Source organism: Mesoplodon bidens (genome assembly GCF_964165515.1).
Source record: "Mesoplodon bidens genome assembly, chromosome: 6".
NCBI lineage: Eukaryota > Metazoa > Chordata > Mammalia > Artiodactyla > Ziphiidae > Mesoplodon > Mesoplodon bidens.
In genome coordinates, this window is record NC_138162.1 from 101761650 (window position 1) to 101833246 (window position 71597).

The window sequence follows — 71597 nt, forward strand, 5'->3', positions numbered from 1 at the left end:
CACCAGCAAAGCAAAGCTGTGTGTAGAGAGCATTAGCAGCAAAGAGCTTGTGTAGAGTACCTCCACAGGGAAGAATAAACTGTTTTGAGAGATGCAACTGACCCATATAGTTGGAAAACCATGGTTTAGAGCAGCGGTCCCCAACCTTTTTGGCACCAGGGACCGGTTTCATGGAAGACAATTTTTCCACAGACGGGGCCGGGCCGGGGAGGGGAGATGGTGCTGGGATGATTCAAGCACATTACATTTATTGTACACTTTATTTCTATTATTATTACATTGTAATATACAATGAAATAATTATACAACTCACCATAATGCTGACAGAAGGCAGAGTTCAAGTGGTAATGCGAGCAATGGGGAGTGGCTGTAAATACAGATGAAGCTTCACTCACTTGCCCATTGCTCACCTCCTGCTGTGCAGCCCGGTTCCTAACGGGCCACAGACCAGTACCGGTCTGTGGCCCAGGGGTTGGGGACCCCTGGTTTAGAGGAGCTGAGGGCCTGAGAGACCATGTACTGGCTAAGAATCATCATACTTTGGGCATTAATAGAAATCATAGCACCAATAATAATAGCTATCATTTACTGAGCCCCCCACTACATAGCAGACATGTTTCTACTATATGCATATATTATACATTATATATATTTCAGTTAACTGTAACCATGCTAGTATTCACAGGCTGGCCAAGTTTGGAGTGTTCTCATAAATGCCCATCACTGTTAATAATCACAGTGTTGTCTATCAAACAGAACTGAGGTCTTGGGACTTCCCTGGTGGTCCAGTGGCTGAGACTCTGCGCTCCCAATGCAGGGGGCCCAGGTTCGATCCCTGGTCAGGGAACTAGATCCCGCGTGCCACAACTAAGAGTTCGCATGCTGCAAATAAAGATCCCGCATGCCACCATGAAGATCCCATGTGCCACAACTAAGACCCGGTGCAGCCAAATAAATAAATAAATATTTTTTAAAAAAAGAAAAAAGAAATGAGCCCTTATCTTCCTCCTGTTTAATTTTCTAATGTAAAAGATAAATAAATAAATAAGGACTTCCCTGGCGGTCCAATAGTTAAGACTGCATGCTTCCACTTAGGCGGGGGCGGGGGTTCGATCCCTGGTTGGGGAACTAAGATCCTACATGCTGTGCGGCACAGGCAGAAAATTTTTTTTAAAAAGCTGGTGTGAATATGGGGAAATGTAAATTCATATACACTATTAGTGTGCAAATAGATACAATTCTTTTAGAAAGCAATTCGGCTTTCTATCCCTTGTCTTTTTTTCTTCCCTTTGGAAGAAGTTCTTTTTTTTTTCTAATTAACATATAGTTAATTTACAACGTTGTGTTAGTTTCAATATATATAGTGATTCAATATATATAGTGATTCAGCTATATACATATGTACTTATATATATATAATTTTTCAGATTCTTTTTCATTATAGGTTATTACAAAACATTGTGCTATACAGTAGGTCCTTGTTGTTTACCTGTTTTATATATAGTAGTGCATATATGTAAATCCCAAACTCCTTATTTATCTCCCCCCACAATCTCCTGTCTTTCAAGTTATAAAATGTCCGTATCTTTTAAACCTAGTAATTTCACTTCATAGGAATCTAAGAATATAAAGTAAAATATGGGGGGAATATTACAGGTACAAAATTTTTATCAGCAGTGAGGGAAAAACTGGAAACATCTCAAATGTCCAACTGTAGAAAAGATTTAAGAATATGGGTTTGAAGGACTACCATGTTGCTGTTAAAACAGAGAAAAAAAGATTATTATGGAGGCTATATATCAATATGGAAACAATTATATATGTTTATACCTAGATATTACAATGGAAAGTAAAAAGGTAGGGTATAAAACTTCATGTAAATTCACAGCAGCATTGTGCACAATTGCCAAAAGGCGGAAGCAATCCAAATGTTCACTGGTGGATGAATGGATAAACAAAATGTGATATTTGCATACAGTAGAATATTATTCAGCCTTAAAAAGGAAGGAAATTCTGACACATGCTACATGGATAAACCCTGAGGACATTATGCTAAGTTTAATAAGCCAGTCACAAGAAGACAAATATTGATTTCACTTATTTGAGCTAACTAGAGTAGTCAAATTCATAGAATCAGAAAGTAGAAAGGTGGTTTCCAGGGTCTGGAGGGAGGAGGAAGTGAGTTTTTGTTTTGCAAGCTTTAAAACATCCAGAGATTGGTTGGTTGCTCAACAATGTGTATATTCTTTTTTTTTGCGGTACACAGGCCTCTCACTGTTGTGGCCTCTCCCGTTGCGGAGCACAGGCTCCGGACGCGCAGGCTCAGCGGCCATGGCTCACGGGACCAGCCGCTCCGCGGCTTGTGGGATCCTCCCGGACCGGGGCACGAACCCGTGTCCCCTGCATCGGCAGGCGGACTCTCAACCACTGCACCACCAGGGAAGCCCAACAACATGTATATTCTTAATGCTACTGAACTGTCACTTAAAAATGGCTAGGGTAATAAATTTTATGTTATGTATATTTTACTACAGTTAATGTTTTAAACTTTATGTGCATTGTCATTATATATCTCTAAAGATTCCATATACATAAGACAAATGCACCTAAGTTATATTAGTGGTTATGCTAAATGGCAAAAATTAGAGGAGATTTTTTACTTATTATCCAAATTATAGTGGAAAATTTTTAAAATAAAAAGTCACCAGTAAAAGTAAGAGCTTAGTCTGTGTGTAATTAGACTGGTAGACTCTGAGCCCCCAGGACTAATGATTTCTAGCCAGAGCAGCCTGTTGAGAACAGTCTAGAACTGAAATGGAACTTAGAGGCTCTTTGACAGTGGTTCTCTTATCACTCCAATTAAAGTGGCTGGAACACAGCATCCTCAGACAGATAGCTTTTTTCTGCAGACCAAATAACACGTATAACCTAACTATACTTACATTTGGCTGCAGCTGATGTGGCCTGCCAGAGTAGATGGTCCTGTGACTCTGACACACAGGGTGTTGTTTCTCCTTGCTTCCTCTTTCTCTTGCTGTACAAATATTTAACAATCAGTTCAGACTTCCTCTTATATCAAGAATATGTCAGCATTCCAGCCTCAGGCTGGAGAGGTTTGGTTCCTGTCACAGGAAAAGAAGGCCAGGGGATTTCTACGTTATGGCTATCATCTACATGGCACTGTGGGCCTTGCAAGAGGGATCTGTGTCTAAAAACCTGGGAATTGCTGTGTCTCGTAAACTGAGGAAAGAGCTTGTTTCAGATAAAGGGAAACAAGGTGCTTTAAAAACCAAACTCAAAATGAGCTGGAACCTCATTGAATGTATTGTAGAGCAGCGGTCCCCAACCTTTTTGGCACCAGGGACTGGTTTCGTGGAAGACAATTTTTCCATGGACCGGGGGTGGGGTGGGAGGGGATGGCTCAGGCCGTAACGCCAGTGATGGGGAGCCATGGGGAGCCGCAGATGAAGCTTCGCTCGCTCGCCCGCCGCTCCTGCTTTGTGGCCCGGTTCCTAACAGGCCACAGACCGGTACCGGTCCACAGCCTGGCGGTTGGGGACCCCTGTTGTAGAGAACTGGTGGCAAACTCAGCAATAAGTAAGTAGACTGGAGATGGGGTACCAGCATCCTTTTACCTCCCCACCGGCAAACCAGCATCCTTTTACCCTCAGGGATCTTGAGGAAATACAGACTTGCTTATGGAGGTAGCAGACTTAGAAACATTTAAAGCCAAAGAAGATACCGAATCTGCCCCTGAGAAGCCAGCTTCCTTATCCCTAGAGCCAGGTCCCTTCAAACTCAGTCTGGATTTCCTTTGGCTAGGGCCACCAAGGGGAGCCTGCAGCTGTCCCATTACAATGTAGAACTTGGTAGGAGGATGCTCATGGCGGGTAGGACTTGCCCATGGGGGACTCTTCTGGTTGTGGTTTCTCACCTGCTACCTTAGTCTTTTTCTCTGATTCTTCAGTACAGACCCAAGCCTCATGTCCACATGCCTGGCTATCTGGACCTCTCTACCTACTATCAACACTCCTTCATCCTTTCTTCCCTGGTGAGGGCTCTCCTTTCTAATTCTTTACTGCCTCTCATTATGTCATTTCAAACTCCTCCCTTAACTAGCAAGTTTCAGCCTGGCCATCTTCCCCTGATCATCAGAGGGTACCATCTCGGCCTAGTTTGACTCAAGCCTGCTCTGCTCAGGACACACAGCCTCAGCTACATTTACCAGTCAGCGTCCCCACCTCCTTTCCTTTAGTGCCCACTGCAACTATGCAGGGGGGACAAAAGGATTATTATGGGATCATAATCATCTGTGTGCAATTTTTGAAACTTGTAAAGGACTATAGAATTTAAAGAATCTTTCATTCAATAAATAAAAATAGGGACTGCCCTGGTGGTCTAGTGGTTAAGACTCCAGGCTCCCAGTGCAGGGGGCCCAGGTTTGATCCCTGGTCAGGGAACTAGATCCCACATGCTGCAACGAAAAGCTCCCATGCTGGAACTAAAGATCCCATATGCCGCGATGAAGATCCCACCTGGTGCAACTAAGACCCCACGCAGTCAAATAAAGAAATAAATATTTTTTAAAAAGAAGGAAGGAAGGAAGGGAGGGAGGGAGGGAGAGGGAAAGAAAGAAGGAAAGGAAGGAAGGAAGGAAGGAAGAGAAAAGAAGAAAAGAAAATGTTAAAAAAAAGAACTCCAAACAAACAAACAAAAAACAAACAAAAAGAACAAGACTGGCCAAGAGCCAGATGCAGAGATATAATATTTTATGACACTTGTGACATTTTTCCTTGAATTAGAGTTATCTGCTTCTAGACTGTAAGCTACTCAAGAACAGGTTTTTGTCTTAGTCATCTTTGTATTCCACACAGCACCTGGCATCTTGCCCAGTAGAGATGCTCTCTAACTATTTGTTATTGTTACTGATGATGATAATGAACATTCTTGCCTCTCTAAGCACTAAGACTGGCTGAGGTATTGGAAGTTCCCCTCGAAGGAGACTTGTACTTTCCCAGAGCCTCACTGCTTAAGAATGGGAATAAAGAAATTCAAACTTCCATTAGAAATTCAGCTCCCAGGTGGCTTCCCTGGTGGTGCAGTGGTTCAGAGTCCGCCTGCCAATGCGGGAGACACGGGTTCGTGCCCCGGTCTGGGAAGATCCCACATGCCGCGGAGCGGCTGGGCCCGTGAGCCATGGCCGCTGAGCCTGCGCGTCCGGAGTCTGTGCTCTGCGTCGGGAGAGGCCGCAACAGTGAGAGGCCTGCGTACCGCAAAAAAAAAAAAAAAAAGAAAGAAAGAAATTAAGCTCCCAAACCTACCCATCCCTGACTGTGTGAGCAGAATTCCACAGGCAGGACTGAGAGTTTTAAAATCCACCACTAACCCTTAGAATCTTAGCCTCAGTCATGGCTTCTTAGTAACTTTCATTAATAGACTAGAATTGGAAAATCTACCATCCCACAAACCATTGATCAGACAGCCTGTGGAAATGTCCATGACTTTAGTGGGATATGAAAGGCCAGTGGTAACTTCTCATAGGAACAAAGGCCATGTCTTCTATAAATATGTTTCTATAAATACCAGGAAGCAGAGAAGAAGCACCTGAATTAGCAGGGTTTGGGTCCTGGTTCTGCCATTTACTAGTTGTGAGACTTTGGAGAAACTACCTAACTTTTCTGTGCCTCAACTTATAGAGTTTTTGCTAACTTTACTAATTTATAGAGTTCCTGTGAGGATTTAGTGAGAAAATTAACAACAAGCACTTAGAAGAATGCCTGTAACATCATAGCGCATAATATTAGATCCTATGCACTTATCAGAAAAACAGTAATACATTGACTCTGCTCTGACTGAATTCCTCTAATTGTTGGGGAAATATCCAAACACTAAGTTCCCTAAAATAAATTCCTCTTCAAAATGTACTATTCACCATGAACTGCTTCAGAGCTGTTATGTCTTGCTAACCATGAGAATTTATGCATCTTGCTCAAGAAACACATGGGACATGCAATATTGCTCCTCTAATCCAAATTGGTCCCAAATTCTGTCTAACCAAAAAGATCTGCCTTACTGTGGAGACTAATCTGACCTCGGTAAATCCTAGCTGACCCTTCTCTTACCAGTTAGACAATGTAGCATGTCATCCATGCTGTTTTACATATTCTCTCTGTCAAATCATGTGTGTTAACCTTGTCTCTACAATTTAGCCTTTAGCTCCTTAGCAACATACTTCACAGTAATGTCACCTTTGCTTTAAAGATGTGACACAAGCCCAGAGACACTGTCTGCCTGAAGACACAGGGCTCGGCCCAATGTACTTACTACTTGAGAGTAAGAACATGCCCTCTAGTTCTTCTGAGGTTTTCCAGGGCCTAGCGCGATGCTGAGTGCATTATCAGTGCTCATTCAATATGCATTTTTTTTTTTAATTTATTTTCAGCTGTGTTGGGTCTTCATTGCTACGCACAGGCTTTCTCTAGTTGTGGTGAGCGGGGGCTACTCTTTGTTGCGGTGCGCAGGCTTCTCACTGCGGTGGCTTCTCTTGTTGTGAAGCACGGGCGCTAGGCGTGTGAACTTCAGTAGTTGCAGCACGTGGGCTCAGGAGTTGCGGCATGCAGGCTCTAGGGCACCAGGGCTTCAGTAGTTGTGGCTCGTAGTAGTTGTGAGACTTTGGAGAAACTACCTAATTTTTCTGTGCCTCAACTTATAGAGTTTTTGCTAACTTTGCTAATTTATAGAGGCTCAGTAGTTGTGGCTCGCGGGCTCTAGAGCGTAGGCTTAGTAATTGTGGTGCACGGGGTTAGTTGCTCCGTGGCATGTGGAATCTTCCCAGACCAGGGCTTGAACCCATGTCCCCTGAGTTGGCAGGCGGATTCTTAACCACTGCGCCACCAGGGAAGTCCCGATATGTATTTCTTGATAAAAAATGTCATTCAAGCTTTCACTGCACCTTCCCAATGAGTACATCCTAAGTAAGCAAGGAAATAAGGCCCTTTTCTGGCAATGGTCTGACTGATGTTGAGACAGTACAGGCACATTGCCATGACACCTTAAGGAAAAGTGGAAATGATCCAAATTAGAATAAATCCTTAGAATTTTTCCTGAGACTCCCAGATGTTCCAAGTCCAGCTTGTCCCCAGGTCATCTTTGCAACTAAAGAGGGGGCTTCAGACAGACCCCAGGTCACAGCTCGGGTCTTGGATTCTCATTTCAGATCATCAGAAGCCCCCACCTGTCTTCGAAGTAATTTGGTCTTCCAAAGTTCCCCTACGTGGGGATAGAACAGCCCATCTGTAACTAGCCTGCATCAGAGGGAATCTTCCAGACTTATCCTAATGTGTACACAGGTGACAGAGCCAGAACTGGGCAGCTAAGGAGGCTATGGAGCAAGAAAAAGCATGATCTCAGGCCTCCCTGGTGGTGCAGTGGTTGAGAGTCCGCCTGCCGATGCAGGGAACACGGGTTCGTGCCCCGGTCCCGGAAGATCCCACATGCCACGGAGCGGCTGGGCCCGTGAGCCATGGCCGCTGAGCCTGCGCGTCCGGAGCCTGTGCTCCGCAACGGGAGAGGCCACAATAGTGTGAGGCCCGCATACCGCAAAAAAAAGCATGGTCTGAAGTCTAGGTAGGTTCGATTGTCTTCCTAGTCCTGCTACTGCCTTGCCTCTGGAACTTGGGACATCACTTTACTTCCCAGAGCTTCGGTTCCCTCATTTGTAAATTGGAGAGTTAGGGCTAGTTGATGCCCAAGGTCTATTCCGAGTCTAACAATCATAAACTAGTCTTAGAGGTAAAACAATGAGCTCTCATCGAATGTTGACTCTGTGTCATCCTTCACTACTTTCTTTGCCGCAAATTCCTGCCAGGTCTCTGCCATACAGAACTTTTCATTTGCCTGACCACACGCTTATTTTACCACTAGTTGAAACTGCTGCCTGTTAAAAAGAAAACCATAACATTTTAAACAGAAGTACCTTAATATATCTAATTTTATTTCTGATTAAAAAGTGTCATGTAGGATCATACCAATAAAATGACAAATATAAAGAATGCAAAACATCCCATAACTCAGAGGTAGATACTGGTAACATCTATATATGTTTCTGTCCAATAATTTCTCTAAGGGTATATGTATACCTATAGATAATAGAGATTATACTGTGTATGACATTTCCTATAGAATTTCTACTCAATACTGTATTGTGAAAATTTTTTCCATGTTTAAGATATTTTTCTGTCTGTCCTAAAGTCTGAGTCATATTTCAACAAATAAATGCATCAGCATTTATCCAGCTGATTCATTTTGTCTGGAACATTTGGGATGAGAAAGGGCTATCTTGATCTGGCAACAAAAGAAAGTCTTTGACAAAGGGCACCGGAGTTTCAAGACACTTTTTCCCACTACCAGAGAACGATACAGCCAGCACCTGGTAAGGGAACTTCCAGCCATTGGCCTCTTCTTGGGTTTATATGTTTAAACATTGCACTGTTCACACTTAAGCAGTCATGTTCTGATCATAGGGGGCCCTCTGCTGTCCCCTTTCTTTCCACAACACATTAGCGACCCTAGTGACAATGGAAGTAACATGAAATAGAACAAGAGATCTCAGTTTTCAGGAGGTCGAAGTATAGTTTCCAGCCTATAAAGCTCACTCTGCATCTGATGGTCAGAATTAGAAAATATCCAACACAGAAAGAGAAATAGAAATATATATATATGAATTAATTAGCTTCCTTTCCCATCTCATGCTGAAATTTTTATGTTGATGATCTTACACTGGTTTATGCCTTGTTACATGGAAATGTACAGACGTAGTGATTTGATTTGCTGTGGTTTGTCTTCATAATGTTTTCCTTGATGAGGATTTTCCAGCAAATGAAGAAAGACACACATTATATGGGGAAAATTAGGTCACTGGCATGAGCTTTTCTTCCCCTGCCTTTCTATAATTTTCTTCCTCTTAATCATTTGTGAAAAAGAGTAAGTGTTTGCATTTCTGTTTGCACTGTTGATTTCTGGAAGCCTTCTTTTAAATTCTTGAGAACTCTGGCAAGAAATCTTCCCAAATGACATATGGAGACTCAGAGACAAAAGGAATTGGGGATTGGCTCCGGGTCACTCTGTGCTTAAGTGGACAGTCAACACTGAGACTGGGGCTGGTGACTCTGAGTCTCATGTTCCAACCACATTCCCTGCTGCTGAGGCCAGCTGGTCTTGCATTCTTTGGGATAAAATAAGGATAGGATTTCAACAAATAATAAGAGGACAGTAACCAGTATACAGTCTGATAGGGTGAGTGTTCCTTAGGAAAAACCCTCCATATAGAAGTATAAAATTAGTGGAGAACTGTTCATGCTTAGGAAACGAGAACCCCATTTGCATTCATCTACTAGATACTCATTATGTATTATGTGCAAGTTACCTTGCTAGGTACTATAGACAGAAGACACAAGATAATTATAAGATATAGTCCCTGCTACTTCCCTGTTAGAGTAGTGGTTAGGAATCCGCCTGCCAATGCAGGGGACACAGGTTCGAGCCCTGGTCCAGGAAGAACCCACATGCCACAGAGCAACTAAGCCCATGTGCCACAACTACTGAGCCTGCGCTCTAGAGCCCACACGCCGCAACCACTGAGCCCACGCACCGCAAGCACTGAAGCCCACGCACCTAGAGCCCGTGCTCCACAACCAAAGAAGTCACTGCAATGAGAAGCCCGTGCACCGCAATGAGGAGTAACCCCCACTCGCCACAACTATAGAAAGCCCATGCGCAGCAACAAAGACGCAACACAGCCAAAAAAAAAAAAAAAAAAGATATAGTCCCTGCTTAATACAAACTAGTCAGGTAGCTATGCCATTTATAAAGCTCTTAGAAAAGAGCCTGACACATAGTCATTAATATGTACATGATTGATCAAAGTATACAATAACAATGCTCGTTAAAACATATTTAGCCCTTGCTATTTGCCAAACACTTTGCAGTAATCTCTTTTAATGCTTATAACAAGCTTATAAAAGAAGGTAGTATTATGATCCTCAGTTTGCAAATGAGACCTAGAGACAATAAACAAATAAATTTTTGTTCCAGATCATAGAACTAAGAAAACCAGGACTTCAACTAAGTTGTCTGGCTCTAGAGCCTCTTAAACATAATACTGTATTCTACCCCTCCCCCAGGTGATGCTCTCTGTGTGAGTGTATGAGACTGGACATTTAACATTCTAGAACAAAAAATTAGGCACCCCCCACCACAAAGCCCTGCAATATCAATTATTTATATCACTGCACTATGTCTTCTGATTATTAGCAGTGTACAAAAGTGTTGCAATAGGTCTATATCTGTTTTAGCTCTTTTCACTCACTATTATTTTATATAAATAGTTCCATACACTTAAATTCCACTAGCTTATACATCATATTCATGCCAGTAGCCATTAAATATAGAACCCTTGTCTAGTTCATTATTGCTAGATATTTAGGTTGCTACTTCATTTTCACTATGATGAATAACCATATTGCCATAACAAGCTATAAACATATTCCTTTGGTTAATAATCCCATTATTGAGATTGCTCAAACAAATTATTGGATCAAGCACCATGAACAGTGCTGTGATCCCCAACCCACACCAGGTTGCTCTCCAGAAGGACTGGCCAGTTTACAAAGCCAGGAGAAACGTGTTGGTGCATCCCTTAGTCCCTAATCCTGCCAATGCTTAAAAAAAGAATCACTGGGTTAGTTTTGCTGATTTAACAAATACAGTAGAACCTCACGCTGTTCCAGTTTGAATTTCTTCATTATTAGGGAAACTAAGATTGTTCCATAATTTCCTACCTATATTTTTCTATGTGTAGAATATTTGTTTTACCCTTTGTCTTTCTTATATATTAAGGAAATACTTTTTTAAAAACCATGAGGAACAGTGTATAAATATTAATCCTCTAAATAACTGAGAAATTCTCATATTCAGTTTCACTTGAATAATATTTTTGAATTGCCTCAACTCTACACAGATACCATCATAGGACCCTAAGACATTATAAAATAAAAATAACAGTAATTGTCTAAAAAGTTGGAGATGGTGCCAAGTAATAGCAGATATCGGACAGTACCTTATAGAAATATGATTCTATACATGGAAATACCACTTTTCCAATTACTCAGTGATGCTCAGCTATTTTGTTTTCTTTAAGTTTCAGGCTCCTGTGAGAATCTGACAAAAACCTACGGGTCATGTCCATGAAAGATACCCATATGCATACATTTTGCACAAGGTCTCATAGATTTCCATGGGTCCCCAGTTAATGATTCCTGTTACAGCAGTGTTATCTCTATCATTTTTTTCTTCAAAATGTTTCTCCTAACTTCCCTCTTCTCTACATCCCATTGCTGATCCCCTTGGTCTGCATCTGAGTTGACAGAGAGGAACAGCACGAGAAAAAAATATAAATGGACACTTACCGTTGCTCTCATTACAGTGATGAGATCCGTGATGGAGTTAAGGCCAGCGTGCTGTGCTGGAGGAGAGCCATCACTCTAGTTCGAGTCATCACTGCTCACCCCAGACAATTACAACGCTTCCTAACTGGTCTCAATCTCTCCTTTGCCTTCTGCCCCAATTCACTTTGCTGTGGCCTCTCTCGTTGCGGAGCACAGGCTCCGGACGCGCAGGCTCAGCAGCCATGGCTCACGGGCCCAGCCGCTCCGCGGCATGTGGGATCTTCCCGGACCAGGGCACGAACCTGCGTCCCCTGAATTGGCAGGCAGACTCTCAACCACTGCGCCACCAGGGAAGCCCCCCAATTCACTTTTTGCTTAGCAGAACAAGATGTCTTTTTAAAGCCTAACCAGATCACATTATCCCTTCGTAAAGCTCTCTAAGCACACTAAGAATAAAATTTAACCCCCTATCCACAGCTTCCAAGGCTCTATCTGACCTGGCCCAGTTCTCACTCCTATTGTTTTCTGCTAAGCTGAATCCATCCTAGCCCCGCTTTCCTTTCGCCTCAGGACTTTTCCACTTTTCTCTCTACCTGAATCACATGTCTCCTGGAGCTTCCATGACTTTCCTTCTCTCCTCATTTAGATCTCAGATGGCTGAGAGGTGCATTCCCTGACCACACTATCAACTAACATCTTCTCTCCACCCTGATCATTCTTTTACCATTCACTCCGTTTTAAAATTTTTCATCCCATTTGTCACTACCAGGCACTTTATTAATAAACCATTTGTTTTCTGACTTTTCCACTCTTATAAGCGCCATGAGGACACGGACTTTGTTTAGGTATTGGTGTATATCTAGGACTCACAACAGTACCCAGTACACATAATAACTTGCTCCAATATTTATTAAATAAATGTTGGGACTAATACTTTGTTTATGCACTACAGACCATAACTGATTCCTGCTCACAGAGTAAAAAGTTAAAGAAAACTTTTTAAAAAGTAAAAATCTTGAACTACTCCTAAAATAAAAGGATAAAAGGCGTACTGATAGCTAACAGTCTGGTATTCATATCTGAAACTTACCTACTATTGGAAAAATTAGCATGAGAAGAGCAGATCTGAAATTTTTATAAAGAAAGCTACCATACATTGTATTTGAAAAAAATCAGTGCAAACATATATAAAAGGATTAAAACTACATAGGAAGGTTATTAAGTTAAATGTAGAATTCACTCTCATATTCATATTCATACATATATACATATATATACTTAAAATGTATACAAACTAATCTATTCTACATACTATTTTGCAATTGCTTTTAAATTGCTTTTTTTTAAAATTGCAATTCCTTTAGAAAACTTATCTTGGAGGATTTTTTAAATTACATCACTTAAGGCTAAACTAATTCTTCAAAGGCTGAGGAATACATTTGACTAGATAGGCCATAACTTATGAATAGGCATTTAATTTAGATTATTTCTACAGTTTTGCTATTTCAAAAATGTTTCAATAAATATCTCTGTATATATACACGTATAAATACAGATTAATATAGATCATATATATTATATATAATAATATATAACATGATATCTAATGTATCATACATAATTGAACATATTTGTCAGATATACACATATATGTATATTTGTAATTTTCCTGAGGATAAAGCAAGTTCCTAGGAATAAAATATTTGAATCTGATACCATCAAATTGCTCTTCTAGACACCAATTATGCTTTTAGCAATAAAATTTGAAAATTCTTGTTTTCTTATACTCTTGACAACTTTTTTTGGGGGGTGGGTGAAGTAGAAAAGGATAACTTTATTGCTTTACTAGGCAAAGGAGGACACAGCAGGCTCCTGCCTCGAAAAACTATGTGTCCCTACTCTTGACAACTTTGGACATTAGTTTAAAATTATAGTCAATCCCATGAATTAAAACAAAATGGTACCTCATATTATTTCGCCTTTTTAAAAAAAATTATAAGACATACTAAATGATGCTAAATCTCACTCAAAATTAAGGAGTACTTGCTTCAGTGGTTTGGTTCAAAAGGGTTATGGGTATATATTCCAAAGGGCATGGAGATGAGATGCCCCTAAAGTAGAGTTTAAATAACTAAGTAATAATGATCACTTCATTTGTCATATGACACCATCATATACAGTTCAACCCCTACAATTTTCACCTATGTAAGAAAGCTTATTGTTTTCCATTAAGCATATACCTTCCCATTATATCACAATGGTCTTCTAATGGCCAAATAAAATGGATACTTGTAGTACTCCTATTACTTCCCTTCTCGTCAGTTTTTGGCATTAACAGTACAGTAATCCCTCCTTAAGATTTTCTCTTCTTTTTGCTTCTAGAACATGTGCTCTGCGTTCTCTCCAACTCTAATATCACTCCAAGCTTGATTTGATTACAAGATACTCTTCCTTGGTACATCCCCTCACCTTAGTGATCTCTTAAAAGTTGGCCTTTAGTATCTTCCACAATACATCACACAGTCTCTGGTTTATCTCTTCTATTTTCATATTACTAACATGGTGATAAGTTATAAATTTTGATCTTGACTTAGCCCAGATAGCTTCTCCTGGGATAGTTACCTATTTAGTTGAATAGAAATCTCATTCTGAATATTCCACTGGAAACTTTACAGATCCCCAGACAATTAGCTTTTCTCTTTTCCTCCTCTACCACCAGCAAAATTCCTCACTTTCTTCTCTGTTTTCTACCCGGTAAACAACAACACAATCAACCAATCACTCAGGACCCAAGCCTGGATTGACACCTTCCACAGCCAGCTAATCATTCTTGCAACGGTTCTATCCCTCAAATAGTTTTCAAATACATCTCACTTTGTCTTTCACACTACTACCACCACCCTAAAACAGTCCAATATATGTTTTTTGAATGGACACATGAGTGAATGTATTGGAAAGGAAGATGATAAAGTGAGAGAAATGATGGCACACGGTTCCCCATGTTAATATCCACTAGAAGAGGTTTTAGATTCTGTCTTTCAAAGTGTTCTTTTTAGAACTTGAGGTCTCTACATTCAATGTCATGAAATGCCGTTGACGTTTTCTTGCACGAAGTTGCCTTTCTTCCCTCTCCCTCCTTTCTTCTCCTTCTCCCTTAACTTTTGCCTTTCTCTGGATCCCTCTCCCTGGCCCGGCGTCCTCCTCCCAGCACGCTGGTCAGCTCCTCTAGCGAAGGGCGCGGGTTTAGCCCCGCCCACGCGGAGCCAAGTCACGAGTCCGCGGGCCGGGTGCAGCTCAGTGGGCGGGGACTCCTCAGCGCGCATGCGTGGAGCGGGGCGCGGGCTGCTCCAGCTATATCCGCGCCTGCGCGGCGCCGCTGCGGGGCCAGTCGGGACGGAGGAGACAAGATGGCGCTGCGGGCGATGCGGGGCATCGTGAACGGGGCCGCGCCTGAGCTTCCCGTACCCACCAGTGGGCCCGTGGTGGGGTCTCGAGAACAGGCGCTGGCAGTTAGCCGGAACTACCTCTCCCAACCTCGTCTCAGTGAGTATCAGCGAGCAAGACGAATCCTGTCTTTGCTCTTAGCCCAGCCCCTTGCTCCCACTCACCTGCTTAGCCAGAGGGGTGGGATGGGGGGATTGTTTTTCCCTCTCGCGTCGCCCTACTCCGACGTCTCTCTCTAGAAGGCGATTTGAGTGTACCTTAGTTTCCGTGCCAGGGGTGGGCTAAGGGGAAGAGCACCAACGGGAACTTTTTCCTGGGTTGGTGGTCTCCTGGCTGTTGCCCCACCGGTGCTCTCCAGTTTCCCGAGGCTGGAGCATGCTCAGGCGCTTGCTTCCTGTCTCTGAGTGAAGGCCACTTCTTGCCGCTCTTATCCTAATCTTCTGCTGACCTCATTTGTATCTGCAGGGGTCGAGGGAACCGTCCCTCCCCTTCCCCCTGCCTCGGGTGTGGACCTCAGGGCAGGTCCTGAGCTCCTGCCGAGGGGGACGGTGTAGTGTCATCGCTGACGTGCTCAGGCCTTTCGTGGATGGAGGTCAGGCCCACAGCCAGAGGGAGATGTTGTTCAGTGGAGAAGCTGCTCCACAGGAGGACACCTAGATATCAGAGAAAGCTAGAGCTGAAAAGTACCCTGCGGGTCATCTAGTCTAACCCTCTCATTTTACAGTGAGAAGCCGAAGGTTCTGAAAGGGACAGGGCTTGCCAGGCTTTAGACCCCTAATTACTGACAGAGCAGGAAAATTCCAGGTTTCTTAATTCTTGCTGGACCTTTTTTCTGCCATTAACTTGAGTGCAAGGCTATCTAGGAGAAGACAAGAAGCTTTGCCTGTATTATGTAGCATATATGCAAAGTGTATGCATAAGCATGTTTAAGTGTTGTGATTGTAAAAAGACCTTAATAAACCAGGCTTAAGTGGACTGTTCAGCAGTTCCGAAAGAAATGGTTCTTGATTACTAAACAATAAAATTGTGTAGCATCAGCTCTCTTCACGGTTTGCTTAGGAACCGGGGATGAGCACTGAAAGTAGACTCTTTAAAACTTAGGAAAGCACCTGATGTTTTCCAACGTGGTGAGACTGTATTTGCACCGGTTAATTGCCACAGTACCTCTTTTTGGGTGGCTCATTGGTTAAAAAGAATTTCAGATGAAGGGTTTCAGTCTGGGCGCTCTCCTGCCTGACAAATCCCATCCTCATCAGTCACTGGGTCAGGTCATGTGGCAGCACTGAAGTGTAAGGAAGAAAGAGAAGACTTGATTCTATGGTTTGCAGAGATGTGTTTTTTTTAAAATTGAAATATAGTTGATTTATAACGTGTTAGTTTCAGGTGTACAGCAAAGTGATTCAGTTACATATATTATATATGTCTATATATTCTTTTTTAGATTCTTACCCATTAGAGGTTATTACAAGATATTGAGTATAGTTCCCTGTGCTATACAGTAGTTCCCTGTTGGTTATCTGTTTTATATATGGTAGTGTATATACTTTAATCCCAAACTCCTAATTTATTCCCCCCCCATGTGCTTTCTATAATGGAAATTATTTGCATTAGAGAATGCCTGTTGGGAGTTTACATGAGCTGAACGTTTCGAGAAATTGACAGATGTTGCATTCTTATGACAATAAATTTGTGCCTAACAGTTACAAATACTCTTTTATGAATTGCATTTGTATGCTTTGCTGTTCTTTGGGTAGAACAGATAAGACATTAGTGGTGCTTCTAGGAAAAGATGATAAGGGGCAGTAGTCATTTTTCCATAAAATTTATTCACTCAATCTCAACTCAGAGTATCAATTGAAATAATAACATAGTTTAAAGAGTACTCCATGATTGAGGTTGTGAACCCTTAAGGGAGATGAGTATGATTTCTCAACATTCTGTGTGTGCTTAGCCAGTGACTGAAGAACTTCTCCGGATGAGATTCCTCCTGACAAGATGGTTGCGACATAATGCTTAAAACTGAAACTTCAGGGTTCAGGAATCCTTTCTGTATTCTCAGTGCCTAGCGCAGTGTTGGCACATAGAAGCATTGTGTTTTGTAATTGTATAACTTGCATTTAAACCCCTTGTTCTAATAGTTTAGTATATGGAACCTTAATGTGGATGGAACCAGAGTAGGGAGTTGGGGTACTTAGTTTGAGTTTCACTTCTGTGTCTGGGTTATTCTAAAAAGCACAAATGATATCATACTTAGGCTAACAGCTAACTGCATTTGAATGTCATCTTTTTCCTATATTGCCACATTCTTGATTCTGGTTAACACTTTTAATTGCTTCTGAATAAATATTCTTAATTTTTCTGATTAAAGATCGATGTTACCATCCTAGGTAAAAAGTTATAGTTATTTAATGTGTGCTTTTTGAACAAAGGCCTGGAATTATTGGCAGTTCCACTGCACAGATTGGATCCCGGTTTTAAAAAACTTCAGGATTATGGGACCGTTAACAAGAGATGCAAAATGAGATATGCAGGCTTGAAATAATCTTGAGCACATTCGTTGAATTTCTAAAGTCACAAGGAAAGAAAACTTGATATCCTTTTAAACTTTGAGCAAGGTTCAATAATATACGAAGAGCTTTTGGATGTTAAACATTTTGGATTAGATAATCTCCTTTGTTCTCAAGATCCTAGATCAACTAATCTTAACGTTTCTTATGTCATAAAGCATAGTTAGCCTCAGTGAAAAGTCCAGTAAAGGAATGGTCGGCCTGCCTTTTTCTAGAACCTCTCCCTCCTTGCCCACTACAAAAGTGTGGGTCTTTACTTTTCTTGCACAATAGAAGATGATTGTTCTGGTTTTGTTTTTCTAATAAGGTGGAGGCTGAAGGACTAGATCTCTTATTGTGCAATGACTGTTGAATTTTCTCTTTGAAAGTTTCACAATCATTAAGTAGTGTTCTGTTGAACAATCTCATATCCTATAGGAGGAAGAGGATGTCATCTAACAAAATATGTGCTTCTTAAAATCTTTGTAGATTTTGGGTTTTAAATGTTACTCCATAAATATTTATTGTCTTCATAAATATTCGGGATCAAAGATGTAAACATGTGTCTGCTGTGTTTTCAGAAGTTCTGATCATCCCCTGCAGACCCAAGTTCTTATTCATTTGGAATTTTCAAGAGAAGCGTGGTCATTATTGTTTCTAAACACAGGAATATTTATGTAATTTGTGAATGGGTATTGACTTTTTGAAGAGCAGCTTTATGTCTTTGGCAGCTTTAATCTAAATTGTTGTCTCTGCTTTGGGCTGTTAATACTAATGGTGAGAAAAGCTGGGTAAATACTGTTGAGAGATAAAAGGTGATATTTGATATTATTTTCTCTGCTTGTTCCCCCCCCCAGTAGTTTTACTATTGTGGAAAGGAGCTATAGTTCGTATATAAACTGTTTTCTACTCCCTATTTGTAGTCCAAGTGCTAGGAACTGTGTTATCTCCATATTTTTAAGTTATACTGGAGACTAAGGGTCATAGAGTATAAACTTAGAATTGGTGGGGGTGGGCCACAAACAAACAAAAATAATTTTAATCCTGGCTCTTCCATTTAGTAACAGATTTCTCATAGATGTAGTTTAAGTGTGGAGTAGGTCTATCAGCCTTGCCTACCTCCCAGTGTTTTGTGAAACTGAAAAGGTAACCTATCTGAAGATGCTCTGTAAAGTGTGAAGCAGTTTCGTTCGGTAGTATTTTTTATTTAGTTTGGATTATAACATTTATTAGTTTAGTTTGCATCCCATTTTAATTTAAACCAAGCATGTTGCTTAACCTCTGGTTTGTACCTGAAGTGGTCTCCTGATGCTTTCCACTGACAGAAAACTGCTGAGGCATCTCCATTAGTTTCTTCTTCCTCTCCTGCTATAACTTTTCTAGCGGCTACACTCCACTGGACAAAGGTTGTTTTTCGGTAATGATACAAGAGTGCCTCAGACCACAAAAAATGACCAGTTCAGTTTTAGAATTTGAGCTGTAGCCCAGAGTCAAAGAAAAAGTGACTGGAGGCAGACTGTGTAAGTTCAGATCCTTAGGCAAGTTACTTAATTTCTGAGAATCATTTTTCTCTTGTAAAACTTGGAATAATATTTGTTAGCTCACAGACCTGTCATGGAGATTAAAAAAGAATTCCTGACAAGTACTTTTTAAATGTGTATTGGTAGTTTTGTTATTAATTAATTCCAATGGTTACTAGCTTTTTTAAAGGTTACATACATTGTGGCAAATTTGGAGACTGCTTTTGATGAAGTAGAATCTTGTCTTCTATAGTTGAAATCAACTTGATTCACTGTTTCCAGGAAAAGCAATGACTAGCATTTCTTTTTTCTTGGTCATGCTTTTTGCCTTGTGACTGGCAAAACTTCATAATTTGAATGAACTTGAATTTAAACATGAGATTCTAAAGGATCATTGTTGTAGAGGTTAAAAGTTCAAAGGAGATACAAATCTTGCCCGGAAAGTAAAGAGAATTTCAGAACCTGAAGCATGTTACTGATGTTACATTTTATTCAAAACAGTTGCCTGTAAATCTCAAAACTGAATTCCCACACCTCCACTGGCCCACTCCCTACTCCCATTCCCAGCTGTTTAGGTTTTGAAAAGGTCTATGTTTCTATCGTTTTCAAACCTGGGTGCCAAGAAAACATGTTTCTGATGTAGTTCACTTTGCATATCCACATAGCAATTTTAGAAAGTAATTGAAAAACAGTATTTGGATTCTTTTAAAATGAGAACAGTGTGGGACTTCCCTGGCGGTCCAGTGGTTAGGACTCGGCACTTTCACTGCCATGGCGTGGGTTTAATCCCCAGTCGGGGAGGTAAGATCTTGCAAACCGTGTGGCGAGGCCAAAAATAAAAATAAAATAAAATGAGAACAATGAAGAAATTGTTTTAGGGGTAGGGCTTATTTTTAAGAGTATTAGATTATTTTAAAACAATGGAGAGGATTAACATAAAAGTAGCAGAATATATGACAACTGGGATATTTCTAATAATCTTGGAGGCATGATTAATTTGTTTACATTGCCATCCATTCAAGTAGCTTAACATTGAAAATTTGTGACTTTTTATCTAAGGTTGAAAAAAAAAGTAATTAGGGGCCTCTGTTGATCATTACAATTACAAATGTATTCAAGCACATATTTGGTGTGAGGATTTAAAAGTCCTCAGTATGAAAGACTAGGGTTCCTGACAGTGCTTGCCTGCCCTGTCTCAGTGTTTCTACCAGGGCACTTGCTTCCTGGCTAAAGAAATTATGTTTTTAAATTCTGAAGCCCCTTGAATGGACAGACTGGTTATTAAATGGTTTCCTCATTCTTGGGACTCTACATTCATGCCAGAAATTTCTGTCTAAGACATCATAAGAAATCAAGCAAGTGAAAAATTCCCAGTTGGTTGACAGCTTCTTACACATTATTTTAGGTCTTGTAAACATTTATTTCATTTGTGTTTTCAGCTTTTCTGATTATGAAATTTAGTCAAGTGTGACATTGTTAGAATTGCTTTCCTGAGTGTTCTGATTTATACTTGATTACCATTCATTATACTCGGCATGTATGTAGGTGTGATACAATTCAATGATAGCTACCTCCTTTCTAAAACGAGAGATTTGGGTAGTTTGTTGCTAGGGCATAATTTGCAGTAGCAAATATAAGCTTCTACAATGACAGTAACGTTTGACTTTTTTTTTTTTTTTTTAAGGATGCTTATATGATCTCTGGCCTTTCATTCCATCCACCTTCATAAACTCCTTTTTTTTTTCGTAGTTCTTATGATACTATTTAATCATGGCATTTTATCTTAACAGACTACATTTTGTCAGATTTCTTTTGTGAGTTTTGTCACTTCTGCTTAAAGTTACGGATTCCCTTCTTCTTCTCTATCTACTTTACTAAGTGCTACCTTTTCTGTAAAGCTTTTTCTTTTCTAAGTAAGAACCATTGCAGGGTCTTTCCTGTGCTCCCACTGACCCTCAGCACACCTGGTAGAGCCCTTACCTCCCCCTTCTCCATATAAAATTGTGAACTCTGTGGGAACTCTCCCTCTTTACCTTTGTTTTTGTATCCTGGTCCTTGAAACAATGTGACTTATAGTAAGAATTAAAAATGGTTTTGGTTTGATGAAGGGGATTATGAGAAGTTGTAGAGATGCAGGCAGATTTTATAAATTCAGTGAAAAATTTCATACTTTCTGAGTGTCCATATAATAGATATGATAGAGAGAGGGTTTTTTTGGTAATAACAGAGAGATCATTTAGACTGTTGTCCTGTTTGATAAGAACTGACTTTTTTATGTTTCTTTCCAGCATACAAGACAGTATCAGGAGTTAATGGTCCACTAGTGATCTTAGATCATGTTAAGGTAATACCACTATCATTATCGTCTAACCATTTATGAAGTTAAAAGCATAGTATTAAGTACTGTTTAGTACACTTTAAGTCTTTTGTTTTGATTTTTTTAAGCCATTCCTTGGTCAGAATGTCAGTGCTATATGGAGACAAGAATTTTAGATCAGAAGTCAGAAGATGGGATTCTAGTACTGGATCTGTTGTGGATTCTGTTTGTGGCTTTGAGTCCCTTGTCTGTAAAATTTAAAATTTTATTTGCCTGTTAATCATACCTCACAGGTTTATTAGGAAAACAACAGTAATATTTGTGTTTTATGACTTGTAGGATATTATTTAGATATACGGTATCTTGTGGCTCTTGTCATAGACTACTGTGTGTTATAACTACTTGTTACATTTTTGTCTTCTCTACCAAATTTTAAGGTCTTTGAGTGAGTAAACAATGTTACTTTTGTCTTTGAGGGCCTGACACTGGTATTCAAGTAATGAATAAACAACAGATTATCTCAACAGTGACTAAAACCATAAGCAGAGAATAGTTTTTACTTATTCAGTTTGTTGAAAGACTCTTTAGTTACATGGGGTTTTTTAGCCACACCTATACATAAGAATTATCTTAGAAAAAGAGGCATAGAATATAGTCTATAATTGAATAGACTTCACCCTGGGTGAAGCCTCCTGCCTGAGTTCAGTGATTAAAATATCTTCAGAGCAGATAATTTGTATAATATGCTCTGTAGAACGGTAATTCTGCATTGGTTGTTGTTGGGAGTGGATCAGGGGGAAAGGTACACAGTTATTAGTTTGTTGAGAGAAGTAATGACAAGTATGTTTGGCATGTGGCCCCTCTGGAAGCAGAAAATAAATTGAAAAACATTTCTTAAAAGAAAGGGCAAAGTGCACTGACTCTTCAGCTTTATCACTAAGATATTTTTGTGCATGACAAGGTACCTATACAAATTAATTGCAAGAATAAGCATATAGCTTACTCCTGGCCACAGTTTCATACTAGTCTGAAGTTTGATTCAAAGCCTCAGTATACAAGTTGTACAAGGTTTAGGCAGGTGCCTGTTAATATTTGGTGAAAGGATGAAGCATACCCTTTTATTTTTTGAGGAAGTATTGAAAGCATTATTTGCTTCTTTGTCCTTTATTTCTTCTTTTTTATATACTTTTTATTGGATAAAATTTTTGACTCATATTTTAAAAATATGAAGCTTTTATATTAGTAAATATATTTTCAAAAACAGTTAAAAATATTCATGCTTCAACTATGTTAAGCGCTGAACTCAGCACCAAAAATACACAATACAGATACATAAATGTCTAATTGTTAAGTGCTATGAAGGGTGAGTGCAGGATGCTATGAGAGTCAATAATGGGAAGGGCTTAGAAAACATCGTGGAGGAAGTAATTTTAAGAAAGCTGAAAAAGGTTTATTGAATGTTTGTTTGGGGTATAACTCCAGCTGAGGAAAAAAGTTTATGTAGTTGTAAGAATGGCTTTATACCACCAGATTTAGAGTGTTTTTTGTTTGTTTTTAGTTTTTGGCTCCTGTTTTTAACTTAAAGCGCACAGATAGTATCAAGGAATAGATAATTTTATACAAATTGTATCAGAATAGATGATGATGGAGACTGCTGTCCAACTCATTTTCTGAAGGTAGCGCATCTTTGATTCCCAAACCAGACAAAGGATAGTATCAGAAAAGAAACAATGTAGCTTATCTCATTCACAAGCACAGATTCCAAAATTCTAAATAAAAGTGTTCTCATAAATTGGATATTAGCAAAAATATACTTTAAAAACTCAACAGAATTATGACAAAGTAGAATTTATCCCAGTAGTACAAAGATGATTTGATATTAGCAAATGTCAGTATAGTTCAGGTCATTCATAGATTAAGCTAGAAAAAGCTTACGCTCTTCTCAGTAAATACCGAAAATGTACCTGATAAAATTACTTGTTTCTAAAAAAAAAAGCAAAACAAAACAAAACAAAAGAAGAAGGAGGTCTTAGAAATAAGGGATAGAACTTTTAAACTTTTAAAACCTCTTAAAGGATATCCACCATAACTTACAGCAAACAGCGTACTTAAGGAGAGACTCTAGAAACATTCCCATTTAAATCAGGAACAAGATGAGGACACCTGTTGTCACCACCGCTATCCATCTTTGTTCTGTCTTTGTGCTTGGACCCTAACCAATGCTGTGGGAAAAAGAAATTAGAGGATAAAGGGATTAAAAAGGAAAAGGCACAGCTGTCATCATTTCTTGGTAGTACGATTAATTAAACAGAAAACACAAGTCATTCAGTGGACAAACTATTAGAAACAATGGTGTAAAACGGTGTTGCTGTATACAGAGGATGTCTGTAGAAACCAGTAGTGTTTTGTACGCCAGAAGTAACTACTAGAATAATTAGGAACTTTTTACAAAAAAACTGTGAAACTTTGTTGAAAGACATAAAAGAAGACTTCAAATAAGTGGAGATTCCACATTCATGAATGAAAAGACTCAGAATAGAAAAGATGTTGATTCTCTCCAGGTAACAAAATCAGTTAGAAATAGAGTAAGAATAAAGATTTGGTGAGGGAGTAAGCAGATATTTCAGTGGAGCAAAGTTAAGATTCTTAAAACCAACTCTCCTCACACCTGAGAATTTGACTTGGTAAATGACAAAGGCTACATTACAAGTCGTGCTACTTGTAGCACAAATTAATTTGTGCCACTCAGTAAATATTGTTGGGGTATTTGGCTTCCTGTATGAAAAAATAAAATAAAAATGAGAAAAATACAATTACATACCAAAAATAAATCCAGATGGATTAAAGACCAAAACATGAAAAACCTATCAGAAGATAATATAGAAAACCATTTTTATGACTTCAGATTGGAAGGTTTTCCTACAGTAAAGACACAAATCATAAAGGAAAACAAGTCATTTTATTGCAAAAACTTCTGTATAATAGGATACCATAAACAAAATTAAAAGACAAGAAAGACTGGGAGCAGATATTCGCAAAAGGATTAATATCCGGAATCTATGAAACTTATCTAAAAGTAAATAAGAAAAAGCAGATGTAGTTGAAAAGCGAGGAAAAGATACTAATAAGGAAATGAAGTCTGAATTGTCAGTAAACATGAAAAGATGTTCAATATTAGTAGAATCAGGAAAATGCAAATTGAAAGATACTATTTTTTTTATCAAAATGGTAAAAATTAAAGGTTAATAATATAAGATTGGCAAAGATGTAGGGGAAAGACACTTTTCTATACTACTAGGGAGTTTGTAAAGTAAAAGGTTCCTTTGCAGAGTAATTTCACATAAAAATGGACACAGCCTATAGCCCACCACTAGGTAACCAGATACCTTAGGGAAACTTGGGCCCACATGTGAGAATGTTCATTGCAACATGTTTGTAGTAGTATAGATTTGGAACAGCCTTGAACACCAGTGGTAGAAGAACAGCTGAATAAAATGTAGTGTCACTTGATTTTATTTTAACTATATCTGTTCTAACATTGATTCTAGATGCCCATTTACTCATATTAGCATCTCCAGAATCAAGGGTCCTACAGTCAGTGTTGATTCACGGATGCATTGGCAGATGTTTTCCTTCACATCACACAAAGTAGTGATGCATTTTTCAAAAGATTATGTTAATAAAATAAGGTAAATACTACTATGCCAGATCCAAAACGTGCGGTCAAGTGGGAAAAAAAACGAGTTGCGGGATGATATATTTAGTATGTTACCATTTAGGTAAGTGAAACACTACAGTATATTTTTGGAAACATGCAATTTAAAATATTAAAAATGGATTAGAGGAATACATTTCTGGTTAGGAGAATTAGATTGAGGAGGGAATATTAGCATTATTTATTATAATAGTAATTATTTTATTGTTTAGTTGCATTTTATTCCTGTCCTCCCAAAGCACAAGGTGATTACACAGCCCAGAAGCAAACATCATTTCTGAGTAGTGGGAATGTAGTTTTTTTAACTTTCTGTAGTCTCAAAGCTTAAAAACATATACACAGAAGGAAAGAGTTTAATTGCTGTGGTTTCATAGATTTAAGATCCTTCCCTCTGTACCTTATGTTGTGTTTGCCAGTATATGTGCCAGTGATAAGTGTTTTAAGGACTTAAACTACCTGAGGATATTCTAAACTCTGGATGTATACCTGTGTGCTTTGGGGAGGTATGGGGTCTGCATGTGCATACATGCTGTGAAAGACATAGCGCATATAGAGTATTTTGAGGAGCTTTTAAAATGTTGGTTATTGAGCCTTTACTTTTTTCCTATTTAGTTTCCCAGATACGCTGAGATTGTGCACTTGACACTCCCCGATGGCACGAAGAGGAGTGGGCAGGTTTTAGAAGTTAGTGGTTCCAAAGCAGTGGTTCAGGTAAGCATCACTTTCAAAACCTGGCCAGCTGAACGTTTTTCTGATCACAACAAACATAAGAAACACGAATAGTTCTTTCTAGGAATTACCACATAAGTATACAGATCTTCATCAGCTTATAGGCGGGGTGACATCTTGATAAACCCATCATAAGCTGAAAATATTGTGAGTTGAAAATGCGTTTAGTGCACAGAACCTCCCGAACATCATAGCTTAGCTTAGCTTACATAAGGGTGCTCAGAACACTTATATTAGCATACAATTGCACAAAACCGTATAACACAAAGCCTATTTTATAATAAAATGTTAAATATCTCATGTGATTGTTTTGAAGTACGGTTTCTACCGAATGTGTATTGCTTTTGCACCATCACGAAGGTGAAAAATCTTAAGCCAGGGACCCGACTGTTCACTGGCTGTGAGGGAAGAAAAGTATTTTTTCATGTTTTCTTGCTAAATGCCAGCCACCAATATCCATTCTAGTCCAATAGCTCCACTGGTAAAACGGCTTTTTAAAAAAAATTTTTTAATGGATAAAATGATAGTCACATAGAAGGAGAGAGATGAAAAATAGAATTCAGAGCTTCTGGGCTGAAACCAAAACAAGATCTGAGTCTACTTCTTTAAATTGTCTCTGATAATGCCTAGTTTTTAATGTTACTGATTATAGGAAGTGCCAGTTTTCTCAAATAACATGTTGCCCTAAAAAGTAGATCTGGAGCAGAGGTCGGCAGAATTTCTGTAAGGGGCCAGATAGTAAATATTTTAGGCTTTGTGAGGGTTTTGCCTAAGGTCTCTGATGCATGTTCTTACGCTTTTTTTTTCCTTTTTTTTTTTTTTTTTTTTTTAAAAAACAACCCTTTAAAAATGTAAAAAACATTCTTAGCTTGCTTGATGGGTTTGGCCTGCAGGCATGATGCTGGTTAGGAGGTTGACAATTTGGTTCATGTCCACCATGAACACTTCTTTATTCATAATACTAAAAGTAGTATGTACTTTGATGTATTTTACTTTATAAGGGCTGACAAATAAATCTTAAGCGCTTATTGTCTAAATTTCTTATACCCTTCTGTTTACTTTTCTTTCTTGATAGGTATTTGAAGGGACTTCAGGTATAGATGCCAAGAAGACATCCTGTGAGTTTACTGGGGATATTCTCCGAACGCCAGTGTCTGAGGATATGCTTGGTAAACGGATGTTATTATTCATTCTGAGCAGAGATCTGTTTCCTTTTTAACGTATTTCCATGAAGTCTTTTTAAAGATTATGAATATTTGAGTCACTGTCCACTCTGTACTGTCTTGTTACTGTTTAACAGGTCGGGTATTCAATGGATCAGGAAAACCCATCGACAGAGGTCCTGTTGTACTGGCTGAAGACTTCCTTGATATCATGGGTAGGGACAGAAAATGGATTTCTGTGTTTTGGGGAAAATAGCATCTATCTGTCTTATACCTTTGTCAGATAAAGGGTGATTTTTATGATACTTTAAGTAGACAACCAACATACTCCATGTTTGATTAATTATTTTTTGTTTATTATTTAATACATTTATTTTTCCTAGAGGTTATCTTAAAATTTTATATTTTATTTATTGTAAAATATCACCAGGATATATCTGAAATGTAAAAGCCATAATGGCTTTGAAATTAGGATTTCTCTCTTATTTGCTATACCTTACGTTTCACTTTACTACCATATAATTTGTGAATCTACAAAAGATTAATGGAAAAAATATTTAAACAGTTTCAGATTTCAAAAATAACTGATTTTTTAAGAGTAGAAAGAAATGCTTTATATGCTTTGTATGGTTGTAGTCTTAATGTAGAGACATATTAAAATTTTCCCTTTTGGAAATGCATCAGGCCAGCCAATCAATCCTCAGTGTCGAATCTATCCAGAGGAGATGATTCAGACCGGCATTTCGGCCATAGATGGCATGAACAGTATCGCTAGGGGGCAGAAAATTCCTATCTTCTCTGCTGCTGGCCTACCGCACAATGAGGTGAGAACTAGAATCTGTTTGGTGTGAAATTCAAGAAGAAAGAATTTCCGAGTGCTTCACTCTTAGTGAGAAACCAAATATAGGATTTTCAAGGTAAATGCCCAATGTTACTGTTTATATAATCCAATTACATTGAGTCTCTATCCACACATATCTGACTTCTTGCTTACTCTTAGGAATCTGCAAAAATTACAAAATAGTTTTATTGAGTAAAGCCCTTTAAGACAACCCAGTTTCATTTATGATTACAGTTCCCCAAAGTTTAGGGTAAAAGTTATTTTGTTGTAGAAGTATTATTTTAGATTTTAACTTAGTTCTTTTGTACTCCTCATCAGATTGCAGCTCAAATCTGTCGCCAGGCTGGTTTGGTAAAAAAATCCAAAGATGTAGTGGACTACAGTGAGGAAAATTTTGCGATTGTATTTGCTGCTATGGGTGTAAGTATTATCTTTTTCTGTTTTAGTATGAAATGTAAAATTGCTTGTGTTATTAGAACAATGTAGAAAACTACACATATATTATTCAGTTTACCTCTAGGCGGAGAAGTTGCAGCTTGGCATTTTGGGCAAACCATGGATTAGTATTTAGCATTTGACTGGAATGTAAGAATAATTCCCTTTGTGCCCAAAGCAAGCTGTTTACTCTGTTGGCTTTTGTGAATGTTTTGGGGGTACTTGAACCTTTAAAAGAAGGAGCAGTGCAGATCTATAGCTTGGCCTTCATCAGAAGTAAATATTTGGGGGGGAAAAAAAAAAGAAAGAAAGAAATATTGAGAATTTTTCTTCTCCCAGCACTGATGAAGTCATTGCCATTTAGGTAAACATGGAAACTGCCCGGTTCTTCAAATCTGACTTTGAAGAAAATGGCTCAATGGACAACGTCTGCCTCTTTTTGAACTTGGCTAACGACCCAACGTAAGTAAACAAAAAATAGAGCGGGCTTCCCTGGTGGCTCAGTGGTTGAGAGTTCGCCTGCCAATGCAGGGGACGCGGGTTTGTGCCCCGGTCCGGGAGGATCCCGCGTGCCGTGGAGCGGCTGGGCCCGTGAGCCATGGCCAACTGAGCCTGTGCGTCCAGAGCCTGTGCTCCGCAGCGGGAGAGGCCACAGCAGCGAGAGGCCCGCGTACCGCAAAAAAAAAAAAAAAAAAATCTATTTTCCCCCTGTTCATACAGGCTTCTGGTCAAAAATGTCACCTTACACTAAGGAGGTAGAACATTACAGTGAAAGCTACACAGGCCTAGGTATGAGATAACCGTTTTTAAATTCCAGCTCTGCTTCTTGCAAGTTATTTGGTTTTGGGTAAGTCACTTAGGCTCTGAAGCTCAGTGTCTTCTTTCATAAAATGTGATAAATAATACTTGTCTCACAGGGTTGTTGTGCATATTAAATGAAATAATAGTATAAGTTACCTCGCACACAGTCCATACTCAGTAAATTACCTTTTCCTCTTACCTGCAAAATCTGGCCCCTACTTCTTTCCTCCCTTTCTCCTTCTCTCTCTCTTCCTTTCTTGCTCAGTTTTGAGAACTGTATAGTTCTGACAAATTATGGGGCACTTATAAAATAAATCAATTTAGCTCTGTAGCACTAAGTAATTCTTATTATGTAAATACATAAAAGAATTCTGCCTTACTTAAGAACTTTTAAAGTAATAATTGCTTAACCTTCCTCAATTTATGTGAAACTTTAAAAGGGAGACTGTACTATTATTTCTGGAATCATTTTGTTTTGTTTTTGGCATTTTTGTTTGAGTGACGTAGGACTTAATGTTTCATTTCAGTATTGAGCGAATTATCACTCCTCGCTTGGCTCTAACCACGGCCGAGTTCCTGGCCTATCAGTGTGAGAAACATGTATTGGTTATCCTAACAGACATGAGTTCTTACGCTGAAGCACTTCGAGAGGTAATTTTTTTCTTAATTAAAATGGATTATCTTGTCAGGGTTATCTTGTCCCTCTGCAAGTTTTCTTTTTTTTTTTTTAAATCATGTTTTTTAAAATGCATTGCTCATATATTAGTAGAATACCTTAATTAATCAGAAAAGAAAATATTACTTTGTCAACCTAATTGAAATGATTAGAGGACGAGATTTAAATTATTTGCCTGTTTATCATACTCTCACTGTCTCCATTGATTAAGACTGGATTCTTAGAGTAAATGATGCAAGCTATTTAATCAGTTACTCTCCCAGGTAGTTTTGTCTCTGTCCAGACTGTCAGTTTTTAGCCCTTTTCAAGGATTTCATTTTTAATGATGTAAATTTTTATTTATTTACATAAGTAAAGACTGTACTCTGGCAGAACCCTCTTCAGAACTTTTTTTTTCCTTCAGAAAACTCGGTGATTATTTAGAAACAATGTAAGATTCTAGCAGTTACCATCCAGAAGTATGGGGTGTTTGTTTTAATGCAAGTTACTGAAATTTTGAGTTACTTGCTCTTTTAAGTGTGCAGAAAACTTCTGAAGAGACAGGCTATATAACTATCTAGCTTAAGATTCCCTAAGATCCATTATCATATCTCACTCGGCTACAGTGCTTTTTCATTGAAGGACTTCTTTTCTCCCATCCATCACAAATACGTTTCTAAGAGGCAGTAAAAATAAGTATTAGAAAAGTGAAAATTAAAAAAAAAACAATTTACAAACCCTTTTATTAGTAGTATTAGATCCGACAGACAATTATTCTATCAAATTGCCACTAAAGTTTTCTATATGTTTATCTTTCTATATTATCTCCTTACACATTGATAAAAGCTGGTCTGCAGGCCACACTTTGAGTAGCACTGCTGGAGCATACTCTTGGAGGAACCAAAGTAGCAGTTAGAAGTTGGGCTTAATGATTTACAGTTCTTGTTGGCTATAGATTAAAATGTTTGCATATATTCTAGTGTGCATGTCTCTAAGAGGAAGACCATTTATTACTGTTCTTACCTTGTGCCGTGATCCAGGGAAATTATCTGGCCCTTGATTCTGGTTGTAAGTTGGGGTTAATAACATTAACTTCCTCATAGGGTTGTTGTGAGGATTAAATTAAATAATGTATGTAAAATGCATCAGATGATTTCTGATATATGTATTTCCTTCCCTTTTGATCTTTTCAGGATTAATTTATGTAAATCTGGCAAGATCCATAACATGAAGTAAATCTTGTGAACTGAGAATGTTCTCTTAGTTTTAAAATGTACTACCTTTGATTTATAAAATTGGAAGCAGATTTTCTTCTAGCAAGCTATTTGAAGATTTGTGTTATAGCAGTATGATTTTAGCAGAAAACTTCTGGTCCCCAGTTGTCAACATTTTTGTTGCAGAATAATCTGAATTTATGTTGCTAGATTTTTCTAAATCATTTCTAGAGGTGATATTTAAAACGAACAAGATGGTATTTCCAACTTTGTAATTTGGCATGTTCAAACAAATGTGTTCTAACCAAGCTTTAATTTTCATTTTCTGGTACGTGATATTGTTCTCCTTGACTCACTGTCAGGTTTCAGCAGCCAGGGAAGAGGTTCCTGGTCGACGAGGTTTCCCAGGTTACATGTATACAGATTTAGCCACAATATATGAACGCGCTGGTAGAGTGGAAGGTAGAAATGGCTCGATTACTCAAATTCCTATTCTCACCATGCCTAACGATGGTAAGTTTTGGGTCTTTGGATTATAGCATCCCTAATCGTTGTAAGGACTTTGATTTTAAGAGAGAAGACAGACCATCTATCTTTTTGAGTTGAAATTCTTTTGAGAGTTTATCCTCCAGAAGTTTACCTTACCTAGTGATTTGTTTCTAATAAAATTTTTCATTTCAAAACTACCCATAATTATTATTCTTTTGTAGAAAAATTTTCTTGTAATTTTTATTTATTAGCTAGTATTTAGTGTCTACTGTTTGCAGGACACTGGTCTAGATGAAACGAATTTTTTAAAAATTAATGGGCTCTACTTAATGTAAGCTACTCATCCTAGGTGGATATTTTTTAAATGTATGTGCATCAATAATTTAAGGTAGCTTAAGTCCCAGATGTGGAGCATAAATAGTAAATGCCACGAGACTCTATAGAGATAGAATGATCGTCAAAGACTTTCTAAAAATTACTTGGTTTTATCATGTGTGTGTAAGTGCGTAGTGCAGTGCCTGCCTGGATGTCTGCCCAGCAGCCCCCGGGTGAGACTTTGAGCACTCCCCTTATGTTAGTGTCTTTTTGTTTTTATCTCAGTCTTTTAAAAACACTTCTTCAAAATATTTTCAGAAACAGTAATAACTCATTATAACTGAGCACTGTTCTAAGTGTTTTGTAAGTTTTGTAAGTTTTGACTCATTTGATCTTCATAGCGACTTTTCAGATGCTCTCGTGAGGCACAGGGAGGTAAAGTGTCACAGTTAGGAAGTGGCGGCTTTAGAACCCAGGCAGTCTGAATACTACCTCTGATGTGAAAATGATTTGTTCCAAGGAAGCAGCTACAAAATTACTGTCTGTAACTTAACAGACTTAGACGTGTCTTGCTCTGTAGGACCTGCTTGGTGCTGCCTGTGCAGTGTTGCTTAAGTTGTTTAGCCTCCCCCTATTTTCCATGTTGAAATGTTGTGTATCCCTCTGGGATAGCTTATGGACTAAGAATGTTCTCTCAGTATACATCAAATTGGCAAATCTCTGCAAATGAACTTTGTGTTTAAAATGGAACTTTATTTATATTTGGGGGAGAGAGAGCATAACTAGGAGAAATAGTACTTTTTATGAATATAGCTAATTTAACTTGTGTCAACACATGTCTAACTGTGCTGCAACCAGATAAGTTAGACTGGCCAATACGGTAACCTCTAGCCACATTTGGCTGTTTAAATTATAAAGTTTATTAAAATCAGATAAAGTTTGAAATAAAGTTTTTCAGTCACATTAGCCGCATTTCACATGTTCAGTAGCCACATTTGACCAGTGGCTACCATGTTGGACAGCACAGATAAAGAACTTTTCCATCATCACAGAAAACTATTTTATATAGCACTGTTTTAGGTAGTGCAGATTGACTTCCTGTGGTTTTGTTTATATGAGATGGACACTTTAACTAACATCAGGTGTCTTTCTCTGGTAGATATCACTCACCCCATCCCTGACTTGACTGGATATATTACAGAGGGGCAGATCTATGTGGACAGACAGCTACACAACAGACAGGTATTTGACAGTTGAACGATGCTATAAGCCTACAGATCTATTCTTATTCTTTAGTGACTCTGACTTTGCTCTTAGGAATTATTTATTTAGAAAATATCAAATTGAATTCTTTTTAATATGGCTATAAAATTGTCATTTCTGTAATACTAAAATCCTGGTGTGGAAAAGAGTGCCAGAATTAAGAATTAAATTTCCACTTTCTTTATTATGCCTTAAAATGGAGTGAGTTGTTCAAAGAACTTTTTTGGGTCTTCTGTTCCATAACGGTATAATCTACCACTTTTGTTATTAGTACAAGAACAGATTTTTCAGAGTTTTTTCTTTGTCTTTTATTGTTAAAATTTTTTAAATTGAGGTATAATTGACGTAACATTACATTAGTCACAGGTGTACAATGTCATGATTTGATATTTGTATATGTTGCAGAATGATCACCCCAATAAGTCCACTTAACATCCACCACCTCACATAGTTGCAAAATTTTTTTTCTTGTGATGAGAATTTTGAAGAGCCACTCTTCTAGCTACCTTGAAATATGTGATACAGTATTATTAACATACATAGTCACCATGCTGAAAGTTCCATCCCCATGACTTAACTCATTTTATAACTGGAAGTTTGTACCTTTTAACCTCCCTCACCCATTTTGCTCATCCCCTGCCTCAGGCAGCCACCAGTCTGTTCTCTGTCTGTGAGCTTGACATTTTTTTGTTTGCTTTTTTAAGGTCCCATATATGTGAGATTATATGGTATTTATCTTTTTCTGTCTGACTTATTTCACTTAGCATAGTGCCCTAAAGGTCCATCCATGATGTTGCAAACAGCAAGATTTCATTCATTTTTATGACTGAATAATCAAAAACAGATTTTTTTATTGGTTCTTTAATAGATGCCAGCTTCTGATACCAGCTTTTAGGTGAAATTATTGTTAATCTTTTTATGTGTGATTTTATGAGTCAGAGTTCAGAAGACCATTTGGATTTGATGTTGTAGGCAGATGTTGAAAATTCAGTTTTTTAATATAACCTTGTACTATTTTGTAGATTTTGCTTTTTGGATTTGATTCTCAAAAGAAATCTTAACCTGTAAAATGTTTCTTACTTCCCTTTCTTATCAAGAAAAGATATTAGGAATCATCTAGGAAACAAATGTAGCAGTTTTATGCAATTTAAGCAATAAAAATGAGTTTCAGAATCCTCCTTTACTACCAGTAAAGCTTGAATTTTGTACTTAAATATAATATTTCCCCCCTTCCCCTTTTACCCAAGATTTACCCACCTATTAATGTGCTGCCCTCGTTGTCGCGGTTAATGAAGTCTGCTATTGGAGAAGGTATGACCAGGAAGGATCATGCTGATGTATCTAACCAGCTGGTATGTATGTTTTCTCCAGGATGGTGTTTAAAGAAATGAATACTTTCTCAGTTCATTCTCCTGTCTTATACCTCTTGTCTTTCTTCCATATCACTTTTTTTCTCTTCCCATCAAAGTAGGATTTTAATATAGAATGTATGATATAGAATAGTGGAATACAGAAACATTCATTAGAGCCTTTTTCATAAGGATAACTGCTCATGACAAAGATTAAAATCACATGCTTGAAACCCACCTCTAATGCTGTATGAGGTCGTTTTTAAATAAAAAAGGCATAAGACGGGGCTTCCCTGGTGGCGCAGTGGTTGAGAGTCTGCCTGCCGATGCAGGGGCTGCAGGTTCGTGCCCTGGTCCGGGAAGATCCCACATGCCGTGGAGTGGCTGGGCCCGTGAGCCATGGCCGCTGAGCCTGTGCATCTGGAGCCTGTGCTCTGCAAGGGGAGAGGCCACAACAGTGAGAGGCCCGTGTACCACAAAAAAAAAAAGGCATAAGACGATTAAGTTTTTATTAGTAACCTTAATTATAGAGTATTTCTGAAAGACTATTCTAACTAATTTTTTATTTAACATATTAGGCAATCACCAGAACGCTAAGGGATACAGCTGTATATATTCTATGAAATCCTTGGTTTCTATAGTCCTGAGATTGTATTTGACCTTAAAGTAGAAATGATAAATAAACCTAGTGATAACACAGATTTTTTTTTTTAATAGAATTTAGAGATGGATTTCTCCTATTGTGTAAGTTGTGATTTTTAAATGCTCTACAAAATGTAAGCTCACTGATACATTGAGGGAGTGTATTTTTTGTAGAGTGTTAGTAGTGTCTATGTATTGCATGCCTGAAGACTCCTTTCTTAGTGAGACTACTGTATAATCAAGTCTTTCCAGTACTTGCATATGAACTTTATGTGAATTATGTTTGGAAATAATGTGAAATACTGTGAAGATAGCTACAGCAATACACTTACATAGCCCAGAGTACCACTGCCATTTATAAAACCTTATCTCTGTTCATGTAAACCTGTTTTTCTCTTTAGTATGCATGCTATGCTATTGGTAAGGATGTGCAGGCCATGAAAGCCGTAGTTGGAGAAGAAGCCCTTACCTCAGATGATCTGCTTTACTTGGAATTTCTGCAGAAGTTTGAGAGGAACTTCATTGCTCAGGGTAAGATTACTATTTTCCTATGAATAGAAACAGCATCATATGTAGTTTTGAGGAGGACTTCTTTCGTAGTCTGAGAGAATTTACATTGGTCTCCATACAATTTTCCTTCTGATTAGAGAAAGGGTTCTTGCAGCCACCTGCCATGTCTTTGTTCTTAGCCCTCTGGTTCCTTCCCCTCTACCTTCAATTTCTTTCTCCATTTATTTAGCTCCTGGCTTGTGTTTTCTCCCTTACAACCGGCCTTCTGCTCTCCTGCCTCCATTGCCACTTCTCCTCCCTCTTACCCTCTCTGCAATGCTCTCCTCTGGCTTTGGGGGCTTTGGACTTTTCCAGTCCATCTATTTTCATCCTCCTGATTTCTCATCTTCCTGCTTCTTAATTGTTAGTGTTCCCAAAGGCTTAATTACCTGTTCTTTCTGTGCTTTTTTTCCCCTGTGCTGACGACTAACTTCCTATGTGTGAGCCTCTCCCCTCTTTCTGAAGCTCTAGTCCCGCCTTCCAGCTAGGAAGCCTTTGTTTATGCCGCCATTCCTCTCTGGCTCGGCGTGGTGAGAACCCAAGTATTTTCCCAACTGACCACCTGCCTAGCAATTCTCTTTTCAATTTCTGTGTACCTCTGGCATGACCATTACCCTAGTTAGCCCAAGCTCAGGAATTGGGCATTCTTAACCCTCTTCGTTTATCCTCCAGTCATCAAGTATTTGCTCATTTGCATTGTTCGCCTTTAAAACATCTTATCCGGTTCTCTTTTCATTCCTATTAAAAAAACTTAGGCCAGTGTTTCTCAAAATTGAATATGCTTTTGAATCTACCAGGGATCCTGTTGAAATGCAGATTCTGATTCAGTAGATCTGGGTGGGGCCAGAGAGCCTGTATTTTGACAGGTTCCTGGGTGATGTTGAAGCTGCTGATCTCTGACCACTCTGTGTGTCCCAAGACCTAGTCCAGACCTTTGTCCCATCATCCTTGGCCGTTAGTGCCAGCATCTTCACCAGTCTCCCTGACTCTCTGTATACCGTTGCCGGGGTAAATTTAGTATTAATTTTATTGATTGTCCTTCTGTTAAAAAGTCTATAATGGTTTTTATTACATAGCATGTGTAGGGCTTTCAAGCTGTTTTGTTGGGTCTCTTCCCTGCCACCCCTGCTAATGCTGGTAAACTCTATTTTTGACCTCAGTGATACTTACAAATGATGTGTTTATTTTGGAATAATGCATCAGCTACACACTTAGGATTTGTGCGCTTTTCTATTTACGTGATACATTTTTTAAGTAACATTAAAATCCCCAGAACATATGATAGTTGGGTTTTCTAAAAAAAAAAAAAAATTGCGCAGAACCTTAATATCTTAAAAAGATAAAAATTGTTCTGGTAGAGAAGAGATGCAGAACTCTAGCCACTCTGACTCCTTAGTTAAAAAATGAGATTTATTTGCAGGATAAGAATGATTCTGCTATTAAGAATAATAATAACAATAGCAAGTTTGAAAACTTTCACACGGACCTATTCAGGTGCTTAATTGGCGTTTAAGGCCTTCTAAGCATCTGTACTAGCTTCCTTCAGGTCAGCCTGTGTTCCTGGGAAACTGCTTTTCTCACTACTCTCTGGACAAAACTCTGGGTCTAGTTTCCATTATTCAGTGGAGTGTGTTTAGATCCCACCCGTTGTTAAACACACAACGCACACACACACACACAGCCGCCAAACGTCTCGCCTGCGGGCTTTCTCCCTTTTCTCTGGTTCCCAGGGGTACTTATTGTCTAGACCCTCATTTCCACATTAAGTCACATCCAGTCCTGGGAGACCTACCTGCTTTGTGTGTCTTTTTTATACTTCATGCTCACAGTGCTAGTCCCATAACAGAATAAATTTTGAATAACGCTGAGAAGTTGGAAGTACTTGGCCTTTATTCATCTAATCTCAATTTTTTGTAAGGTCCTTACGAAAACCGCACTGTCTATGAGACTTTGGACATTGGCTGGCAACTGCTCCGAATCTTCCCCAAAGAAATGCTGAAGAGAATCCCTCAGAGCACCTTGAGCGAATTCTACCCTCGAGACTCTGCGAAGCATTAGCTGCTACTTCATCGCTGGCTCGATGCTCTTGTGAAATACTGGTTCTGTTTTCTTTATTCCTTTTGCACTCCTCCATCCCCACCTTTGTGTTGGAGTTTACTGTGTTACCCTGTAATTAAAAACAAAGAATAGGTAACATATTGTGCCAGTGTTGCAATGTTTTAAACTGCTAACAGCCTTTAAAATATCCCCTGTTCGGAAAACCTGGAACTTCAATGCTTTGTTTAAAGTGGCTGAGGGTTGGAGGTGACGTTTTCATACTGATGTGTGTATTTGTACATAGTGGTGTAGTTAGCTGCCCAGTGTCCTCATTATCTGGGTCTCTCAGACCTTCCCTGTCCACCCCCTCAAGAGGATCACTATCTGAAGTTATAATGCTTTGATCTCCAAACTAGAGACAAGATAGGGTCTGAGAGACGCTTCCTTTCAGAGCCAAGACGCTTTCCTGAGCACTTGTTTTTAGATTCTGGTGTGCCTCTGGGTCTGCGCTGCTGCTCTAAGCAGGTGGTTTTTACCGTCCACCTGCTGTTTCCTGTTTAATGAATAGATTAGAAAAGGAGTTTCCTTTTCCTCTCTGGTACGGATAAGTTTCAGCTCCCGTTTCTTACTGTTCTCCCTCCCTCTCAGTGACACAGAATCATGCAGGTTTTGCCCAACTGGCATTGACCTGAGAGTAGTGAGGTGCCCTGTCTGACGATCCTTTCACTGGGTTTCCAGCAGAGGAATCATAATGAAAATAACCAGTAGAATTGTTGGTTGGAAAGATTCGGGATACAACTGTTTAAGAAAGAAAAACCTATGTCGGTTCTACATTTGGCCATGCTAACAGTGGTTTTAAGTTTCTAAAGTGTTTACCAGATGCTAAAGGCAAGGTGGGGAAGAGAAAGCTCCTCGGTGTATGGAATTTTTTCTATATATACCATCTATGGATATTTTAAACTCTGTTAGATAGCAGCCTTTGGAAAAGCCCCTATTTGGTCCTACCTTCTGACCTATCTGCCTTTTCAGGGTAATCTTGTGGCACAAGTGATAGCATTTAAAAGCTTTAGTCTTTTAATTCCTCCTCCTTCCTGCTGCGAGCCCTGAGCTGTCTTCTATGCACTTCTGACATGTCTACTGTTTGGTCTCTCTGTGTTCTTTGTTACTTGGGTGCAATAGCAACTTCTCTGTGCATTCCATCTTTCTTTCAAGTTGTGTAAAGCTCTTTTTTTCTCTGAGGGTGTAGGGGGTGGGGGGAGTCAGCATGATTATATTTTAATGTAGAAAATGTGACCTGGATATCAAATGAAAATAAAAATATTAAGTTAAATGGAAGTTACCTAAAGTGACTCTGTATCTTCTAATCAGAAAAGCAATAGCAACAAGCAAATATATGATAACGCACCTCTCTTTGATTCACAGTTTTGAACATCATAACCACGATTGTGAACCAGCCCCTTGATTCACAATATTATGAACCATGTCCCCTTTACAGGGACAAGGCCCATGTTTTGTACCCTCTGCCTTTTAGGCTGCCCTTTCAAGCTCTTTTCAGTAATACCTCTTCCAACATATTGTAGTTTGATCCAAGGTTGAGAGTTACTAAGGTGTGGGGTTTGTTTGTTTGGTTGTTTGTTTTGTAGATCATTAGAGGCTGTAAGTTCTTTGAAACTTGAAGTTTTGATTCAGGGTCCACTTAGCATTTTCGAGAGTTACTAAGGTGTTTTATAGCATTCTTTGTTTCAGACATTCTCAGGACCTCTACAGCCTGTCTGCCATGAGTGAAAGAGGGTAATAAATAGGAAATGAAATACATACTGAAGCAAACCAAAACTTGCTTCAAAGAAAATCTGAAATAGATGGTCCAGTATATAAAGAAAACATACTGGTTAAAGCACAGGGATGTGGCGTCATGGTGGCCTCCTGTTTCTTTCCCCTCTTCAACTCAGAGTGACATTTAGGAGTTGTAGAGGAAGAGGCTCAGTCATCGCAAGAGTAGGTAGACCTGTGTTCTGATTCTGGCGCTGCCACTAACTGTATGGTCTTGCTTAGTCATTTAACAGATTTGTGTTCCTTTTAGGGTTATTATAAGGACTAGAGATTTTGTATGTAAAGCATTAGAACAGTGCCTGGTCCATGGTGTAGGCACTCATATAGTAGGCTACTCTTAATACCAAAGCTTTATTAAGGGAGATTTGACTTATTACTCTTAGATAATACTTAGGATTAGTTAGGTAAGTAGCATTCTTGTTAGTTTGTTATTTTTTAGTGAAAACATTTTCTTAGTGTGCCTTTTTGTGCCAGTGATAAAACTTAACTGAAAGACTAAAGTTATGCTTTAAAATGGACTCTCACTATGATTAAATGTTTTAAAAAGAAGTTTTTGGCTTAAAGTATTTGGGAGGGGAAAAGTCTCTTCAAAGTTCAGGCTATCTAAATAAGTCATTAAGCATTTATTGCTTGCAGTTGACTGTCATTTCGGTCCGTAAGATTTCATGTAAGTGAAAAAATGTTTTCAGACTAATGTAATAAATGCCTCACTAAGATGTTTTATTCTCAGCAAGTGTGGATGGTGCACAGTGTCTGGGGTCAATAAAAGCATTGTCTGCTTTTGAAATTTTCTGTTATACTGGTAATGGAAAGTTAGCTTAGTCCAGTATCAGGGAGCAACAGAAAATAGTTCCCCAGACAGAACTGAAAATACCACTTAGAGACGACAAGGAAAACTTAGCGAGGCAGTTCTTGAAGGACAGTTATCTTTTATGGAAAACGTAAGTACAAAGAAATGGGGTTTTTTGTTTGTTTTAATGAAAATCATGTTCCTTACTCAGCTGCCGACTGTGGTTTTATTCCAGACTTTTTCCAGTCTGGAGTTGAATACCTGCCTAGTCCTCAAGGAAACTATGCAGTGTCCTCAGTTGCCGTTGCCTCCGTCTGAAGCCCTGCACTGGCAACAGTGAGCGGGTGACTGGTGTTTAGAAACAGTGAGACTCATCAGTCACGGAGCTTTGTATCCTCAGCAAGAATAGCAAAACCTGCCCAGAAAACTTGGTAAGTGTTTTCAGGCAGCCGGGCAACCTGGGAATTGTTGATCCCCCCTCCATGGTCAGTCTGCTGCAGTTCCTTGTAAAGGAAGGAACAGCCTCCACCAGTGATGAACGAGGCCTGGGCTTGGCCAGCCCCGCTGGTGGAGCTAAGGGTCCCCAGCCTTGAGTAGAACACAAGGCCATTTGCTGTGATTAGCAGTAGTAAGTAGTACACATATAACAGACCCCTTTTCTCCAAAGGATTTCGTCTCCAAACTCCAGAGTATTTTATACGTTTAATAAATTTGTGACTTGTTCAGGGTCATGTAAGCTCACATGAGCTAGAACCTGGGTCTTTAAACCTAGTTTAGAGATCTTTCCAGAGCACTCTGGTAACAGCCGAGGGTCACTCCATAACTGAAACAGGCATCCACAAATTCTGGCCACTCTCTGGAAACCAGGACTTCATGTTGTGGCTAAAGTTCCAGTATTTTATGGGACATAATGATACTGTGAATGTAGACAAAAGGCCTTGATGGGCTAGGATCAAGAACTTCGGGGCTCACACCCAAAAGCTAAGCTCTTCTGGGGAAGCAAGATGAAACAGTAGCCTCAAAAAGCTTCCAGGTTACTTGCAAGGCGGTTGTATTCTTCATTTCCACAAGAGGGCAGCAGCTCCTGAACAGCCAGGCACTGGCTGAACATTGAGCTCCAGAAATGGAGACGCTTTTTAGCTGCAGCAGAAGGGCAGTCAAGGTTCACTGAATCGAATGGTGTTTTTTTTTGGAGCTACACGTTAGCCTGGGGGCTGTAAGGGAACATGATCTGATAATAAACCAAAACAAACCAAAACTGGTACAAAGAGGCCTGGATGTAGAATCAGGAGATCTGAGTTAGAAGGATCATAGAGATTATCTGGTCCAACTCTCCTGATAACTAAAGGCCCTTTTAAGCCTCTGAAATGGTGAGGTCCAGCCTCTGGTGAATCTGGAACTGTCTCAGGAGGGAGTCCATTCCAGGGATGGACCTCTGATGGTAGAAGTGTTCTTTCTAAATCAAGGTAAAACTCATCTCCCTGTAACATCACATAGTGGCATCCTTGGCCTTTCCCCCAGGGCTCTAACATGTGATAACCCACCACCACTTTGAAGATAGTTGCCACTTCTAAGTCTTCTTCAGTCTAAATATTTCTTGTTCCCTCAACTGTCCCTCACTTGATGGGATAATTCACCCCTTCAGTAACTGAATAAGATTAGGACCCAGATCTAACCTTCTAGAACGGGGATCTTTGTACTTCAGTTCTTGGCTTTATGCTGTCCATAGAAGAAGGTCTCCAAAACATAGAGGCTTAGCCCATGGAAATCAAGTTCTTCCCCAAGCAGGAAGCTGGAACTGAAGTCATGGAAACATTGTCTGTGGTCTTCAGGACCAACTCTCATTGAGGCCAGGACTGTGATTCAATCTTAGGTTACTGGAAATGTCAGTATGCTCAGAGCTAAGACATTCTGTTCTCTGGTTCTGTTGTACTTTTCCCCAGGATCTGCCACTCAGCAGCAATCAGGTGTAATCCAAGCACTATGGAAGTTTCATTAACCGTTTACTTAATAAATGCAATACTCATTGTACAGATAAGACTCAAGTACAGATAAGAACAAAGAAATTAGAATCCCATAATCCTACCACTCAGTGGAAACGATTAACATTTTGTCATATAGAATCCCTTAACAATCATGGCTTTGCCAACTGTGGCTTTGCCCACCCATCTTTTTAAGCCAAAGCCCATGGTAATTATGGCGTCTTTCTCCCACAGACAGTGTATATGAGACTGTGGGACTCATGTCAAGAAGAGGTGTGTTTAAGCTATAAACTCTAAATACATAAAAAACAGTGAGCCCTGTGGTTTAATCAGAGCGCTGGCAGAGTTAAAACAATACAGCTCATAGATTTCTCAAATCACTATAAAGGGAATTATGGTCCCCTAGCAGTACTTCTTAAAAGCCCTTTTCTTCTCGTCGGCAGACTACTGTCTTCAGCTGCTTTGGTCGAAGCCTCAGGGAGGGTTGAGGAAACCATTCTCCGTCATGCTTCTTCCTGTGCTTCCCTCCCCTTTCCCATCATGAGATCTCAGTAACCGGGATGAGGAGGGTGAACCCTAAGGGAGGGGGGCAAGGAGACCAGGCTGAAGCGTGAGTCAAGGTAGAGGCACCGCGGCCCCCACTCGAAGGCACCGTCAGGGTAAAGCCTGGAAAGTCTGTGTGCTCATTTCTGGGCCATCCAGAGGGAGACTCAGCCCGGGAAGTGTACCCCTAAGTGCTTCAACAACCTGTGAAAATACCAGACAGTTCTCTGCATTTTACCAAGGACTCTGAAAGATGCAACAACATGACTGTGAAAGATGTTTCAAGCCAGTAAAGGCTGGCATGAAGAAATGTGATCACGGGAGTTCTCTGGTGGCCTAGTTGTTAGGATTCTAGGCTTTCACTCCGTGGCTTGGGTTCAATCCCTGGTCAGGGAACTGAGATCCTGCAAGCCATGGGGCGAGGCAAAAAAAAAAAAAAAGGAAAAAAATATATATATAATCACAGCTTCAGTCTGCATGCCATGGTTTCCAGTAGAATCTGAAAAATCACGACCTGAAGCACTGAATGTGCCCTGGAACATTGTAGGTCATGCAGGAGAGTGGTTACTATTGTGTGGATTTTAAAAAAATAGCTTTATTGAGGTATCGTTCACATACCATAACAATTCATCCATTTAAAACATGCCTTTCAATGTTTTTTAGCATAGTTATGGAGTTGTGCAACCATCACCACAATTTTATAACATTTTGATATTCCCCCTGCCCCGAAAAAAACAAATCCTGTACCCATGAGAAGATACTCTCCATTTTCCCCAACCCTGTTCGTCCTAGGCAACCACTAGCCTGTCTTTCCCTGTGGTTTTGCCTGTTCTGGACATTTCATATAAATGGAATCATACAATAGGTGGTCCTCTGTGACTGCTTCTTTCACTTAGCCTAATGTTTTCAAGGTTTATCCACGTCAAAGCATGTATCAGCCTTTCATTTCTTTTTATTACCAAACACTATTCCATCAGTATGGATACACCGCGTTTTATTTACCCATTCATTGGTTGATGGACATTTGGGTTGTTTCCTCTTTGGGACTGTTACGAATATTACTGCTATGGACACGCATGTACAAGTTTTTATGTGGACATACGTTTCCATTTCTCTTGGGCGTATACCTAGGAGTGGAACTGCCAGGCCACATGGCAAGTCTCTTGTTTAACCTTTTGAGCAACTGCCAAACTACCAAAGCAGCTGCATCATTTTACATTCCCATCAGCAGTGTGTGAGGGTGGGTTTTTTAATGCCAAAGAATTTAGTTTGCTTGGGAAGCAAGTTACTTCTAGAACTCTTATTTACTGTGCATTTAAAGATATTCTTAATGCCTTCTTAAAAATTAGAACTTTATTTACTATGAGACCAAGCGCTTTAATACAGTTGAAACTAAAGGTACATAAATTTTGCATCCTGCCTTTTTACTTAATTGTGTGGGAAGCTGCACTTACTAATAAGCATGCAGGCAGTTTAATGACTCTAATACTTTATCATAAATAATATACCATATTTCCTCCATTGTTAACATTTAGGATATTTTCAACTCTTCACTTACATGCTGCGATGAATTTTTTTGGTCTATCAATAGGTTTCTCTTTCTGAGATACTAAGAGATTGCCACCAGTACAGGACAAAGAATATGAACACTACTAAAGCTCTTGACTTACATCGGCAAGCTGCTGTAAAAAAATATTTACGGCAACTTATGGTCCCACTATCAGTATATGAGCGTTCATTTCATCGTGCCTTCTCTAGCACTGGGTGTTCCTCCTTGTTCAGAAAACAAAATCAAAACCAAAACCTTAATTTTAAGAAAAATGTTCTATTAAAGTAATATATAGAACATTACACAAATCAGGGAAGGGGCCTCGCCGTCCAGTGGTTAGGACTCCATGCTCTCACTTCCAGGACCTCTCAGTGCGGCCGAAAAATAAAAATAAAATTACACAAACCATTAATGTCTGCATAGCTTGATGAATTTTCACAAAGTGAACACACCTATGTAAACAGACCCAGCTCAGCAGACCGGACATTTCAGCACCTCAGAGGTTACCATCACACCCTCCCTGGGGAAGCCACTGTCTTAACTCCTAATGCCATAGGGGAAATAAACCTTGATAATCTTAATGCATAAAAATGTGTAAAGTAAACCAAGTTACCACGAAATTCCTAACCCTTTGCACCATTTGTTTCTTTTGGTAATCCAGGGCCTATACTTTGCAAAGGTAGGTTTCTTTATTTCAGCTTCCCCAACTGGGTGGGAAAAGAGGGAACCCACGTGATTTCTAATCCCAGGGTCTCAGATCTGACCTCAGCTATGTGTGTGCCATGCTTGTGCCCAGCATCCCTCCTGGGAATCTGTAGAACTTCTTCCTTCCTGTCTTGCTCAGGTAATGATGGGCTTTTTCCTGCCCTTCATAAATTATCAAACCAAACTCTAGAGGATGCCACTCTAGGATTCTAAGCCAGCAGCAGAACTTTCACACAGTGAGTGAAGCATTTTACTCGAGCAAAGACCAGAGCTAAACCCATGGCTCAACTGGTCAGTTTTTCTATAGGAGATGATCTCTTTCTAGAACCAGAGAGAACAAGTACCTTAGGAAGCCATTGCTCTTTTCCCCACAGACCTGGCAGAAGCTTGGAATGAAGGAGCTCTTGTTTTTCCAGGTCTGGGAGCACAGGACATTTTGCTCCAGCCTGCCTGGTCAGCTCTGTTCCCTGGGCTTCCTCTTGCACGGAAAACTAAGAACTTACATATAGGAAATGATGTCACCACAAATTCAGGTGACTAGAGCTTTGGGGGGAGCACTTGGTTCTCTGCTGCTGCCAGTGAAGAGAAGGAGTATAGAACAGGGTTTTCCTCAGAGTCTCTTGGAAGAAGATTCCAACATACTGCTGTTCGCAGCCCTGTCCCCCAACCTCACCTCAACCCACCATATTATATTATTTACAACCATCCCAAGACAGGGTGGGATAACATTATTACCTTTTACCCAAGAATCATGGCGGTCAAGTAATTGACCTGGATTTGAGGGCAGAACTGGGGTTGGAACTCGGGGGGCTCCTGAAATCGAGTTGAGTGTCGTCCTGTCATTCTGTACCTCTGCTGTGGATAGAAGCCTTCGGACTGTGGCAGCCTATGTGGAAGATCATGGGCTTTGGAGAAATCCCATGAAATCTATGTCCTATAAACTATGAGAATTTAGGTAAGTTATTTACCAACTCTGAATCTGTTTATCATATAAAGGGAGGCAATACCTACTCTAAGCCGTTAAAGATTAAATGAAAACACTACAAACGACCTTGCAGACTATCTAGGTTTGAATCCTGACTTTGCCTCTTTCTGACTGTAGGAGAAAATGTTTTAATCTCTGGACCTCCATTTCTGTGTTTGTAACAGTATATCTTTTATATAAAACAAACAAAAAACCTTATTTTACAGATGATAAACTGATCACAGTTAGGGAAAAATTCAATGCCTGCACCTCAATGACTAAGTCATTTAAACTTAAGTTTCCTCATCTGTAAAACACCGTGAGCAGGGATCTCATCCTTATACTGTAGGGTGGTGGTAGAAATCAAAAGTCATTGAGAACCATTTAAAAACTCCCGATCAGGGAGATATTAAGACTCCATGTTTCTTAGAAGACTTTGTGATCTTAAGATGCCTTAAGTGTCCAGGGGAAGCTACATTGTATTGTGTCTCTTATGTATCTGGTGAGATACTTTCCATTTCGTTAATGTCAGTACTGGAGCTAGATATTAAATAACTTGCCTGAGGTCACAGAGTTAGTATGACTGACCTGGCTCTGACTCACAGCTGCTTCTTCAAAGACAGTGTTTTTTCAGGATGAGAAGGTCATGACCAGGACCTTAAGTTTTGTCAGAGAAATGAGACCTCTGGCCATAAAGATGGGTCACGCAGAGTCTTGGAATGGCACCATAGGGCTGCCGGGAATATATACATAAGCAAATCTGAGGGAGGATGGGCTCAGGCCTGACATCTTGTTCAGAAGAGCAAAACGCAATAGCAAACCCTACTGACGCTGTACTGCCTTCTCACCCACCATCACTGCTCCCAACTGGATCAGAAGAGAGGCCTCCAGAGACCTGGTGAGAGGTCAGTCTCCCGGCAGCTGGGAGGTCCCATCCTTTTCGCCCTCTGAGAGCACCTCTCACTTCTGCTACCTGGTATCCACCAAGGAGCAGGTCTCAGAGGACAGGGTGGCAGTGACTAGGGAACCCTTGCAGCCTCAGGGCAAGGCAGGCTCCTGTGCCTCCAAGAAGGCAATGAGCAGGGATCAGCTCCAGGAAGCTGTTCCCCTGCAGCCTGAGGAGTCTCGGAGACACAGCCCTGTCCCCTCTCAGAGAGGTGCCCTTCCCCAAGGAGAAGCTCAGGAAGGCGTCCTTGGCATCACCCCCAGGCAGCCGCTGAGTGCAGAGAGGCGTCCTTAGATGCCCCCTAGGCCCAGCCACCACTGCTCATGGCTTGGCCATGTCTAGAGAGTGTGCCCTCCTAGAGCTGAAGTTTTCCTGAACTCAGTGCCCAAAAAGAGGAGGGGAGAGCTTGCATTCCACCCCCAGCCCCGAGCGCCCCTGACCAGTTTTATTGAGATGGAATTGACATATAACATTGTGTAAGTTTAAGATGTACAAAGTGATGATTTATGCATCTATTGCAAAATGATTGCCACAATAAGATCCATCACCTCACAGGGTTACAACTTTTTTTCCCTATGATGAGAGCTTTGGACATCTATTCATTTAGCAAAATTTTTTCTTTTTATTAGGAACTTTCATATACAGTATTGTTAACCAATCATCATGTTGCACATTACACCCCCAGGACTTAGTTGATAAGTGGAAGATTGGACCTTTTGATCACCTTCCCCCAGTTCTCCCTCCCCCCACCCCCTGCCTCTTGTTTGTTCAAGTTCAGTTTTGTTTTGTTTTTTCCGATTCCATAGATAAGTGAGATCATGCAGTATTTGTCTTTGTCTTATTTCACTTAGCATAATGCCCTTACGGTCTGTCTGCATTGTTGCAAAAAGAGCCTGGACTTTAATTCTGAGATAGCTGGCTGACAACTATAGCATCCCCAGGACTAATTGGGGCATAGATTTCTAGAAAGGGTCAGGTATGTCCTTCTCAACCTGTCCTCTCTTCTCTTGCTCTCTCCTCCCCTCCTGTCTCCTTCCCCCCAATCTACACACTCATGTTCTCAAGCTGACAGTTGTCACCCACGCTGCAGCCTTGGGATTGACCGTTCAGCCAGGGTTTCTTGTACTAGTGGGAGGGCATGAGGTGAGGAAAGTTCATATCAGGCAGGCTAGCGAAACTTCTACTCCTGAGAACGTTGGAGGGCACAGAAAGCACTGACTCTTTTCTGAGGCCTGTTCTGGGGCTGGCCTGGCCCCAAGTGGGGAGAAGAGGCTCCCCAGCAGCAAACCCATCAAGAACCATGACTTGAATTCCTCTTCAGTTTGAGGTCCAAGTCGGTCACTCAGAGAGCTAGTTGGGGAAACAGCCTAGCTAAGTAGCAGAGGTGTCTGTGTGTCTGAGGCAGTGGCCGGTGCTTTTAACACTGTTACAGAAATAAAAGCAAACTGGAAAAACAAACAAACAACAAAAAAACCCTCTTGATTCTTGCTGCATTTCCAGTATCCACCACAAGGTGGCAGGGGGCTACAGGAAAAGAGGGAGCTCTTAGGCGCAGGGTGTGCTCTTCAGCCCATCTGTCCCTGATGGTGATGAGGGGCCCTCCTTGGCATTCATGTCCCCCTCCCTTAGTGGGAATCATCCCAGGCACCTCCTTCACCCCCCCCCCCGCCCTCCTTCCACCCCTGGGTCTCACCATAGTCCCAGTGGTTCTACACCCAGAGCTCCCTTCTGTGTTCTTTCAGGGATGCATCCCTTCCCCTGGGACTGGATAGCAATGGCTGGAATTTACTATGTGTTTACTATGTGCCAGGCAGAGATCTAAACATTTACATGAATCATTTGTTTAATTATCAGAACAACACTATGATACAGGCACAACAAGTCACCCTGTTGGACAGATGAACTGGGCGAAGGGAGATTAAGAGCAGTTTTCTTGGTCACGTGGATCAAAAGCCCTGGGCCCAGGCTTTACCTGAGGCCATTTCCCCAGAGGTGGAGCCACAGCCACGTGGTGACCCACCTGCGTCAGCAAACCACAGTAAGTCACTCCCAGCCAAACTCCCAGGAGTTCCCAGTTACTACATAACAAAGCCCAAACACAGGCTGGCCTCCCATCCCTCCCCAGGCAGCAGTGACTGTTCTAGGAGCAGCCTCCTTCCCACGTCCCAGGCCTTCTCCCAAATAAGATACCTCCAGGCAATTTTGGTCTGGGCTTTTACCATATCAGGGAGATTATCCTTATCTGGTCACAATCCAATTCTATCCTCAAGTCCTATTATGGGATGAATGATGTACCCCCCCCCAAATTCACATGTTGAAGTCCTAACCCCCAGAACCTCAGAACAGGACCTTATTTAGAAATAGGGTCATTGCAGATGTAATCAGGTAGATGAGGTCATACTGGAATGGGATGGGGGTGGGGGAGGCAGGCCCTAATCCAACATGACTGGTTCTTACAAAAAGAATGTGGGGGCTTCCCTGGTGGTGCAGTGGTTGAGAGTTCGCCTGCCGACGCAGGGGACACGGGTTCGTGCCCCAGTCCGGGAAGATCCCACATGCCATGGAGCGGCTGGGCCCGTGAGCCATGGCCGCTGAGCCTGCGCGTCCGGAGCCTGTGCTCCGCAACGGGAGAGGCCACAACGGTGAGAGGCCCCCGTACCACAAAAAAAAGAAAAAAAAGGATGTCATGTGAAGACAGTGACACAGAGAATGTCATGTGATGATGGGAGTGATGCAGCTACAAGCCAAGGAATAGCAGAGATGGCCATCAAACCACTAGGATCCAGGAGAGATGAGGAAACAGATGCTCCCACACAGCTCTCAGAGAGAAACAACCCTGCAAATACCTTGATTTTGGACCTGATTTTCAGACCTCCAGAACTGTGAGGCTATACATTTCTGTTAAGACACACAGCTTGTGGTACTTTGTTATGGCAGCCTTAGGCAATGAATACAAGACCCAATTCCAATACTTCCTCTTCAGAGCCTGCAGGGGCTTCCCCTGCTGTGGGTCAGGACTAACATCCCTGGCGGGGCCCAGGAAGGCAAGGAGCAGGTATCAGCTGCAGGAAGCCTTTACCCTGCAGGCTCCAAAGTCTCGGTGGCACAGCCCTGTCCCGTCCAAGAGAGGTGCCCTACAAGCAGACATCTTGGCATCATTCCCAGGTAGCAGCTGGGCATGCCCATGAGAGGAAGCCCCACTTCCTGGCTCTGGCTAGGTCCTTAGACCCCAGGCCAGCCACCACTGCTCATGGCTTGATCATCGGTGATGTCAAATGTCGGAGGGCCTTGCATCTCAGCTGGTGCCTGTCTACCTTCGGGCTGAGAACTGTTCAAGGACAGTGTCCTGTCACCTTCAACCAAGACAGATCCGAACTGGGGACCTGAATGAGGCAGGGGACCCTGGGAAGTGGTAAAGTGACCAGGACCAAAAAGGGGCAGATAAATGGGATGGAAGGAGGAAGAAGGAAGGGAGCAATAATCTCTCGTTTGGTCTTAGCACCAAGGGTGGCCCTGAGGTGGTACGGTCTGCTGTTCCTCACTTACCTGCCTTCCACAGGGCAGTGCTGGGACTGAAACTTTCCTGAGGACCCTTGGGTCCTCAGGGGAGGGGAAAGAGCCTGTTAAGTATTATTGATCTGAGCTTTCCATACACATTCTCATGCCTGCCCCTAATGATCCATCCAGGAGGCACTGTGATTTCCATTTTACAGATGAGAAAACCGAGGCTTGCATTTCGTAACTAGACCAAAGCCTCAAGGAGGCCAGGCCAGCAGCAGTCACGCCATTTGCTCTATCTGATGCTTTTGGAGCAGAACATCCCCGCCTCCATTGTGTTGGGTGCAGACTGTGGCCCTGGGGTTTGAGGTGGAGCCACACGGGGTCACTGGAGCAGCCAGCTATGACCCCTTCTGCCACATGGAAGCTCTGAACCTCCTTATCACCAACCTCCCTCGCTGAGTCTCATCGAAACCACCAAAGGCCCTGTCCCTCCCTGTCTTGTGACTGAGCCCAGAAACCCCCAGGGCTGCCTGAAAGTCAGCTGCCTTGAAACAAAGGGCCACTCGTGCCCTCCCCCCGCCCCAACCTCCCCCCCCCCCCCCCCCCCCGGCACACAGCCTAGCGGGGACAGCAGGTATGTAAGCAAATGGGGAAATAGGGCCACAGCTGCCGCCCAGCCCGGCAGCGCTTGGTTTTCTGAATTCCCTTTCCCACTAAGTGGTGATTACTGCAGCTGCCTGGGGCCTGATCCTTTCAGCCACCTGACCGCAGCCCGGGGGGCGGGGGGGGGGGGCACCGGGAGAGCAGGCGGCGTGCACTTGGGGCGGTCGGGGGCAGAGCCGCAGCGGCAGATGCCAGGCCCTGATTATTCCGGGAGGGCTGCAGAGGGGTCGCATTTGCACTTCAAAGGGGGTTGGGGCCCCAGCGCCCTCCTCTTGGGACCCGGGTCTATTCTGGGGAAAATCAAGTTGCTTTGAGTGAGTTGCACACCCGGGTCCACCCCCTTCTTAACACGAGGGCGGGTTTAAACATCTGCAAGGAGGAGTTACAGCCCACTCGCTAGACCCTCCCTGGGACCCTCTGTCTAGCAGCTCTCCTTCTGGTGGGGTCTGTTCCAGGGGGAGGGGCTCTGGCGTTTAGCCCCCGCTCTGTTTCAACTGCCCTTTCATCTCAGTCCCCCCAGCATCCCTCCTTAGGGGGTGAATCATGCCCCCCAAAATATTGACATCCTAACCCCCAGTACCTGGGAACGTGAACTTCTTTGGAAATAGGACCACAGCAGATGTACTTAGTTAAGATGAGATAGGCCTCTAGTCCAAGGTGACTGACTGGTGTCCTTACAAGAAGAGGAGTGACACAGAGGGATGCCCGGTGAAGACACGGAGACACAGGAGAGAAGATGGACCGGGGAGACACAGGCAGAGAAGGGAGTGATGCCTGCCACAAGCCAGCGGACACCTGGAGCTGGCAGAAGCCGGGAGAGGCAAGAAGCCCTAGAGCCTTCCGAGGGAGCACAGTCTTGTCAACACCTTGATTTTAGGCTTCTAGCTTCCAGAACTCTGAGATGATAGATTTCTGCCCTAAGCCACCCTGTTTGTGGTACTTGTTAGGCAGCCCTAGGACACTAGTAGACCCCTGAAAACTAGGTGGTAATATCCCTATGTAACTAAAGAAGAAACAGGCCTGGAAAACTGCTGTTCACAGGCCATGCTTCTTTGCAAAGTGTCACGAGGACCTCGCTGTAACACCTGAGCACCGTGCTGGGGCAGGGGGCGACCAGCCCAAGTCCCCCCACCCCGTCATTAAAGCCCAAAGTAATTCAGGTTGTGACCAGGGTCCTGAAACCACACGATGAAATGGAAAGGAGACTGGACGAGAAGCAGCATCACCCCTCCTTTACCCAAATCCACCTCCTCTCCCTCCCGGGGCTCCCGTGCTGTTTGCACAGGCTGCCTCTTCATTGCTCAGGTGTGTGTCTCCTCGGCCAGCCCTGGGAACGGGCTGCATCCCACTCCCTAGCTCCTCCTCTCGGCTCAGTAAGTGCCACTGGCTTTGGCTTCTCTCCTGCTGGGTAGTGGGATGGGGGGTTGAAAGGAATTATCGCCCTAAAGGAGCTCACGGTCTGCAGGAAACCATGGAGGAAGATGTGTTCAACTCCTTCCAGGCCTGACCCTCACCCCTGGGCTACAAAGCCACTGTCCTGCTTAGCCTCTGTGAAATGGGGCTGTGAACAGCCATGCCGGCCTTGGGTGTGATGTTCTTTGCACGCTGCAGATGCTGTTGTAGGCCGATAGGGTAGGGGGTCCCTGAAGAAAGAGAACCAGGCATGGCTCTCTTGATGTAAGAGAAGGCATTTTGGGTCTAAGCCATTTTGTGACCTAAGCCTGGCCACAGTGCTTGCCCTTGAACAGGTCTCAGTATTTAATGATCTTAAGGGAAGTGAGGGAATGCTGGAACAAAGGAAAAGTAGTCAAGAAACAATAGTCCAGTGATCAAACGAAGTCCTAGTTTCTCCTCAAAGAGTATATATGACGGTCTGATACATACCTTTGAGTTCTGCAGGAACTAAGGCCCCCATCCAAGCGGAGGATGGAATGATGATGCTGACGCTCCTGACTTCAGTGAACTAAGGCTAGGACTCTGTTGACCTTTGCCCCAAGTCTACGCTGAGTTCTCCTCTGCTCAAGCCCCTTCATGAATATGCATGTACCCTTAGCTTAAAACTTCCCCAGTTTTGCTGTTCAGAGAGACATTGCTTCGGGAAAGATCCCCGGTGTTCTCCTTACTTGCTGCAATAATAAATAATAAATAAGAAATCCTTCCTTCTCCTGCTCTTTGCCTCAGCTGTCTTTGGGCTTGACACCCAGCAAGAGGCGAACCCAGTTTTCGGTTAGCACCGTGCCCTGTAAGACTCCACCTCACTCCCAGCAGTGGGTGACCTGACGGGTGGGGTTGTATCCTCACCCACAACCCAGGCCCCCCAGTCATGACAGAACTGCCCTCCTCCTGGCCCTCCCTTTCCAGAGACACTGGCCGTCAGCTTTCCAGCCACCCTGCCCCTCACTCAGGCCTGCAGATGCTGCTAGCTTCTGGGCGGGGCAGGACGGGAGGTTGTAGAGGTAACGGTTTTCCTGTCTGTCCCTCCAGCCTCAGGAGGTGCAGACTGGAACAGTAAGGGGGAAAGACAGCCAAGTGGGAACCAAGGGAAAGCGTTGTTCCAACAGTCACTCGCTGGGTGGGTGACCCTCGCTGAGGGCGCCTATGTCGTGCGGATGGTGTATCTCACAGCACAGGATTGCCATGGGTCCTGGGGGAGGTGGACCTGCAGCCAGGTAATCAGTGTGCCTTCTCCACAGGGTCTGGAGTCATTGGCCTCTCGCCGCCTAGAGAGAGAGAGGAGGGCCAGTCACTGTGCCTGCCCTATGGGGACACAAAGCAGGGGATCCCGCCCCAGCCTCCTGGCCAGGACGCTGCAGCAGCCTTAATGATCTCCGCTTCCTCATTAGGCTGCTGAATGGACAGCCTCCGCCCTCCCCAGGCCGGCCTCCCCATTGTCTGGCCATTTGTCTCCAGCCTTTTCCCTCTCCTCTGTGTACAGCACAATAGCCTGCAAATAGCCACTTCCTCTGTCATTTACTGCCTGAGATGGCCTCACCAGACAGTCTGAGAATGAGAGCCTTGGCTAAGTACCCTCCAGATCACCATAGCCAAGCCGTGGGGGGAGGACCATGACCCTCAGAGGTTAAGGGGTTCGCTCAAGGTCACACGGGGGAACTGGCAACAGAGCCCCGTGGGAAGTCTGACCCCCATCCAGAGCACCCGCTATGGCTGAGGAGGTGCCAGCCAGCTTTGGGGTCTCCTGCCCAGAGGTCACCTACAGCTAAACTTGTGGGCTGGCTCCTGGGCAACCCCGAGAACAACACAGCCCAGCCCGCCCCAAGCCTCCCTTCCCTTGCCGGCTCCAGCTTCTCCCCATGCCCTAATGTCCCATCCCTGGAGATTTGCTGGGGACATCCTAGGAGTCCTTAAATGTACCCATCATCAGACACATTCGATGTATTCAACCAGTGTTCCTTCTCTTCTCTGTAATGGCCCCAATTCATAAACAAATATGGCTCTCGGCAGTGAGCGTCCGTGAGCACCTACAGCGTTGTGTTTTGGAGGCTCGAAGAGGGCAGTTGTGGATGTAACCTGCACTTGAGCTTCGCACCGGACTCTTGGCTGCATCTTGGTGCCGTCCATGAGGGCTTGGAGGCTGCGGTGTAAAGAGCTAGGATGGAGGCCCCCATCCATGAGGCTTCAGCTCGTGGTGCTAGGCTCCGAGGTGAGGGCAAACACGAATGGGGAGGCAGAGAGGAGGAGGGGGGAAGAGAGAGAGTAGGGGGCGTGGGGATCAGGTGGATGCACGGTGGGTGGGTGACCCGGATCCCCCCTCCAGGAGGAGACTCATCTCCCCGCCTGTCCGGAGTGTAGTGGCTGCAACTCTCAGCTGAGTCCCTCTCTGAGTTTTGCCCCCTGGTCCACAGCCACGCCTCGTCCCAGGAGTGGGGACAGGTGTAAAGGCCCAGCCCTCCTGCCCCACCCCGTGTGAGGATCACGGAGCCTCACGGTGAAGTCTCCCTGCACGCCGCAGTCCTGCTGGCTTCCTTCCCCTGCGGATGGAGAGGCCTGCTCATCTCTTTCCGGCGCTTTCTGGAGGTTGACCTGTGCCCTGATGAGAGGTAAGGGTGAGATGGGAGGCACGCAGTGCCTTTCCCCGTTGAGAAGCCCCTCCACCCCCTTCCCACCCACACCCACATACACACACCTCTCGGGCCCCAGTTTTCAACATCAACTTTAAAAACACTAGAAACTAGAGGAAAGGAGCGCTGTCTTTTTTTTGCTGGTTTCCCTTCTCTCTCTCTCTCTCTGTGTGTGTGTGTGTGTGTGTGTGTGTAAGAAAAGTTAATTAGCTTAATAGACTTTTTCCTTTTCTGATAGAGTTATGCCCTTTGGGAATCTGTAGGTAGAAATACCCTGTGAAACTAAGATATTTGAAAGATGGCAGTATGAAATTGAGCCTGAGAACAGTTTGCTTTTCTCGGGCTCAGGAAGCAGGAGGAGGGAGGTGGGAACCAGACTGGGAAAAACAGGCTTTGGGCTGGGGAGATTTTACTTAGGTTTTCCCGTAGCTGTGTCCTTCTGTGATGCCAGCTCTCGCTTGGAGCTGGCCGGTTGGCATCGCTGTGGCCCCTCCCGCTTTCTAAGTATAGTCTTTGAGGCCCAGCCAGCTGGGAGCCAGAGCCAGAATTTCCCTGGAAAGCATTTGCTTGCATAGGGTCCAGGCCAGGGAAGCTGGTGCAGGAGGATGGCGGGGCTGGACTGTGGGCAAAGGTGCTCAGATCCGTCCCGTTTCTTATTTCCTTGGATGGGCCTGGCTCCCTGTGTGTACATCAAAGTCTTGGATGGATGGTCCTGAGGTTCCTTCCAGGCTGACCTCCGGGTGGGCGGCCCTCTCCTCCAATCTGGTGGTGACCAAAGTGGGGACCAGAGCAGGCTGAGCTCCAGGCTGCTCGGCCGGGCGTTTGCAGGGGCTGGGGGTCAGCGGGCCCCCCAAGAGCCTGAGGCACTCAGACGGGAGTGGGGGACAAAGGCAAGGTGACCTTGATGAGCTGACTCCCTCGCTGCACCCATACCCAGCTTCCCCCCACCCTGGAGCCCAGCAATCTCACGTGACCTCACTCTTCTCCAGCTTGGGAAATACTTCAGAAACCAAGTCACTTCCTCCGAGGTCACCTGTCCCGGCATATCTATACTTCTGAAAGCTCAGCCCAAGGACGTGCATTGCTAACAGTGGAATTTCAGGACTCTGTGAGGGGAGGGCCTTCTTGAGGGGAAGAGGGGCCTCTCAGCCTGTGGGAAGGTGGGGAAGAGGAGTTCAGAACACAGCCTTTTATAGCTCGTCAGCGACCTGGGGGCTGTCTTAAGGGTGGAAGGAAGAGGCAGCCTCGTGTCAGAGCGAGATGCTGGGCAGTGGCCACAGTCAGGCCTCACACACTGCGGGGTCCTGGCCTCTCTGAGCCGCAGCTTCTTCATATATAAAATGCACAGTTGCTGTGAAGGGTAAACACAGTGTGGATTTGGGAAGTCATCCAGCCGCAGCCCAGGAACTGATAACTTCCCTTCTAGGGGTGGACCCGCTAGTCCCCACCCCGTGGCCTGCTCTGCTGTGCCCACCTTCCAGCCTGGAAGAACCAATCAAGCCAAGGGAACCCTGGGCCTTGAACCCTCGGGCTACATGCTGCCTCGTCTTGGCCCGCAGCCCAGGAGGGTGCCACCGGATGATGGATGCTGGCAGGCAAATAGTCCTGTTATTTTTGTTGCAAGGAATTTAATTTGCCTCACCTGTCACCGGTTACAAAAGCTGTCGTGAGCCTACTTACCTCTAAATTAGCCATAACGGAGGCCGTAGGGGGTGGGGAGAGCCTAAGGGAGAGTGCGGTGGGGACTCTGTGTGTGTGCATGTGGGCACGTGTGCGTACACGCGTGTGTGCAGGGCGGAAAGAGGGGAGGGGCCGTGAGAGCTGAGAGGCTGTGCTGGGAGAGATGGTGAACTGGGTTCTAACTGGCTCCCTTCAGGCAGGGGGTTTGGTCATTGCCACAGGCTTGCTCGGGCCCAGGCCTGCTCCAGCCCCGCTACCCCAACTCCCAGCAAATCCCTCTTTGTTCCTTTCTTCCCCCAGCTGTGCCCTTTCTCCCAGGAGCTTCCCCTGAGAAGCCAGCCTTCTGGAGTTGAGAGCTGGGGAGAAAAACTGGGGGTGGTAGGGAGATAGCTGACCAGAATAAAGTCAGCCGTTCCCCAAGGGGGGGAGCTTTGCTAAGGCTGCCGGAGCCTGGGCCACCACTGTAGTTTATCACAGTTTGAAGCAGTGACATTATATTAACAAATAATAATAACTATGGTAACAATAAATTATGATAGCAGTAATAAAAATAATAGCAACGCTCAATCTAACTTTTATCGGCATCATCTCACTGAACTGTCAAAACCACCCTCTGAAGCACAGGGAGGTTAAGTCACTGATCCAACATTACACAGCTCAGCAGCAGTAGAGTCCGGAGGTGAACTCAGCTAGCTCTGAGGCTGCACTTGACCCCTTGCCATGCTTGCCACTGAGGCTCCCTTGGCCGGTCTCACAGTAGAACACAGAACTGGGCAGTAGAGTGGGTTGGGTTTTTTATTTTTGGCTTTTTTTGCGGTACGTGGGCCTCTCACTGTTGTGGCCTCTCCCGTTGCGGAGCACAGGCTCCGGACGCGCAGGCTCAGCGGCCATGGCTCACGGGCCCAGCCGCTCCGCGGCATGTGGGATCTTCCCAGACTGGGGCACGAACCTGTGTCCCCTGCACCGGCAGGTGGACTCTCAACCACTGTGCCACCAGGGAAGCCCTGTTTTTTTTTTTTTCATAAAGATTGTGCCTGATGAGAAATGTCTTCGTGTTTATTGAGATTGTGTTGATCGTAGTTGTGCTGTTTCAGGGACCGTGCTTTGACCTGTGGTTATAGTCTGGTTTGCTGAGATAGGTGTTGTAAACATAAAATATAGGGCCTTGAAGCCAGCTAAGGGGACTGAACTTTATTCTGAGGTTAGAGGGGAGCCCCTGAAGGTTTGGGGTAAGGGAGGAGCATGGAGGGAACAGCACTGGGGGGATAAACCTGGATGTTGTGTGTCAATGGACTTAATGGACCAGAGTGGGAGCAAAGAAACCAGCGGGGATCTCAGAGTTGTCAAGGTGACTAGCTCTGTCATTCCCCAGCTGCATGACCTTGAGAAAGTCCTCTCTCCTCTCTGGTCTCTCTTTTGCACATCTGTAAAAGTGAGATGGTTGGAATTAGAAGATATCTAAGATGTCTTGGGCATTCTGTGATTCTCTGGATGACCTCGGCTGGGCCAATAGATGCTGGAAGAAAACAAGGCGCTTTTTAAATAATTAATTAATTAATTAATTAATTAATTTTTGGCTGCGTTGGGTCTTCCTTGCTGCATGCAGGCTTTCTCTAGTTGTGGCGAGCAGGCGCTGCTCTTCGTGGTGGTGTGCGGCTTCTCGCTGCGGTGGGTTCTCTTGCTGCGGAGCACGGGCTCTAGGTGCGCGGGCTTCAGTAGTTGTGGCTCACAGGCTCTAGATAGAGCACAGGCTCAGTACTTGTGGCTCACGGGCTTAGTTGCTCCGTGGCATGTGGGATCTTCCCGGACCAGGGCTAGAACCTGTGTCCCCTGCATTGGTAGGCGGATACTTAACCACTGCACCAGCAGGGAAGTCCCAGGGGGAAGGCTTTAAGGAGTGGAATCTAGAGAATCTAGGATCTGATTGGATAGGATGATGGAAAGGTGGAGTGTGGGGTCAATGATGGCTCCCAGCGCAAGGAGAGATTGATGGGACATCATGGGAAAACAGTCTGTATTATACAGTAGGCTCATAAACTTCTGCTTGGGGACCCAACAAGGCAGACCCCTCCCACCAAAACAAACATATATATATATATAAATTAACTAAACTGAACATTTCTCTGTCAAGTTATGTGGAAAGATGCTATTTTACCTTTAGCATCTATGTAAGGATTGTGTATTTCACAAAATTTGGTTCTACACATGGAAGAACAATGTTTAATGCTTCAGACTTCTTAAGGGTTTTCATAGGAATTGCTGGGCAGAATTGTTTTTGAGGGAGAGGAAGGTGAGGTTAAAGGCTGCTCAGGGCTGGGAATTCCCTGGATGTCCAGTGGTTAAGACAGCGTTTGCAGGGGGCACAGGCTTGATCCCTCATCAGAGAACTAAGATCCCTCATGCCATGCAATCAAAAAATGGGCAGAAGACCTAAACAGACATTTCTCCAAAGAAGACATACGGATGGCCAAGAGGCACATGAAAAGCTGCTCAACATCACTAATTATTAGAGAAATGCAAATCAAAACTACAAGGAGGTATCACCTCACACCAGTTAGAATAGGCATCATCAGAAAATCTACAAACAACAAATGCTGGAGAGGGTGTGGAGAAAAGGGAACCCTCTTGCACTGTTGGTGGGAATGTAAATTAATACAGCCACTATGGAGAACAGTATGGAGTTTCCTTAAAAAACTAAAAATAGAGTTACCATATGACCCAGCAATCCCACTGCTAGGCATATACCCAGAGAAAACCATAATTCAAAAAGACACATGCACCCCAATGTTCATTGCAGCACTATTTACAATAGCCAGGTCATGGAAGCAACCTAAATGCCCAACGACAGACGAATGGGTAAAGAAGATGTGGTACATATATACCATGGAATATTACTCAGCCATAAAAAGGAATGAAATTGGGTCATTTTTAGAGACGTGGATGGATCTAGAGACTGTCATACCGAGTGAAGTAAGTCAGAAAGAGAAAAACAAATATCGTATATTAACACATATATGTGGAACCTAGAAAAATGGTACAGATGAACCGGTTTGCAGCGCAGAAATTGAGACACAGATGTAGAGGACAAACATATGGACACCAAGGGGGGAAAGCAGCGGGGCATGGGTGTGGTGGTGTGATGAATTGGGAGATTGGGATTGACATGTATACACTAATATGTATAAAATGGATAACTAATAAGAACTTGCTGTTTAAAAAAATAAATAAAATTCAAAAGAAAATCCAAGATCAAGGTGAAAAAAAAGAAAAAAGAACCTGCTGTATAAAGAAAAAAAGGATCCCACAGCCAACAACAACAAAAACGCTGCTCAGGGCTGCAGGGGATGTTTGGGGGCAATAATGAAAGATGCTGAGGTTACAGCAGTGCCGTGAGCCACGTGGCAAGAAAAAGTCTGCTGAGACTCCCCACCCCCGTCCCCCCAGAGAAGGTAAGCTGTCCAGGAGAGAGAACTTGGGGCGTAAAGGAGTCCAAGTTAGGAAAGGACAATGACACAGTCTCCCTAAATGTAGAAATAAGGGGATATTTTAGTTTTCCAACCTTCTTTCCCTGAACCAATTCCCCCCGCCCTTCTAGACACAGCACCGCCTAGGCCCTGCCAGCTATATCATCCTGTTGACATCCTTCATATCACTTCTCAGAATGCAAAAGTCGCTTGATTTATTTGTCTAGTTCCAGAGTGTAAACTCCATTAGGAGAAAGAAACGACCGCTTTGGCTCGCCTCTGTACAATTTCTGGTCTGTAGAACAGGGCTCGTCATAGGGTAGGAGCTCAGTCAATATGTGTTGAATGGATCCATGCATGCACACATGAATAAATGTAATGGTGATATTTCAGGCCTTGAGAAGCCTAGGCTGGGGAGAAATGTGGGGCGGCATGACCTTCCTCATATAACTCAGAAAGCACCTGCTGCAGAGGCTGCTTGGGAACCATCGCTGGTTCGCCTCCCTCCTGATGGGCCCAGCACACAGTTTGTCTACGGCTCCGCGAGAAACCCTGAGAAACTATATATATGTGTGTATATATATATATATATATATACACACATATATATAGTTTCTCTTTTGTTCTATTTTTTTTCTAAAATAATCAGGTTGGGCTTCCCTGGTGGCGCAGTGGTTGAGAGTCCGCCTGCCGATGCAGGGGACACGGGTTCGTGCCCCGGTCCGGGAAGATCCCACGTGCCGCGGAGCGGCTGGGCCCGTGAGCCATGGCCGCTAAGCCTGCGCGTCTGGAGCCTGTGCTCCGCAACGGGAGGGGCCACAGCAGTGAGAGGCCCGCGCACCGCAAAAAAATAAAAAAATAAATAAAAAATAAAATAATCAGGTTTACGGGGGCTGGGGGTACTCAAGGAAGGCTTGCATCCTTGACAGCGCTCCAGAGCAAGTGGGGTGGGGAAAGCCTTTGCCCCCGACTTTGCTGCCGTTCCTGCAGCTGGATCAGTCTTCCCATGACCCCATCCCTTTCCAGGCACCCCACTTTTCTGTTACCCCAAGCCCTATGGACGGAGAGAGGCTTGTTGGTGTGGCAAGTAAGGGGATTGCCAGAGGGCATCTGGGTTATCTTTTCCTATGTCACGTAATAAATCACCCTGCGTTTATTAAGTGGCTTAAAAACACTGCCATTTAATGTGGTCTGGTCAAGATTCTGGAAGGGCCGAACGGGGGGAAGCAAATCTCTGTTCCACGGAGGTTGGCTGGATCCTGGTCACTCAGCTGGAGCCTCGGTGGGAACACAGGACCGCTCCAGCGCCATGGGGTCACCCCAGCAGACTGGAGGGGCTTCTTAGATGGCAGCTCGGGGCCCCCAAAAGTATAAAAGGGGAAGCTGCCAAGCTTAGGCTGCCCTCTAAGCTTCGGCTAGAACTGGCAGAGCATCACTTCTGCTGACTTTGATTGGTTTGAGTGAGTCCCAGGGCCTGCCTGGTCTAAAGGGGAGGGGGTTGCGCCGCGTGACCCGTGGGAGGCATATTCCAGTGGGCGTCACCCATGAAGCGGCCTGCCAGCCTTGGGCCAGGGCCAGGAGAAGGGGAAGTGTCACCCCAGGCCTGACATGACCCCTTTGCCCCCATGCTGAGGCCTTGGAATTAAGACATGTGCGCTCCTGTCCAGGCTTGGTCAGCTAGCTGCCTGACCTTCCTTGGGCTTTGACGGCTCACCGTACCCTGATCCCCCATCGCGCCGGCCTCCTGTGCTGCCCTGTCACCTGCACGGACAGGCAGGGAGACCAAGGCTGTGTGAACGCCTGCTCTGGAATACATGTGTCTTTCCTCTCCTTCCCACCCCTTTTATGTCCCACCCTTGCTGCCAAGGCCCCTGCCTGCGCACCACCTTCCTGGAGACCCTGATATTTCCCACCCAGAGGCACTGTGTCACGTACTCTTCGTGTGCTCCACAGGCTGCCCTGTGTTTGTTTGTTTGTTTTGCGGTACGCGGGCCTCTCACCGTTGTGGCCTCTCCTGTTGCGGAGCACAGGCTCCGGACGCGCAGGCTCAGCGGCCACGGCTCATGGGCCCAGCCGCTCTGCAGCATGTGGGATCCTCCCGGACCGGGGCACGAACCCGTGTCCCCTGCGTCAGCAGGCAGACTCTCAACCACTGCGCCACCAGGGAAGCCCTGCCCCGTGTTTTTAACTCCCTCTTTACACATCCCTTTTGTCTCCTGCCACCTGAGTAGAAAAGCCCTCTGAGCCTCGGATCTGGGCCCAGAGCAGTAGGGAACGCTTGTCGGGGTGAACGAGGCAGGCTGGCACCGAGAAGCCTGGACAGATGGCCACTGTGGTGACTGCACCTTCCCAGCTGGGAGGCCCTGGGGTGGTGGTAACAATAGCCACCCTGGTCTCCTGCCAAAGAGGCCATACGCAATAGGCCAAGGAGTTGGCTGGTAAGGTGAGCAGCTGGACGAGAGAGGCAGGGAGGCCTGAGTTTGGGGCTGGGGTTAGGGGGTCTCTGTTGGAGAACTCTCGGCCTTTGCAGGGGACCATGGCCCTTGGTCTTCTTTTCCCCCCTCCCCAGGGTCTGCCCAGGGCCTGGTCACAGGGTTGGTGAGGGGTAGGGACCAGCTGGAGGTCTATCTGATCCCAAGGCCCCTGCTTTCCTACCAGCCAACACAGCCCTCATCAAGGCTGTCCCCCCCGCACCCCGCCTCCACCCCGCTCCTTCATTGATGGGAAGGGACATCACCTTTCTTATTCCAAGTGCAAAGGCCCCAGGGAGCTGCCGCACCACAGCCAGGGGAAGGAGAGCAGTTGGGGAGGGCATGAGAAAGGGCATTCTTTATTCATAAATAAAAACATAAAATTACCAGAAATAGTTTACATGGCCAAAAGGGGGCATCAAAAATAAAATAACTCAAAGCTGTGAAAAGCAGAGCAAACCAAACAAGACCCGACCAAGAGAAAAAATAACTCTATACGTAGTCTTCCAAATGCCAGTCCATCCACAGCCAGCCCGGGCCGGGGTCCCACAGAAGGGGTGAGGAAGGCAGCGCATCCAAGTGCACAGGTGCACGGCCTCCTGCCCCAGCAGCTGCCGTTCCAACAGCCCAGCCTGCCTTCTCCCTGGGATCCCTCTCTCCCAAGAGATGGCCCAGCCTGGGCTGGGGCGAGAACAGGGGCAGAGGTTCAGCAGGTGCTTCTGAGGGGAGAGGTATCCCCCTCCCAGTCCCCACGGAGCTCAGTGCCCCTGGGGGTGGGGCGTGCTCAGCAGGGGTTACCCGAATACAGAGGCCGGAGGAGAAACCCAGGGTGGGCGCCGCATTGAGAGTCTGGTCACTCCGAGGCCCAGAGGCAGAGTCCCCTCTTGGTGAAGTGGTGCCGGTGTCGCTGTCTTGCTGCAGACAGCGGAGCATTTCATCACCCTGTGGGGAGCAGCAGGGGTGTGGCCCTGCGGCTCTGACCCTGCGAGCAGGTGTGTCAGCAGCCGTGCTCAGAGGGAGGGGCGGCGAGCTCCCACCGGCCCCGGGCCAGGCCACGGGGTTGACTTTCCCATTCCCCGCTCAGCCTGTGCAACTCAGAGCCTCCTTCCAGAGAGGCTGGGTGGGGCCAGGTCCAGAAATAGCAGGGAGCTTTTTGCACAGGGAAGGGAAGGGAAACCACACTGCGGTGAGGTCGCTATATTACACAACACTCGCACTCTGGTGCAACTGGTGCCACTGTGGACCACCCTGGGGTCTTGGGCTGGTGGCAGCCCAGGGAGGGCTCCGCAAGTTGGCCTGGGGCGGGGGATGCGGGGTGCAGGGCACGGTCACACCGCAGTGGAGCCCCTTGGCCCCCTTCCCCGGGCTTAGCACCCACCACTTCACAGCGTGGCCTTGAGGGCACAGCGATGGGCTTTGGGCTGCTCTTTGTCGAGGGAGGGGTCCTCCAGCCTGGGGAGGGGCCGCAGCCCCTTTCTCTATCCCGTGGGGCAGTCTCACTGGGAAGAAGGACTCAAACAAGGCACAGGCTGGTGGAGATGGAGGGACCAAGGGCCGTGGCACACGGGGAGGGACATCTTTGACTTGGGGGTTGGCATGTGCCCAGTGGAGGGGACTGGCCCCCAGGCAGGGTGAGGGCTCTTGGCCTGTCGATTCCAGGTTTAAATCTAGCCTAAGACTAAGAGTAACTGCTTGAAATTCCAGAAAACCTCCTCTGTTACCTGAAGGCAGGACGGGCACAGCTTAACGCAGGGATTGGAAGGCAGAGCCAGCAGCAGGGAAGGTGGCCCTGCCCTCAGCCCAGACTCAGGGAAGGAATGGTGGCCCTGGAAGGATGGGGGGACAGCAGGAGAAGCAGCTTCCCACTCCCACCCCGGGGCTGGAAGGGCCAGCAGTCGGGGACAGAACGGGGGGCACGGGTCTGGGACTGCTGACTACCCAGACGTCCCGGTCCCTCCTGCCTCAGTGAACCCCTCTCAGCATGCAGGAGTGAGGCCCAGCAATCCAGCGACGGCTGGCTGTCCCAAGAACAGCAGCTGCGGCTAGAGGCAAAAATAGAACGTGGAACAGCCTGGCTGCCTGCGAGATCGGGCTTGCTTCTGAAAAGGCAAGAGAGGAAAAAGAAGAAGAAAATTCCCTGAACCAAGCCACTGAGGAACCACCTTTTCTCTGCACATCTTCAGAAGAGAAGCCCAGTCTCCTGCAGGGCCTGGGTCCTTGATGACGGGGCTCAGGTGGGGCTGCAGGTGGAGAGGGCCAGCTGGTACCCCCCGGGGCTGTTCGGAGGCTGTGTTGGCACCTCTTACTCTCTTTGGCCACTGGCACTCTGGGGCCCCTCCCTGACCTGTACAGACTCTGTCTGCACTTAGTCCTGGAGGTGAGAAGGGAACGGCAGGCAGTGGGATGGAGCTGCAGGTGAAGGGGGGAATGTCCAGCCCAGACGACCCTGCGCCATCTCAGGGGACACAGGTTATTCTGGATCCAAGCAAAGGTTTGGTTCTTGGGAAAGAAAAGCAGCTCAGGGTAGCTGCTGGCCAACTTGAAGCAGGTGGGGGAATCCCTACCTCTGGTCCCATGATGAAAGATCTGGAGGCTTCCCTGGGAACAGCTCAAAGTCACACCCTCCCTGTGTGAGGGACAGGGACGTCCTCAATCTTTCCCTCCCAGCACCCACCCCAGAGCCTCGGGTCTATGGCTTTAAGAAGAGTAGTCACAGAGGTCAAAGGCCACCTGCCATCCAGAGGCTGCTCATTTCTGGTCAGCAGGGCCAACAGGATCTGGCCATTACTACTGAGCTTCTCTCTCTGACCCACTCTGGGTCTTGCTGAGTCTAGATAATCCTGGGCTGGCCCAGCTCTCCCCTCCTTTCTGTGGCCTGCCAGGGTCGGAAGCTCTGATGTTGCGAAGTCACATTCTCCACACCTCACTCCAACCCCTACCCCTCCGTGGCCAGGGGAAGATAGCTCAGGTCACGACCAGGTCAGATTCCAAAGCTTCTGGTCACCAATGCTTGTGATCTATTTCCAAGGCAGCCCGATGTGCTGGGGGCCAGGGGGACGGGGGGTGGGGGAGGTTCGGGGAGGTGGGGGCGAGAAAAGAAGTTGTGGGAAGAGAGGTGGAAGGGAGCTTCCATCCTGGGGAGGCCACTGGCCTTCATGGTAGTCACCACCCTCGCTGGGAGAGGGTATCTCTAAGTATTTTGAACAAAGGCCAAGGTGTAGGGAGCCCTTAACCAAATGATGGAGATCCGGGGACTCATCTCTTGGCAAAGCTAGAGGTCTGGCAGGCCGCAGGGATGCTAAGCACTGGAACGTGGGAAAGGCGGGGGAGGCCGTGTAGCAGCCCCTCCTCTCGCCGCCCCGCCCCTCCCCTCCCCTCCCCCACGCCCCCTGAGGTCTGTGCTTCTCTCAGAGGCCTGAGCAGGGGAGATGGGGAGGGGAGCCCCCACTGACGGGCTCAGCACCCCTGCCTCCCAATGCCAGGTCCCCGGCTCCCTCCCAGGGGGCCCCTCAGATCTCGGTGGCGATAATGTCCTCATAAGGGATGTCAGCCCCTTCGAGGTCAATCTCAAAGGGCTCCCCTGCACCATCCGCGCGGGCCAGCTGCTGCAGCGTCTTTTCCAGGCGCTGGTTCCGCTGGTACATGGCCAGGTAGCTCTGCTGCAGCTGCTTCTGGTACTGGATCACCTTCTCCTTCTCCTCCTTCCATAGCAGCCGCTCATGCTGGAAGCCCGAGGACATCTGGTCGTGGCCCTGCCGCTCCTCCCTGAGCTCGGCCCGCAGCCGTTCCAGCTCCCGCTGCAGGGCGGGCACGTCCTCGGCGGAGGCGGGCCCCAGGGCGGCCGCGTCCCGGCCCCGCGGCAGGGCGGCCTGGGCCTGAAGCTCCAGCAGGTTCACCTTCTCCCGCAGCAGCTCCGCCTCGTTCTTCTTGCGCTGCAGCTCGTTCTCGCAGACCTCCAGCTCCAGGCCCTTGGTGCGCAGCGCGCTCTCCAGGTCCTGCGTCTTCAGCTCCAGGCCCTCCAGCCTGCCCCGCGTATCCTTCAGCTGCGCCTTCAGGTTGAGGATCTCGCTGGCCTTGGCGTTGATCTCCGTCTGGGACTCCTTCAGCTGCTGCTTCAGGAGAGAGATCTCGCCAGACTTCTGGCACACCTGCCGCGGGGCGGGGACAAAAGAGAGAGCCAAGGGGTGAGAGGTGGCACCTGGGTGTGGTGTCCTTACTTGTAAACTGAGGATTAGTAATAGTACCTACTTCTTAGGGTTGTTGTAAAGATGAAAGGACCTAGGGCCTGGCATTAATAACCACTCTATGAATTGTTATTATAAATATATTTCTGTGTTACTGTGAATGTTTAATTTATTTTATTTAATTTATTGTTTGACTATACAGGCTGACTGGATAACCTGGGAGTGAGGTCACAGCAATGTCCAGCTTCGTTCCGGATTAGACAAACAAGGATGGATGTCCAGCACTGGCTTATGCCTCTGACATGCCCTGAAGTGTCCCAAGTCCTGGCTGAGAAACCATGGCTGGGGTAGGGTCTGCTGGGCCAACACTGACGGGAAAGAGGAGAGGGAGTGGCTCCATGGCTAAGGTCCTGTCCTCTTCGGGAAACTCGGCAAACAGAAAGTGACTCTCCCTTCCCACCTGCCTGGTGCCTCCGTCCGTCACTTCCACCGAAAGGATCCTTTCCCTCTACCCCTGATAACACCTGTTGCTCTAATTTCCAGGATGAGTACAGGCAGCTCAGTGCAGACAGATGGCTGTGTGGCCGAGGGTGTGTCACCTCGACCTGGGGGGGGTGATGCTGGTCTAACCAGACCCAAGGAGTCCTCAGTCCCTTCCCAGGGCAGGAGTCTTTGGGGTGAATGCCGTGCACACCCCCTCCCGGTCCCCTGCACCACCTCTCAGGTGAGAAAAGAGAGCAGGATGAGGGGTTAGGCTGTTCTCCAGCGAGGCCAGGCCCAGGCGCTTCACTTGCAGGTGTGCCTGAGTGGGTGCACGCGTATGTGAGCCCCTTTCTTTCTGTTCTACGTTTCCATCTCAGCCCACCAAATAGAAGCCCCACTCGCACTTCTGTGAGGAATTCTGTCCCTGAGACCTGCACAGATGCGGCCCCTCCTACCAGTGGGTGGAGTCCCTTCCCTCAAAAGTCACAGATGGGGGCTTCCCTGGTGGCGCAGTGGTTGAGAATCTGCCTGCCAATGCGGGGGACACGGGTTCGAGCCCTGGTCTGGGAGGATCCCACATGCCACGGAGCGGCTGGGCCCGTGAGCCACAACTACTGAGCCTGCGCGTCTGGAGCCTGTGCTCCGCAGCAAGAGAGGCCGCGATAGTGAGAGGCCCGCGCACCGCGATGAAGAGTGGCCCCCGCTTGCCACAACTAGAGGAAGCCCTCGCACAGAAACGAAGACCCAACGCAGCCATAAATACATAAATAAATTAATAAACTCCTACGCCCAACATCTTCTTAGAAAAAAAGAAAAAAAAAAGTCGCAGATGATAACTGTGCTGTCTCCTGGCTCTGGGGCCAGCATGAATTCAGGATGGGCTGTGGTCCTCCTGGGCCTCTGTGAGCAGATGCAGTGAGCTGGCGCTCAGACAGCCCAGCTGGGACTCGGCTCTCTCGCTCCAGCTTCTCAGCCGACGACTCGGTTAGTAAGTTCAATTCTGGCCACGAGGCACCGGGGTGGGGAGAGGAGGAAGCCCGGACTAAGAGTACCCCCAACTTGGTTTACCATGCAGCCCCTTATCTGGGTCATGAAACGGGTACTTCAGCCCAGTTTTCCCGGGCAGTTGTGTTTCCCCCCCCATTGCCTAGAGCCTGGAGGAGACCTGGAGAAGGCTGGGGGCAGGGAGCGCTGGCACCGAACCCCTGCCCGCCCTCCCCACCACGCCCGCATCCTCACCTCCCACTGCGTCTCCTCCAGCGCAGGGACGAAGCTGGTCTTCTCCTTCTCATAGGACCTGAGCTTGCTCTCCAGCAGGTCCTGCTCCTTCATGAGGCTCTCGAGCTCCTGCCGTAGCTGTCGCTTCTCCTGCTGGAGTTGGAGCACCTGCAGGTGCAGCACCTGCTGGGCGCGCTGGCTCTTCTGTGCCGCGGCCTTCAGCTTGCCCTTGGGCTCCAGCCCCTCTGGCTCGTCCTTGCAGCGCCGCGGTCGCTCCTCGTAGGCCTGGCTGGCGGCCGGCCCCTTCTCCTCAAAGCTGCGGTGCAGCTTCTGGAGCTCACCCTCCCTCTCCAGCAGTTTCTGCTCCAGGTCCTGGACGGTGCACTGGTCCGTGGAGATGGGGGAACGGATGGAGCCCTTGTCCGCCCTGCTCGGGTGGGCCAGCTTGCTGCCCCCGTCGGAGAAAGACAGGGCCTTCAGGCTCATCATGTTGCTGTCCTGGAGCAGGATGCCCTGAGTGATGTTGTGGGCTGAGCCCCCAAAGCGGCTGGCGGGCCCCACCGGTGTGACCAGCGGGTCCAGCTGGTAGCTGCTGGTGGTGCTGTGAGTAGGCAGGCTGGACATGGAGTTCCGGCCGGAGTCAGACAGCGCCCCGGAGCACAGGCCGGGCTTCAGCCCCTGCTCCTCGGGCTTGTCCGGAGGCGCGGGGTGCAGCTGGTGGCCCGCGCTCTCGGGGGACGAGTGGAGGATGGCGCCCGACCGTGGCAGCACCGGCTTGAAGGCCGTGGGTCTCACAGCACCCTTCTCCAAGTCCTGGGGAGGAAAACAGGCATGTGGAGCCCGTGTCTTCCCCTGATGCACCCCCAGCCAGGGAGGCGCGCCGGCCACATGGCACCTTCCTGGTCGGGACCCATAGGTGACCTCGCCTGTTGCTCTGAAGGAGCCAAAGGTGGTGAATCTCTCCCGAGGAGGAGAAATTCGCCTGTGCCTGGGGACGTCCTGAAGGGTCATGAGGCACTCCGTATTGCGAACTACACACCGGTCACCACCTTGACCCACCTTCCACCCCAAGATACCAAATGACTCTTAGATTCACTGGCTGAGACCCCCGTGCCAGGGCTCTGGGGCTCTGTGTGGTGCAGGTAAGGACACTGGACGTGTGTCCTCGAAGAACTCCATCCCCGCTTCGCCTCCACAGCCCCTTGCAGTCAGCCAGGAGCTGGAACACTGGCCGTGGCTTACCGCGGAGGTTGGGGGAATCGCTTGAAATAATAATCCTTTCCCGAAAGCCGTCCTTGTCATTATTAGAGGACTTCACAGTTTACAGGCTCTTGACTTTGAAAAGCTTAAAGCTCTATGCAAACATATGGGGCCATTTCCTAGCACATCAACACCAAAGATTCATCTTCCCAGGTGAGGCCAGGGCACTGAATAGGAACAATATTTTCAGGGTCCACTGGCGAGACCCATGAGAACTTAGGCCAGCATGAGGGCTGGACTTCTGAGGACGTGGGACTCTTTGCCCTCATCCCTGCTAGACTGATGATGAGAACAAACTCACAGGCCTTAACCAGTCAAAGATGCTTTGGGGCCAGCTGGAGCTGGAGCTGCTGCCCAACCAGAGCAGAAAAGGAGGGGAAAGCCCACCTCCATGAATCCTCTGAGGAGAGAAGCTGCCAGCTCTCTCCAAGTGCCCTCTCTACCTGTTCTTCCAAAGAGTCAGCGAGCCCCCTCTCTTTCCCATGCGCTTGAAAATGTTGCTGTCCGTCCTACCTTGGCGATCCTGAGTTACAGCCCAGCAGAGCTTAGGAAGGCTTTCATTTCCCCTTTGCCCTCTACTGAAAGCTCACCCAGGACTTCTGCATCAGAGGACTGACCAACGTGCCCATTCCTTTGTCCAGTCTTGCTCTCTGCTGTGGCTGAGCACTCCTGCCCTCTCTGCATCCCTCAGCCTCTTGGAGATGTATGCATTTAGACCTCCACTGCCACCCCTCCCAGTCCCAGGCCTCTCTCCTGCCTTTCCAACCCAGCCACCCACACCAGAGACCCCGCTTACCATTTCTAGCTGGTTGGAGAAGGGCATGAGCTTGGGTGGGGTGGACGGGCCAAAATCCACCCCGGCCTGGCCCCCTAGGTCCCCGCTGGACAGTGCAGTGTAATCGGGGCGGTGGGAGCCCCGGGCCTTCTGGCTGACCTTGATATAGAAGAAGTCTTCACTCTTGCCCATTTTGGAGCTGGACTTGCCATGACCCGAGTCCTGGGAGAAGCCAAATCTCAGCAGCCCGTCTGAATACCGATTGAGCTTCTTGAGGTGGGAGGACTTGCGCAGCTTGTACTGGGAGGCCCGGCAGTGCTTACTGTGGAAGCCATGGCCGGAGATGAGGCTGCTGACGCTGCCCATGGTGACGCGGGGCCGGGGACACGCAGGGCAGAGCGGGGGACCTGGCGTGGCTGTGGCAGTCCTGGCTCTGCGAAGAGGCTGCGGTCATAGCAGAAGCCTCACAGAGCCCGGGAGAGCCGAGACCTGGGAGGAGACACAAGCAGGAATCAGCCTGGGATGGGGCTGGTCACTGCACAGTCCCTGCTCGTGACATAACAGAGGAGGCATTCTGACCGTGAGATCTGGGCAACAGAGAAATGCATGTTTCTCCTAACAGAAGCTCAGCCCTGTCTCTGCTATTGGGCTCCCCTCTCATTCTTCCTTTTTCTTCTACTTCAGCAAACATCCGTTGGGAGGCTACATCGGGAAGGCCCTGTTCTCAGCACTGGGATGCAGGGGAAGACTAGGACAGTCACAGTTCCTGCACTCATGGGGCTTGTGTGTAGCGTAGTGTGGACTGGCCACAAACAGACCAATGTGTCCGACCTCAAGTGATCTAGGTGCTACAGGGAAAATAAAGCAGAGTGAATGGGATGGCATTCTGGGAGGTGGTTATTTTATGCAGACAGTACGAGGGAGGCCTCTCTGTCGAGTGTCATTTGGAGAGACCTCAAGAAAACAAGGGAGCAAGGCACATGGAGATCTGGGGGGAGAAGGAAGAAGCTCAGGGGCAGCCCCAAGGGCAAAGCCCTGAGTT

The 71597-nt window shown here is 45.0% G+C and overlaps 2 protein-coding genes across 2 annotated transcripts; one reads left to right on the plus strand and one right to left on the minus strand.

Annotated features, from left to right (window-relative positions):
- The first annotated feature begins 14812 nt into the window (after positions 1-14812).
- ATP6V1B2 (ATPase H+ transporting V1 subunit B2) lies at positions 14813-39097 on the plus strand. The gene is made up of 14 exons (XM_081237489.1): positions 14813-14987; positions 21243-21298; positions 25599-25697; positions 26791-26884; positions 27016-27093; positions 27563-27702; positions 28038-28139; positions 28519-28616; positions 29483-29606; positions 31187-31337; positions 32788-32870; positions 34139-34243; positions 35284-35413; positions 37350-39097. Exons 1-14 carry the CDS (start codon positions 14852-14854, stop codon positions 37487-37489), a joined length of 1536 nt encoding a protein of 511 aa, XP_081093615.1. The 5' UTR covers positions 14813-14851; the 3' UTR covers positions 37490-39097.
- A 27047-nt stretch (positions 39098-66144) lies between these two features.
- On the minus strand, positions 66145-70921 carry LZTS1 (leucine zipper tumor suppressor 1; the record flags this gene model as incomplete). The annotated part of the gene is made up of 3 exons (XM_081236490.1): positions 66145-66783; positions 68542-69333; positions 70577-70921. 3 exons carry the CDS (start codon positions 70919-70921, stop codon positions 66145-66147), a joined length of 1776 nt encoding a protein of 591 aa, XP_081092616.1.
- Between the last annotated feature and the right edge of the window lie 676 nt (positions 70922-71597).

What these genes read in the sequence shown, in the direction of transcription:
- ATP6V1B2 (XM_081237489.1), top strand. Translation starts at nt 14,852, where the DNA reads ATGGCGCTGCGGGCGATGCGGGGCATCGTGAACGGGGCCGCGCCTGAG. An exon ending in GTTCCAAAGCAGTGGTTCAG is followed by an intron (nt 25,698 to 26,790) that starts GTAAGCATCACT and finishes CTTTCTTGATAG; the next exon opens with GTATTTGAAGGGACTTCAGG. An exon ending in TCTCACCATGCCTAACGATG is followed by an intron (nt 31,338 to 32,787) that starts GTAAGTTTTGGG and finishes TTTCTCTGGTAG; the next exon opens with ATATCACTCACCCCATCCCT.